The 72,089-nt window shown below is 34.8% G+C and overlaps 4 protein-coding genes across 6 annotated transcripts in view; 2 read left to right on the top strand and 2 right to left on the bottom strand.

The window, feature by feature from the left end:
* The window catches only part of LOC109112817 (sodium channel subunit beta-2-like), a 15,258-nt gene extending 13,088 nt beyond the window's left edge, over positions 1-2,170 (top strand). Inside the window, exon 6 of the mRNA XM_042770984.1 lies at positions 1,178-2,170. The gene's annotated coding sequence lies outside the window, so the exon portion shown is untranslated. The remainder of the gene's footprint in view (positions 1-1,177) is intronic.
* Positions 2,171-13,299: 11,129 nt separating this feature from the next.
* On the top strand, positions 13,300-33,856 carry LOC109112818 (sodium channel subunit beta-4-like). The gene is made up of 5 exons (XM_042770983.1): positions 13,300-13,895; positions 27,967-28,130; positions 28,249-28,468; positions 28,677-28,806; positions 29,220-33,856. Exons 1-5 carry the CDS (start codon positions 13,805-13,807, stop codon positions 29,311-29,313), a joined length of 699 nt encoding a protein of 232 aa, XP_042626917.1. The 5' UTR covers positions 13,300-13,804; the 3' UTR covers positions 29,314-33,856.
* Positions 33,857-34,638: 782 nt separating this feature from the next.
* Positions 34,639-51,511, bottom strand: LOC109113086 (transmembrane protease serine 4-like). Of its 3 annotated transcripts, none has more exons than XM_042770982.1 (13): positions 51,480-51,511; positions 42,947-43,004; positions 42,624-42,764; positions 41,377-41,529; positions 41,064-41,193; positions 40,381-40,494; positions 40,085-40,128; positions 39,537-39,702; positions 38,261-38,430; positions 37,112-37,207; positions 36,867-37,003; positions 36,630-36,779; positions 34,639-35,209 (listed from the first exon to the last, which is right to left on the bottom strand). In XM_042770982.1, the coding sequence occupies exons 3-13, from the start codon at positions 42,733-42,735 to the stop codon at positions 35,198-35,200; spliced, it is 1,284 nt and encodes a 427-aa protein (XP_042626916.1). In that variant the 5' UTR covers positions 42,736-42,764; positions 42,947-43,004; positions 51,480-51,511; the 3' UTR covers positions 34,639-35,197. The 3 variants fall into 3 exon arrangements, with proteins under 3 accessions (XP_042626916.1, XP_042626914.1, XP_042626915.1); XM_042770980.1 differs by lacking the exon at positions 51,480-51,511 and adding an exon at positions 47,969-48,350; XM_042770981.1 differs by lacking the exon at positions 51,480-51,511 and adding an exon at positions 46,246-47,932.
* Positions 51,512-67,827: 16,316 nt separating this feature from the next.
* The window catches only part of LOC109050535, a 5,175-nt gene continuing 913 nt past the window's right edge, over positions 67,828-72,089 (bottom strand). Inside the window, exons 2-7 of the mRNA XM_019068088.2 lie at positions 71,797-71,911; positions 71,468-71,643; positions 71,185-71,330; positions 70,927-71,077; positions 70,514-70,626; positions 67,828-69,742 (exon numbers count right to left, since the gene is read on the bottom strand). Coding sequence (XP_018923633.1) covers positions 68,861-69,742; positions 70,514-70,626; positions 70,927-71,077; positions 71,185-71,330; positions 71,468-71,643; positions 71,797-71,911 — 1,583 coding nt within the window. The 3' untranslated portion in view covers positions 67,828-68,860. The remainder of the gene's footprint in view (positions 69,743-70,513; positions 70,627-70,926; positions 71,078-71,184; positions 71,331-71,467; positions 71,644-71,796; positions 71,912-72,089) is intronic.

The raw sequence follows: 72,089 nt of genomic DNA, 5'->3' as shown, positions 1-72,089 counted from the left end.
AAGAGAAAGCGTCCTGGGCCTCCATAACACCTCAGCAGTGCCACAGGCTGATTGCCTCCATGCCACGCCGCATTGAAGCAGTCATTTCTGCAAAAGGATTCCCGACCAAGTATTGAGTGCATAACGCGGCTGAACATAATTATTTGAAGGTTGACTTTTTTGTATTAATAAAAACACTTTTCTTTTATTGGTCGGATGAAATATGCTAATTTTTTGAGATAGGAATTTTGGGTTTTCATGAGCTGTATGCCAAAATCATCAGTATTAAAAACAATAAAAGACCTGAAATATTTCAGTGGTGTGCAATGAATCTAAAATATATGAAAGTTAAATTTTTATCATTACATTATGGAAAATAATGAACTTTTTCACAATATGCTAATTTTTTGAGAAGGACCTTTATTAAATAGGTATGTATGTATATATATAATATATATACATACATACATATATATATATATATATATATATATATATTATATATATATATATATATATATATATAATATATATACACACACATATAAACACACATATATACACACACACACACACACACACACACACACACACACACACACACTATATTCTATTATATTATATTATATTATATTATATTATATTATATTATATATCAATATTTTTTACTATAAAATACCTTGAAATAATTTTCTGTAATAATAATAGTCACTTTGACCAAATTAAATTCAATATCCTGTAAAATTACAAATAAATAAATAAATAAATTAATTAATTAATAAGGAATGTTTTCCAATGGTCCTTCAATAAATTAACTAACTGTAAATGTATAGCAATATTTACCCATTATATTTGTCTACCAAAACTTTTAAAGTATGTAAATTTGCAGGGATTTTAAGCATTTTTAAAAGTCATTAGGCAAGTAAATCAGTGTTTGGAACCACCTCAAAAAATCAGACAAACCTAATTCACAGAAATTCATTTTCTAACCTTCTTGATTTTTTTTCCTACAACGGTTCTGGCAAATGAATGTCTTAACTAAAAAAAAATAAATAAAAAAAAATCAAATAATTACATTTACCAACTCTAATGGTATATTACCTACAAAATAACCACACAAAATATTTAATATATGTTAATATTCAATATGCTGAACATTCTCTCACATATTTTCATTGTCTTTCTTTTTACCTTTCAGAAATGTATGCCTCCTGCCTGAAGATATGTAAAACTTGTTTGACTCTTCATCCTATAACTGTCTCATTCGACATTCCTCGGTTTTCTCGTGTAGCAGTCAAACATGTCATGTTAGGAAGATCTCCATCACAGTGCCATGGTGTCCAGTTACCGGTGAGAAATCACAGAAGGTTTCAAACTGCCTCTTCAACTCAATATGAGAGGTTAAGGTTATAACAACTTCCTGCAGAACTCTTCATTTGGACCACTTTGTTTTTTTTTTTTTTTTTTTTTTTTTTTCAAGAAGTCAAGTCAAGAAATTTCTTTTTTCTTCAACTACTGCCAATGTTAGCACTAATAATATTAGCCATCCAGTATTTCTACTGAGAATTTTCTAAAGAGATTAATTTTAAATTATACTAAGTCCTCCTTATAACTGCCAAAGTGTTTTTACCCTTATGGTGTTTATACGTTTTGACAGTTTCTTGAGAAATCACTGCCCTCAACATCCTCTCAAGTGGATGTAGAAACATAATGTGTGTGTTTGTGTGTGTGCCTTCTCATTGTGCCAATTTGCTCCCATTGTGTCTAAAAGTTTATGCTGTTAGGTAAAACAGCAGAAAATTAGGCAGGACCATGACCATGAGTGTTAAAAATTTATAATTTGCTAGCTTACTGCACATAACACACGTCCGAAACATGCACAATCATTGCATGACAATTTTCTAAAGCATGATACACACAATTAGCACAAAACAAATCATCAATTTGCACAAGCATCTGGCACATTCCACAAATAGGGTATGCTTTGCTGTCCCATGACATTTTTTAAAAACTTCAGAGGCACAAATCCTGTGTTGTCTCCTGACTTATAAGATACTGTACAATGTGTATAGAAAAGAATCACCCGCCTTTAAAATAATCACATTTAGATTTTTTCCAGCTATATTTACTATAAGTGAAAGATATAACACCAACATGTCAGAAATAAAATAAATAAACAGAATCATTGATTTGGTGAAAAAAAAAAATTATTACCCTTAACAAAGAGTAGTATACTTTAAGTTTATTTTATTATAAGTAAAGTTTAAGTATATTTTTAAGTATACTTAATGTAGCAAGTATACAAATGTCAGTGTTATTGTACTATACTTGTAAGTGTACTCTTTCAATACTCCTTGGGACTAAATTGGCCCACTCTCTAGTAAATAAAAGTATACTTTTAAGTATAATTTAAGTATAACAGTAGAAGACTTTGAGTACACAACTAGTTTACCTCTATATTTGCAGTTTGTACTGCAATTATACTAAAAGTGAACTTATAGGTATACTGATAGTTTACTAATTAGATACTTAGTACACCTTGAAGTATAGTCTCAGTAAACTACTAGTTTAGTAGTTTTATACTGCATGTATACTCATAAGTTTTCTTTAAGTGAACTTTACATCATACTTTAAGTATACTACTATATCCCTATTTAGGTTTTAATTTGTATACAGTTTGTTATATGAATATCTGAACATCCAAAACATCCAAAGAAAGAACAGGGTATCTGCTTGTAAACGAAAACATTTTATTCTAGATTCATGCAGTCTTTTTTTAAACACTTTAATGTGGGCAAGTTTCATAAACAAAATAAAGAAATACAATTTTTAACAAAAAGCTGAAAAAAGACTATGAACTGGATTCAGAATGATAATCAAAACGTAGATGGAGTCGATCAACACCCCAAAGCTTGACTGTAATTATTACCGGTCGACATTTTATTCCATAACGTTGCAGTTTTGATGCCATTTCATGTCAGATGATCGTGTTAGATTACATGTGTTTGTATCTGTTGTTTCTTTTTCTTCTTCACTTGTGTTTTTTTGGAAATTCTGTACAGAAGATGTGTCCTAGGGCCCTCTACCGTATAACAATGAAAACACGGATTCTAGGAGCACACGTATAGTTAAAATATATTTCGATTTTTGTAAGTATAAGTACATAAAGCCCATTTCTGAGAAGTACATAAAAAGTAAACTAAAAGCATACTTTCCTATTTTTAGTTTAAAAGAAGTATACTAATAGCACACTTGAATTAGGGTAAGGGTACCCTCCTAAAAATGACTTGTAAACTCAGTCAGGTGTAGCTAATAACCTTCTCAATGGCATACAAACCCATTTGACTTTCAACTGTGATCAGCTGTGGTCATTTTGATAAGCTCAGCATGAAAAGAGCTTTACTGGAGGGTTTCAGTAAGTAGTGCAACTGAAGCAAATAATCAACAATGGGTGGCAAGGCACTGTCAAAAGATCTCCTGGGATAAAGTTATGGACGGGCACAAGTCAGGAGATGGATACAAAGGATTTCAAAGGCTTTATCAATGGCTAGAAGCACAGTAAAATGTGTTATTAAGAAGTGTAAGGTCTGAATCAGATCCGGAGATGTCGGCTATGCTTTCCCAGGCCAGTGAGAGGGTAGGGCTCGAGTGGAAAACTCCACCGTTTCTCGGAGTGGCTCGCGCTGGTTCTCAGTGCCCCACCCCAGTGTCCATCTTCCCAGATGTGCATGAGGAGCTCACTAGGTCATGGATGGCACCTTTTACTGCCAGAAACCGACCTACTGGTTCCTCCTCCCTCACCACCTTCGATGGGGGTGCAGCTAGGGGGTATATGGCGATCCCCCCGATGGAGCGGTTGGTAGCGATGCAGTTGTGTCCTAAGACCGCCTCCTCCTGGCGGGGAAACCTGTTGCTCCTCTCCCAGGCCTGTAGGTATTTGTCTGGCCTGACTGGCAGTGCTTATATGGCTTGTGGAGAAGCTGCCTCCGTCTTACACCCTCGTCGCCGAGGGTGGCCCCCTGCATCTGCTCCCACTTCCGCACCGCATCCACCCCCACCGGACATGGCGGTGAGTGGAAGAGCAAGAGGCCCCGGGACGGGGGACCCAGAGAGGGAGGAAACTGCTCTTTGGGGGATGATCTCCATCCCCCAGATTTTTCTTTTACAAAAATCTCGATGACAGGGCAGTTTTCTCTGTCTCTGGGTCCCAAGAGGGCACGGAGAGTCATGGATGGACCAACACAGGACCACACTCATCCTCCTCTCCCGCCAGCAGTCAGCAGCAGGCGGTTCGAGAGCGTCAACAAAGGCCCTACTCTCGCACCCTCAGCCAAACTGTAGAACCAGGTAAGCGTTGCACTGCACACTCAGACCCCTCTTCGCTCAGTTGGATTCCTGTGTTCCACCTCGCTGCCCCAGAAGCAGGCTCCTCTGGTCCTGCTTGCATGGTATCTGGGTGCCTGGCTAGCGCTACCCATCACGTCCTGCTAACTTCTGTGGACCATCAGCCTCGGCTATGCGATTCAGTTCAACCGGCATCCCCCCAAGTTCACTGGCATCCGCTTCACACCAAGGAAGTATGCGAAGGATGTTATAGAGCCGGTTCCTTCAGCCGATATGAAGACAGGGTTTTACAGCTCCTACTTAATTGTACCCAAGAAAGGTGGTGGGTTATGTCCAATCTTGGACCTGCGTGTGTTGAACCAGGACCTTCACTGGTTAACGTTCAACATGTTGATGCAGAAACACTGTTCAAAAAGAAACACAGCAGAAAAACTTTGCGTGCATCCATCTCCGAGATTGGTTTGCAGCAAATTGACCTGAAGGTCACGTACTTTCATTTGTTGATCCTTCCACGCCACAGACCATTTCTGCGATAGGGGACCTGCATGCTTTTCAGTCAATGATTCATGCCTAGAGTTTGGGCCGGCTGACTCCCAGGTAATCCTGAGGTCCCGGCCTGGCTATATGTCCAAGATTCCCACTACTTCCTTCAGGGATCAGGTGGTGAGCCTGCAAGCACTGCCCCCAGAGGAGGCAGACCCAGCCCTATGTTTGCTTTGTCCCGTCTGAGCCTTGAGATGCTATGTAGACCAGACACAAAGCTGTAGGACCTCAGACCAGCTCTTTGTCTGTTTCGGAGGCCAGCAGAAGGGGAAGGCCATCTCTAAGCAGAGGATGGCCCACTGGATTGTGGATGCCATCACCCTGGCTTTTCAGGCACAGGGTGTTCCCTGCCTGCTCAGGTTGCAAGCACACTCTACTAGAAGTGTTGCATCCTCGTGGTGCCTCGCTGACAGATATTTGTAGAGCTGCGGGGTGGGTGACCCCCAACAGGTTTGCTAGATTCCTATAGCCTTCGTGTTGAGCCAGTATCCTCCTGTATTCTCACCTCAAACGGATAGAAGCGCTGAGAGGCCCTGGTTTAGTGTCAGCTTGCTAAAACTGCTCCAGATAGTCCATACTGTAGACCCTGTCAAGCTCCTCCATCCCCTTGGCAGCCAGACGTGGCGGAACATCCGGCACCAGCCCCTCAATGAATCCATGAGAACCGGTAGAGGACTGGGTTCCATATGTAGAGACCTAAGTAGATCCCATATGTGTAAAGTCCACGGTATAGCCTTAAAGCCTGTGTTTCCCTGGCAGACTCTCTGCCATTTTCCAATAGGGTTACAATCACCTCTATTCTTCCATATGCACCTAAATGGTTGTTCATAAGTGTAAGTGCTTCTGAAACCTCTTTCGGGAAGGATGGGGCTTCCACAACATTTCTGTTCCAAGTAGAATGGGTATGTTTTCCCAGTGTTATCCAATCTCACTGAGTGGGTAGTGCTACAATAACGTTGACTGGTCTTCTTGTTATGAGCCCCTGCCTACACCAAAAAGGGGCACAGGCGGCTCGCACAGGTCACTGGAAGGGGCAGGATCCATGGCCCTTTGGTAGGGATCCTAATTCGTTGGTCACCGACGTAATGTAGAGAGTGACCCACTAAAAGGGTACGTCTCAGTTACATATGTAACCCTCATTCCCTGAAGGAGGGAACGCAGATATTAGGTCCCGCTGCCACGGCTGCTGTACCACCGCTGAGCAGCCGGGTCACCGACTCGGCGCCTCAGCGAAAACCTGGTATGCGTTGCACTGGCTGCCTTTTTATGCTCACGCTGTGATCAGCAGCAGCTGGTTGCAATCATCGCATGCCAATGTCCATTGGCTTGTTTAGTTTACACTCAAAGTAGATTGGTCTCTTGAAGCGAGATCCCAATTTGTCGGTCGCCAACATGACATCTCTGTTCCCTCCTTCAGGGAACGAGGGTTACATATGTAACCGAGCCATGCTCATGCTTTAACACTACATGCAGCACAGGCCCAAAGCCTGGAGCCACAGTGATTTTGAGCCCAGGAAGCCTCACCCTCTGCTAGGCAAAGCTGACACCCGTATTGACTTCTGTTTAGGCACATTTTGACCCGCTCAATTTCCTTGTGACTGACATAAACTGCTTCTTATTTATTTATTTATTTATTTATTTAGCTAGCTATCTAGCTATCTATCTATCATGCATAAATATATTACACTTTCACGTCATATTGTATTCCAATAAGTATTTAATGGTTCAAGTTATATTGCTGTATATATATATATATATACCATGATGGATTCTGCTGTTACATCTATAATTTTGCTCCATTTGCAGCTCATATTTATTGTAAGGGAATATATTATTCATTATTATTTTTATTATTATTATTATTGTTGTTGTTGTTAATTTTAATGTTTTATTCAGTGTTGCTTTATTGTATTACAAACCAAATTTGAGATTTACATATTAATATCTGTAATCTGTTGTTGTTAAGTATTCAGTGATAATCAATGATAATCAGTTCAGTGATAATCATGTATTCAATGACACTCAGTTACTTTGTTCACATACACATGTACATTGTGAATTATACAGTATTTTTACCACTATTTTTGCATTAAGAGTAGATATTTGCATAATGTGAGTGACATCAGAACCACATCCACAAAATGTAAAAAAAAAAAAAAAAAAAAAGTTTCCAAAAGGATATAACAAAATCATTAAGCTCATAATTTGATTCCCTGCACAGCAGTTAACATTAAGCCAGCTTGTGAAATTCAGACTGTGGCACAATGATTTTATGGCTAGTGCTTTAGTGCTTCCCATTCATAGGTTGAAACACTACTCTAAATCCCTGATTATCTTTTATTAGAATTAGACAACAATATCCTAGTTACTTGTTTAAATGTATTCATATGTAAAAATAGGCATGAATTAAATATCATTTTGAACTGTCAGAAGCCTGATATTATACTGAAGGTGAATTTTATCACTTCTATGATGTAACCATGATACCATATTTTTGATTGTACTGCCTTGATGTTTGTTGTTGTTGTTGTTGTTTTTTAATAGATCTGCCTATTCATTTCTACATCAAGATCATTTAAACAAAACATTTCTATGGGCATAATCAATAACCGCAGTCCAGAAAGTTTGGTTGGAATGGTTTGGGCATCATGCATGCCTCTGTTTTAGTGTCTCGTTGAAGGTCTGACTCTGGCCTACTTTAAATACATATGCTTGCACTCCACCATAACTATAAGCTAGACCACTGGTTGTTGTTGTTTTTAATAAAAACAAAGAAACAAGGCGTTTTGTCCCTGTCTCTTTTTAAAACTTTCACTAAAAATATTTAATTAATTGAAAGTATTGCTAAATATACAAAGAGATAGTTCCCTCAAAAAAAAAAAAAAAAAATGTATTCATTTACTCACCCTCATGGCATTTAAAACCTTTAACTTTCCTTCTTCTGTGTAAAATATTAAAATTAATATTACTCTATGAAAGTGAATACAATTTTATTTTAATATTAAAATACTATTGGAATTAGTTTAGTTTATTACAGCCAGTGAGATTGGTGTCAAAATCAGCAAATGTTAGCGCTTGGCAATGTACAGAAGATGTAAAATTGGAGCAGGTAGGCAGGGCAGGTGTTTTAAATAGGTTCTACAGAGAGAAGCTAAAAGAGGGGGTTGAGGGGGCAGCAACATCTCTGCAGTGTGATCAACACGAGCTACTGCTGGAGAAAATTGCTACACAGGCAAAAGTGAAGGTGACTCGTGCATGCAGATACAGAATTTATCAAAGTGGCAAAATCAGCCAGACCACAACAACAAGACTACTTAAAGTTCAAAATAATACAAATCATGTGGTCTGATAATCTGCAAACAGATGAGCACTTTAGTCATTCATTCAGTTAATGAGACCATTTGAGATGTGAATATCTTAATCAGTACTCATAAAAGTTATTGTATATATATATATATATATATATATATATATATATATATATATATATATATATATATATATATATATATATATATAAATATATATATATATATATATATATAGTTGTTTTTAATGCACTGCTACTACAGTGAGTCAACAAAAACCCTTCAGCTGATCAATCTTGCTTCAGTTAGATCTACACACAACTATCTATGTCTATTTTTTTAAAGTCAATTCATCCAGGAATTGCTAAGTCAAATTAATCGTAAGAAAAGTCTTACCTAGAGCATAACCTTTTTTGATTCTGATGTGCTATATTTGGAAAAGGGCAGGCATTATGTGTACAGATTTTAGTAATCTCACAATTATGTGTTTTAATTTTGTTTTTAATTTTAACATTTCTTTTTCTCATCAACTTCCTGTAGTATTTGCTGTTTCCATCAGGGTTCCGCATTCCAGCTTCCTTTTCCTTGATAACACGTCTACAGTCAACATACAAGAATATATTTAGAAGAGGATGCTTGGATGTTGATGTTTCTATTTGAGATGTTTCTATTTTTTTTCCGTCTTCACTTTTTTTCCTTCCAAGGAATTTCTAATTAATAAAGTTTCTGCCATTTTTCATAAGCAGATAGAAATGTGACTCACATAGGTCTAAAATGGTTACATTATAATATAAATTATCCTAAAACAAACAAATACATTTGTACTGAGATACAGCTGAAGGTGATGTGACAAACTTGTCTTGCAAAATATTTACAGAAGTGATTACATTGTAGATTGTGTATTATTCAGATCTCATCAAATAAGAGTTTTTAATAGCTGATTACTTAAGTCTATTTTCTGACTAAATTTTATGTTGCCTTATCAAAAATTCAGAGTTTTAACTTTTATTTAAAATACTTATATTATCAACTGACAACAGAATAATTGTTTTTTTGTTGTTGTTGTTTGTTTTGTTTTTTTTTTGTTTGTTTGTTTTTTTGCACAATTCTTAATTTTTCACATTCAGTATACAATAAATAAACAAACAAAGGCATAAAACATAGTATTTGCTTAAGTTTAAGTACTGTACACATTACAAGTGGTAACCTGCAATTGTTACTTTTTCAGTGATGTTAAATATTACTTTACCCAAAACTAAAAAAAGCATTTATTTCAGAAAAAACATTAACCAAATGCTAAAAGCATTTATTTCAGTATAGACAGTACGCAAATGGTGTTTTTTTTTAATCTTGTAAGTGTAATGAATTAAGTGTCTCTTCTCTTCAGCATTTTCTACACATAAATAATAACAATGTGCTTCATGTGGTAATGTAAATTAGCTGATTTAATGTAACATCACTGAATTAACCTGACAACCATTTAAAAGAAGAAAAACGTAAATGCAGAAAGTAATGTCAGATGTGTCAGATCAGGTACAATATGTTCCTTAAGGATAAATAATATGGTAAACTAGACTGAAATAAATTTACACAGACATTATGTAAGTGAAGTGAGTTTAAAGAGAATCAGATGCATACATTCAAATCATAGCATGATAAAATAACTGCTTTACTTACCCAGATATGAAAGAAAAGTCTTCACTCTTAAATTCAGACAAATTTTTAAAGGGCAAGCCCGTCCTGCCCACTTCTCCTCCAAACTTCTCTGCCGCTCTCAGGCCTCAGCATCAATGTTCACCGTCCATGCATCATAAAGTTGTAGAAAAAGAGGGAGGAAGAGAGAAACAGAGGTAGGGAGGGCTGCATCCTCCTGCAGACACTCTTGTAGTTGTTCCTGGGACGATAAAGGTCTGAAGAACTGCAGCATTGTACTTTAATGCAGAGTGAACGCGAGAGAGAGAGAGCGAGCGCCTGAGAGTGAAACACATAGAGCGAGATTCTAAGGTCACTGTTAAGCACTTGAAATGCAGAGACTCTCTCACTCACTACCTCTTCGGCTCACTTTCTCCCTCCTCCTGCTGTCCTCCACATCTCTTCTCCTCTTCTTCCACCCCTCCCCTCCATTCCGCTCTGCCTTTCCCTTCTGGCTAAGTTTTGCAACATCATGCTCCCCTCGCTGGCGCAGTCCAGGGGAGTCCAGCATCTACGCAATTACTGTTTGCTTTTCATTTCATGCATTCCAGTACTTGCATATGATTAGTTTGATGCATGGCGTCCCGTATGTGACTTCCAGTTGAAATCCATCCATATCAAGGTCATGTTAATGAAATATTCTTCTCTTTTCCTTTACAATTACATGGTCAGTCTCAATCCAAAGCCAGTGATTGTGTTTCTTGCTCTAAAGTGTCCCAAACTGTGTCATGTTAATGCCTCCCAACTCCATCCTCCATCTCTCTCCTCCTCTCTCTCGTTCTTACTTGTTCTATACAGTAGATTGCATTATGGGAATTGCTCTCTCTTTCTCTCTCTCTCTCTCACTCCACCCTTGCACAAGCACACACACATATGCTGTGATATGGACTCCCAAGGTCACATCATCCTGATTGTGTGTGTACAAGTGTGTGACCACAGGGGGTTGATATCAAGTGCTATCCTATAAATCACAATGGCCCACACAGGATGACATTCTGTCAGTCAGATATCTGTGTGTGTGTGTGTGTGTGTGTGTGTGTGTGTGCGTGTGTGTGTGTGGGCGTGCGTGTGTGTGTGTGCGTGCATGAGAGTGACGTGTGAGAGAGAGAGAGAGAGAGAGAGAGAGAGAGTAAATATCTCTGTTTGGATCAGATGTCTGTGAAACATCAGCCATAACCAAATAATCACAGTCATCAGAAACAAAACATATACTTACCTTTTCCAGACAATAATATACCAAATAATCAGGCATCTAACCAAAACATATACTTACCTCAGACAATCATATATAGATGGCACCAAAATCACAAACAATTAATCACCTTAAGAACATAATACACAATAACTTACAACAAAAAGTCCACAGAACACTTAAAAACAAAAAGCTGAACACAATGAGCAATGACTCTCAATAAAAAGAGCCTAAATAATACTTGCAAAGTGATCGACTAGGCTGAAGCTATCAGGCTACCACAATACCACTACCCCCCCCCACTCCCAGTTGTAAGCTTTCCCTTTTAACAGCTTGTGGCTGTCTGTCGTATCTAAAGTATGGAGTTTGAGGTATGCTTAATGAAAAATCCAGGATGCCCGTACATTTGACAATCATTTTTAAGCTAAAAAGTAAACAAGTTTGGCCAAGCTATCAACTACAATATAAGACTAGAATGAAAGTCTAGTGCTAGGTCCTTATATATTTATGGTATTGTAATTATTCTTTAATAAATACAGAAATTAAATAATATTGGAAATAACATTTTCATTTAATAACCATTACAAAAAAAATATCCACATCAATTAAAAATGCTTCATCCTAAGATCATGCTACATAATAATCAAAATCTACATAATACTTAAAAATATCTAAAGCATGTAACATATCTAAAATAAAAGGTGTGAGGTTTGAAGCTGACAAAATACAGCCAGTTATTTGTTATACAAAGTTCTAAAATAGCCCACTATGGATGAAAAGAAAAGATACAAAACTGCTAAAATAAACAATAGCTGGATGCATTACTACAGAAAATAAAATGGCATCATAAATTATGCACATAATACATTTGCTATCCTGAATGAGCTCAGCTGGGACCAGGATATAAATACATATAAAGGGACTTTTGAACACAAACAGCCAGTGTCCATTACTTAGCATTATGGAACCATCATAGTATTTTAGTGATCCAGCTTCTCTTCCCGGAACCTTAATCATTGATCCAGTCATGCATTGTAGGATGGTTTGTGGTTGGTTTTACTAAAATGGTTTGTGGTTGGTTTTACTAAAGCCTAGCAAAGTTTCAAATAGAGGAACAGACAGAGGTAGATATTAATTCATAATTATTTTTCGTATATAGCAATAAGATGAAATGCTGCTTCTCAGATGTCTTCTCAAATTTTTCTTCACGGGGAAATAAAATAAAATAAAATCTCTACAGAGTTTCAAAGGAGGTCTCAATGTCTCAAACTATACTCAGATTTGCCAAGATACCAAAGATTATCTTGGCTATGTTATCGCTGGTAATTTGCTAGCTCGTTATTATTACTTTATATTGACAATTTGAGTCTATTTTAATTTCACTGATGGAATTCTAGGAGAAATATTGGAGGCAAACACTCCTGAGAATTGTCAGAAATTAATCTCTTTATTAAAGGGACAATATTTTCCCACTGGACAACAATAATAATAACTACACTGTATTTTAGTCTTAAAATATTTACAGTGCAAAATATTTTTAAGCAGCATTTTTATCTTTCTTTCCTTTCTTTCAAAAAAATAAAATAAAATAAAAATAAATTCTAAACCTTTCTTAAATTGTAAATATCTCATAATTACAATGTCTGTCTGTGATTTAAGTCACATAATTGTTTAAAAGCACTTGTATTTTTTGTGACTTTTATTTGTTGGAAAATATGAGATCCCTGTACTTTTCCTACAATAAGAAAGACTTAAAATACAACAGGAAAATGAAAACTGAAATATATAAAATTATATATAACATAAATAAAAGGGAATTTATTACGTGGACATTTTTGTCCCCACATTTTAAATAATGTTTAATTTCTGACCTTGCTCCTGGGATGTGAAAGAGCAACCTCTGAGCAATGAAATATTTTTGTGGGGATAACTTAGAAAGAAAAAGTAGGGAGGGCAAAATACAGAAGGCAGCAGTAAATGTAAAATAATGAGAACAGAACAGACGGAACTGAAGAAATCATACAACCGATACTGAAACAGATATGGGCAGAAAGAAAGAATCCTATACTCACAAGCACAGGCTATAAACGGTCACACTGAAGGTTTTATGATCTCCACAGATGTGATTAGTCTAAAAGACAGCACCCCCCCCCCCCCCAACATACACCCATCCCCACCTCATACACTCTCCCACCCTCCCTTATTTTTCTCCGTCTTTCTCTCTCTCCCTCTCACTCATCCCGTGCCTCTGCAGTGGCTCATTCTTTCCTGCACCGGCTACAGACACACACCGCCCCCCCTCCACCCCTCCTCTGGCCACTCATCCCAGCATGCGGCACCTATTCAGGGGTAAGACCGACAGTCTCTTCCCCAGACTGAAAGTGGAGGGCTGCAGCTGCTGCTGAATGAATGCAGCGTTTTCTGCGTCTACAACCACGGTGAGTGAGAAAGAGTATCAGCGAGACACTGCCGGCAACTGAGAGCCACTGATCTGAAGATCAAGCAACGAATCAGGTGCTGCCTCCGTATTTCTTGCTCTCTAGTTCCCTCTTCCTCCCTTATCAGGACACACTGCAAAGGAGGATCAAGGACAGGGAGATACTCCGCAAGACTTCCCCAGCTGAAAGTCTTGTCTTTCTGTTTTGATTTCCTGCCGGGTCCTGTGTGGCCCCTCCCACCCAAAACGTACTGAACAGCGGAGAACTCAACCAGGGACAGACAGGCACAAGTGGGCAGACAGACTGACATGGAGTTGCAAAATAAACGATCATTTTTGCACAGGTGTGCGCGGTCTGGTGATTTAGTCCATGCCGGTCTGGTCATCACACTTCTGATTGGTGAGTCTCTTGCAATCATTCCCCTGCTATACCAACCTTGTCCCTCTCTCTAGCTGTTTACTCTTGAGCCCACCGTCCTACGCTTTCGTAGTGGGTGGCTGCAAAAATGCTGCAGTTTTTGCATGGCTTACACAAGTCGAGAGGACCAAACAAGCTGGGTTATACTTGTTGCTGTTTGTGGAGGTTGATTTATTGAAACATCTCAAGTTTCTAAGTCTCGAGAAGCTACAGACTGGGAGGATCAGGATCCTTCAGGATCCTACCTCTTGTCAAAGAGAGCTATAGAGGGTGGGGAAAAAAATCACGTAAAGTGTCAGTACCTGGTACACATCAAGAGACATTTTAAATTGGCTGATATCGATGGTGATCATTAGACACACTTGTGCAGTTTGGTCTATGTTCATGTTTAACATTTTCATCGCCAACGGATTAAGTTTATCTCATTAAGTGACTAATATTCTCTGGTGATTTGCCTTTTCTTTTCAATTGTCCTTCCAGCCTTGCATGTCCATTTTACTCTTAAAAATCGGGGTGTAACTAAATAGAGTTTGAGGGGGAACAAGTCCTCCCCCGATTTTCATATTAGCGGCCAGTTGATAAGGGTTTTTCAATGACTGATTCTTGTACTTCTTGTACATATGGTACCCCAGATCTTGAACATTTTGGTTACAGTCATGAAAAAGCCTTTACAGTATTTATCTTTTTTGCACTTACGTTTTACATCAACATCTGATGATCTCACTGTACAAGACATTCGCTTTACCTTAGCTGCAGGATGTTTGTGGGACGTGTGGCTTTCTGCTTTAGAGTGTCTTTATGATGTATTGTGCTGTGCGGGTCTTGAATCACACTGCACAACAGTATGCTGAGCTAACTGAATTTTGCCACTGAATTACATTAATTCTTATGAGCAGGTGGGCCTGATTCTTTCAAGCTAACCCCATCCCCTTTTTCCTTTACTGCTTGTGAAGATGAATTAAAGGCCATTAAACTAGGCCATTTTCACTCTCTCATTCATAGCATGAACTCAGGCAGTTAATATGCATCCTCTGCAGAGTTCCTAGTGGACTCGGGGAGGTATGATGTATTGTTATATGTTCGCGGCACATCCGTCAGGTTATGAGAAGTAAGGGGCAAACTTAGGGGCCACTTAGGGGCGAATCATCATCCTGACAAATTACAGTTTTCCTGGTGGTTTGATTACAATTTGTCCTGTCGGTGTGCCTGCAGTTGATAGAATGTGAGGTTAATTGCGATATAAACAACCCATATAGCCCATAAAATTCATATATTATCAGAGTTAATCAGATCCATGTCTGTAAGAAGAAAAAAAACACATTGTTTAAAAGCCTATAGTATTTAATACTTATGAAACCGAAGAATTGATACTTCACCAGTCCTGTGAAAAAAAGAGGATTTACATACCTGTCAAGGTGAAGCCAATCGGCTTTGACAATGATTATGCGCTGAGACTTTTTAGTGGCAGGGGAATACGCAGAGGCCTGGAAGATCTTGAAAGACAGAGAAGTGAAATGGTAAAAATGGCTCTTAAAACCGTTCTGTAAGTACAATACAGATGTCTAATAGTACTAAATCAACATTGATTGTATTAAATGTCAACACAGTTTGTCCTGTGCAATCTGTAGGTAAATAAACAAGTGGATAAGAGTAAGGCTCTATAAATAGTCCAAGAGCACACGTGTGTAATGTCATGGCATGCAGAGCGTGTAAAGAGCAGTTGTGGTATCTCCTCTACTGTCACTAGTTCCTCACACCTCAAAGTGATTAGGACAAACATGATTAGGAGCTCACGTCTGAAACCTTGAGCAGAACCTTTATCATCACTGAAAATTAGCAACATAACTAAACAGGACCCACTTGATTACATGGCCAGTATCTTACTTATAAGTAGTGGCTGTCAGTGTTGCCAGCTTCGCAACAGCTGCTAGATTTAGTGACCTTTCATACCCCTTTTAGCAACTTCTTTCAAAAGGCACACACAACAAATCTAGCAACTTTCTTTAGCTTCTTCCTTTCCCCTGTTTTGTGCATTTAATGCATGTATGAGATACAAACATGTCAGGCAATGTTGTAGTTATAAATCAGGATTTTAGCAGTGCATAAATGCAGCTTGGAAGAAACCGTCATAATGGGTTGCATTTCAGTCACTATTTCATACTCATTCCACAAAAAGAGACAGATATGTAAATGAGAACAGCTTTATTGGGAATTCGGATGTTTTAAAATACAGTATGTGAGCACAGATGTTAAGAGCTGACTCTAGGCAGAATGCAATTCTAGAATGATGACGTCATGGACATGCTAATAAGCACATGACATCATCTAGCGATATTTAGCCATTTTTCAAGGAGGCTTTAGCTGCTTTTCATTGAACATTTGTTGCAGTCAATTCTTGAACTTTTTACTTATGCCCACAGTCTGTGTGTGGACATTCTCTACACCGCTTTTTTTTTTTTTTTTTTTTTTCATAACAGCAATTTATGAATTAAAATAACCATTTTAACATTCAAAGGCTGTTTAACATTTAAAGATTTTATTTACAGATAATATAAAATAACATTGTACTTAAGAGTATACAGAAATAAAGGGGACACATTGTAATCAAAGTTTACAGAGTTTATTTGCGTGACTACAAAATAGCAGCCCTCTGACCACCAGCTGGACTGACTGGCCTTACAGAGACTTTGGTTTAATCCAACAGTAAGAGCTGCCGGCTCTGAAGTATGTTCATGATATGCTGATGTCACAGGCTGTTCTGAACCAGACATGGAGTCCTGTTACAGAGAGTAGATATAGTTAGACATCACTCTCCTCTCTCTTCCTCTCACTCAACTTCTCTTTCTTTCTCCCTCCATTCCCCATTTGTCCTGTTAAGTTGCAATATGAACCTAATACCACTGCACATTAAGGTTTGTGGTATGTATTATGGGTATTGATTCTCTATAAGGGGTGGAAGGTGAGGTATAGAAATTTCTAAATGCACTTTATTTATTTATTTATTTATTTATTTATTTATTTATTTATTTATTTATTTAAATACACTTAAGTTACATCTAACAAAACATCCACTTTTTTTGTTGTAATGCATTGCTGGGTAAAAATATCCTTTACTGATCAACCCAATATCAATTCCTAAACTACAAGGAGTTACAAACCAAGAGCTTGTGAATCAGAATCAACTCAGTTGTGACATTGTGCCAATACCCAGTCATATATGAAACCCAATAAACATTGACACATCTAAATCAAAATAAATTTTTCAACTCACAAACTATTCAAAAACAAATAAATAACTCATTTTTTGGCATCTTATGACCGATTGTAAAACATCTGAATATCTGATGTATCTCACTGTCCAAATAAATGAACAGCACACACATATAATCAATCAGTCTTTAATTGAAATGGTCACTATCAAATTTAAACAAACATTCATACATACATTTTAAATGAACTTTACAGAATCAAATTTATAATAATAATAATAATAAATGTCCCTGCACCTGTCAACATAAAAATATAATAATAATAATAATAATAATAATAATAATAATAATAATAAATGTCCCTGCACCTGTCAATATATATATATATATATATTGAATCATATATTAACACAATATATATTAACACAATCTTATAGTGTTTCTGTAGCTCAAGTGGTAGAGCATTGTGTTAACAAGTTCAAGGTTGGGGGTTTGATCCCTGGAAACACATGATAGGTAAAAATTGATAGCCTGAATGCACTGTAAGTCGCTTTGGATAAAAGTGTCTGCTAAATGCATATATATATATACAAATATATATATATATATATATATTTCAACATATAACACATTTTGACATTTTAGCATAGCTCACTACTATAACACATATAAGATCAAATGAAACTAAATCTGTTAACAACTGTTACATTATTTGCTGTCTTTCCTTGACTCTGCAGTGAGGAACTTTAACTTATAGTCAAGGGAATGGCTTGTCAGAGATAGAGATAATGAGATATGATAGCTGGCTGAAAATTGGTGGCCTGAATAAGGGAGAGAGAAAGATGTTTATGAGGGGCAGAGTGATGGGAGAAAGGGGGGTTGTTTGCTTTAATTAGTTTTGTTCTCTGGAGTGATACTCAGTGGAATTAGTGGGTGTAGATTTAAGGGGAAGATCTGATTATTATGAAACAGATCTATGACTCAATAATATCATTCTCTTTTAAACTTTTAAGTTCTAATTTAAGAATGCATAAGATTTTATTTATTTATTTATTTATTTATTTATTTATTTATTTATTTATTTATTTATTTATTTATTTATTGGCAAGTCTAAAATTTGATCAATTTATGGGCTTTTAACAAACACCTTTATTTAATTAATTAAATATTTTTAATAACAATTCATATTTTTAAATTACATATTATTACATTTAATTATCAAAATGTATAATTATACTATGCTAATATAGTCTGAAGCAGTGTTGTTTGTTATCATTATACTACTGCAGTACTTTTCTATTTTAGTTTTAGTGATTTTAGGTGTTTTTGCCATTTTAAATATAGGGTACAACAAGGCTAATATATATATATATATATATATATATATATATATATATATATATATATATATGTTGCTCCATTATTGTTCAATATATATATTTGAACAATAATGGAGCAACATATTTTGTGTGAAAATAAATCATTCAAATAAATCATTCAAGTTGTATATATATTGTATATAAATGTATGAGGTGGCAAGAGGGGCCTTTTACAAAACACACGGTGTAAAAGGCTTACAGTATACATACAAATACTTAGAGATAATTTGGTCCTGGACATTAAAATAAAATTTTTTTTTTTTTTTTTTTTTTTTTTTACATTTTCATTGACTTATGATTTATTATTTCAGAGTTTTACTCTTTGGCAAACCTGAGCGCAGTCTGAGACACTAAACTTCTAGTGTGACGTGAGTTTACTGAGGTCTCAAGAGAGCAATATGGGAAGTAGAATCTACAAGAGAATCTAGAAGATATCTAGAGTAATTTATTTAGATAAGACATCTCGTTGTTCAGTCTTTTCTTTTCTATGGGAATCTACATGACTAAAAATATAATAATAATAATAATAATAATAATAATAATAATAATAATAATAATAATAATAATAATAATAATAATAATAATAATAATAAACAAGCTGGACCAAATGTTTGCAAGTCATCCATCAAATAAATATGGAAACCACTTGACAAAGTGGCTTGTGGATATATGATCAGAAAGATGAGCTCCCCATCTCAGTGCAATGCTGCAGTCAATACATTAAAAGAGAAAAGGGCCAGTGCATTACTGTAAACCGTAGCTCCTTCCTCTTTTCCTGTAGACTGCACTCAGAGTTTCTCAGGGGGAATTAGGGCCAATGGAAAGAAATGGGGTGAATGGAGGTAAAGAGAGAAGAAAAACAGTTGGATGTTAAGTAATGTTAACATTCCATTTTGACTACTTAAACTCACCAAAATAATTCAACTAATTTAAACTTCCATTCATTTTAATATTATTTAAGTTGATATTTGATCAGCCAATCTGATTATACTTAAAAATTTTATGCTGCAACTAAACTTGTTTTTTTTTAAAATCAAAAATATATACACATATATTTATTTTATTTTAATTTAATTTATTTTATTTTAATTTAATTTAATTTAATTTAATTTTATTATATTTTATTTTATTTTAGAGTTCTGAGGTAAGGAATTGTGGGTACATAACAGTTAAAGTACAGAGGGGGCAAGGTGAAGTTTAGAGATATTCACTTAAGTATGGAAATAAAGTTTTTGGCATTATTTTTAAACAAAATCTTTCCATATGTAAGTCACAATATGGAGATGGGGGGGGCGGGTACCAATTAAACTGTTTAAAATGCATTTAAAGGATTCTATACCTCTCTATTGTGTTGTAGGTAAAAATGCAAAACAACTAAAGTCACACTAAAAGTAATTTACAACAAATATTGTTGTAAGTATAATAATGTGCCAATAAAATATTTAAAGGTGATTTAAAGCTTTTCTCTGGGATTTTCAAAGGCACATAAATATAACACCGTGGCTTGGCTTGAAATCCAATTTTAAACATATTTTACAGTACCAATTTTTATGTGCCCTTGAAGGGCACTTCGGGATGGGGACACCATTTGTAGGGACATTCCAAATGAATCCCTTCACAAAGGACCCTTCCAGAAGTCTGTTAGCAAAGGGAACATGCGATGGTCACTCCACGGAAGTGATTTCCATTTGTGATCATGTGATCTTTGGTTAGGAGATCTTGAGATGCTTTTTAAAGGTTGATTTAGACAAATTATATTTGTCTGTTTTAAAGTAATACAAAATATTTTTTGTCAGTGATAGAATGATTTAAGACTGTAGTTTAAGCAAGTTCAACCAAGTTTAGTTTAAAAAGTTGAAGAGTAAATAAGACACAGTTAGACAGTATTTAAATAAAATAATAATAAGAAGAAATAATTATTTGCAACAACTGATGGAGTGATGAATGCTGCACACACACTCAGCATTGTCAAGGTAACATTTTGTTAGTCATTCCCTTCGCCAAGGGAGTTCCAAACACTTATATAATACAGTAATGCACTACACCCTTCAAAGAAACACTTCAAGGGCTCTGCCCTTCGAAGGGAGTGGGGCATAGAGATGCTCACTTTCGTTTGGAATTAGCCCCTGGTTGCTACAGTAACACACAGCATTCTGAGATGCACACTTAGGACTGTGCATACGCACTGGCTGGTCTAACCTGAAAAATAAGCTTTTTTAAATACTACCTGAGCAAAAGAAACAACAATTATGAGACAGTTGTTGTCTGATTTCATTGGTGATTTCAAAAATGAAACTTAATTTGGTGAACAGTTTTGGAGAATTTGATGTTTCCCCATTCAGAGCAATAGGAGCTGCACATTTCAGGCATTTCAAAGATGGCTGCCGAATGAACTTACCTTAAAGTGACTTTGGCAATATGCATCAGACGTTCAGTCAGTGGTCTGTGGGTGTGACATCTGAGGCTGAGACTATGGGTGAATTCTAAATGGAAGTGAGCATCCCTTTGCCCAACTTCCTTTAAAGTGCAGAGCCCTTGGAGTGTGTTCTTTAAAGGGGGAAGGACATTATTGTCTCGGATAAGCGTTTGGAACTCCCTTGGCATAGGAAATGATTGACCAAATGTTACCTTGACAACGCTGCACATGCTTATTATTATCATTTTATTCAAATACTGTCTATTTGTGTCTTATTTACTATTAAACTTTTCAAACTAAACTTGCTTAAACTTGCTTGCAGTACCGTGTTGAATCATATTCCTATCACTGACGCAAACTATTTTGTATTACATTAAAATAAAAACAAATTTAATTAGCCTGTTCTATTTACGTTTGTATGTGCCTATCCAAATTTACTTTAAAATGCATCGCAAGATTTACTAACCGAAGATCACATGATCACAAATGGAAATCACTTTCATGAAGTGACCATTGCAACGGACTTCTGCAAGTGCCCTATAATGTCTGTTGGATACTGATTGGATGTCAGTGTTTCACCAGCTGGAAAAAAATCATTCTGAAAATGAAGTTAATGCATCACAGATCCACCCAGAGGCCAGGCTTTATGAACTCTCTCAATCTGCAATGGTTTTGATAATGCCATCGCGGCCTATATGGCATGTCACCCGCACCAAATGGTCAGAGTGAATATACAGGGTGCCTCGATTCACTCTATAAATGAAATAGGACCCCAAGGACAGCTGTGGTCAACTGCCAGCAGACAAAGGCAATAAATTTAACAACAGAGAGCTAGAGAGTGGGGGAGATGGGGTTCAGGTATTGTATTCTTAAAATGATGTTGGCTTTTAATTAAATTCCACAGTGACTGAATGAAAACATTGTAGGGATTAATAATTAAGTTGAGGGATTTATCCAAACATGATGGCAGTGAAAATGATGAAACGGAATTGAGGATATGGGAATGAAGGTTAGAGTATAATTAAAACAGCTTTTAGATTCCATGCACTAAGTCTTGTGATGGACACACACAAGTAATCCGCCGATTTAGTCATCATTTCTTTCCATGAGGTTTCTAATGTTGGTATTCCTTGTAAGTCTGCTAAATGTATAAAATTACATTTGCAGAGCAAGGAACAGCACAGTTTGGCAGACTTTCCCCTATGAGCATTCCGTCTTGTGGTGTTTAGCAAAAATAACATCTATCCTGCTTCCTCCCCATTAGGTGGGTAGAGTACTATGTGAGCTGATCCACATTGCTGAAGGTATGCTATCCACAGCAATGAGAGGTCTTGTTCATCATTTGTTCCAAGGTTTCTGTGGTTAGATTAATTACCAAAACCACTGGGCTGTTAAGTCATTAATTGTTTTCTATGGAAAGCAATAAAACGATTTGCCGGATTGCAGAGAAAAAGACATGTGCTTCTGTAATAGGTGCCAAAATAGATAGTTGCATTTTTCTCAATTTCACATTTTCTGCACTAATAAAAATTGCAGGCCTATTAATTTATGTTGTGTCAATTATGTTGGGCTAACAGTATACTAACAATGCACAAGACACTTCAGTCATTTACTGTTGTTGAAGGAATTTACAAATCCAGCCATTTTACTAGAAACCCATTCAATCTGGAATTTTGCAAGAGAGAGCGAAAGATTTCCCCACGCAGATTTTACAACATGATCAAGTACGACATGCAGATTCGCTACAGTATTGACAATAGACACTGGGATTTTTTGCCAAAATCTTGCCGAAAATGTGACTGCACCTTAAGACATGCAAACAACATGCCAACAATGTGCTAAAACATGCTAGAAACATGCTAGAAACATGTTGAAACAGTTAGGACTGTGTTAAAACATGCTAGGAACGTGTTAGCAAAAACCGTAAAACATGATATAGAATCCCAGAAACATTTGAGAAACATGCTAATAATTTGATAAAACGTTCTATAAACATGGTAGCAACAAGCGCTATAGTAGCATGATAAATCATGTTAGCAATGTCTATTATCAAATGCTAAAACATGTTATCTTAAAACATGTTGGACACATGGGTCACACTTTATTTTAAGATCCAATTCTCGCTATTAACAAACAATTAACTACAATTTTTGCCTCAGTAAACTCCTAATTTGCTGCTTATTAATATTTATAAGGTACTTGATAAGTTTAGGTATTGGATAGGATTAGGGATGTAGAAGGGTGTCTATCTGTCTAATCTTCAAACCCTAAAATAAATTAATTAATTAAAATGTAGTTAGTTAAGGGACATCAGCCGTACTTATGCTGCTTTTCATTATTATTATTATTATTATTATTATTATTATTATTATTATTATTATTATTATTATTAAAAAAATACAATAAATGCTTCTTGTCTCATTTCTCAAAATCTTCATGAAAAACTAAAATACTATTTTTGGTATGACACGTTTAAATCAGATCAGAACATAAAGTTGACCAAAGGACAGAGACCTCAAAAATTGATAGAAACATATTTTGAATTTATTTTATTATGAGAGAAAAGGAGAGGTAAGGAATTGTGGGTACATCCATCTGACAGTATCAGAGGTGTGCATGTGAAGTTTAGAGATATCACTTGTAAGTCAATGTGATTACAGTTTTTGAGGCATGGCCTTGGTGAAGCTGTTAACCTCATCAATGAATAATTGCCTTATAATGGCTGGTCTTCCATCTTCCATGAGAGAGCTATAGGGATCAATAGCCAGAAAGCAGCAGACAAGAGGCAGGCATGGCCTTGGTGAAGCTGTTATCTTCCTTGAACCCTGCTCTTAACCACCAGCTTTATCTATTGTGCTGTACAAGGCTATTTGATCATAACACACCATAACCTACTTTTTCACAATTTCTAAAAACTCCTACAAAAATAATAAAATAAAAAAAGAAATTCAGAAATATATAGAGAAAAAAAATATTGCATGTCGCACCACAGAGATGTCAAGTCAACTACATTTGAAAACTACAAAAAGTAAGAACATCACAGAATATCTTGCTGTATGACCACATGATCAGATTCACTGTGAAATTAAATACTGGATGCATTTATAAATAGTCCTTCCCACAGTGGCTCTCAGACACATGCTACAAATACCAGAGCTGAGGTCAGAAAACAACTCTGCATAAAACAACTAATCACTCCACATGTGAAATACTCTTAATGTAATGAAACAAATAATGTAACAAGTTTGTGAACTGTTATGCATCATGTTGGCACATTAGCACATACTGTAGGGTAAGATACAAATAGCCTATGGCAAGCTGAATTATTTTATTATTTTATTTTATTATTTAAATGTACTAGTATCTATTTTCATGCTAGTACTTAGTTTTTTAGACACAATAATATATAAAAAGTTAAAAACCAATTTCTAATACTAGCTATTCTTTATCTACTAAAATAAAAATATATATCCCAAACTATAGATTCTTAATAACAAAAAATAATACTTATCCCAATAAGAAAAAAGGGAGTTCCAAACACTTTAATAATTATGCTTTACTTGTTAAGAAAAAAAAAATGATCGGCTATACTTTTTTTTCGTTAGTAACCTGGGGCATAGAGGATGCTGACTTTCGTTTTGAATTAGCCCCTGGTTGCTTTTCATGACATACAGCATTCTGATATGCACACTTAGGACTATATATATATACTTATATATATAACCTATAAATCTGCTTTTTTTATATATACCTGATAAAATAGAAACAATTTTTTATTTTTTTTTTTTTGTATTTATTTATTTTTTTATTTTTAAAAATGGGGAAATAAATACATTAATGAACCATCATGAAGCTGTTGGCTGGAGATGAGACAAATGATACAAATGATAGTCAAAACAATCAAAACAAATAAAATACAAAAATTGAAAACAAATAAAATAAATTCAAATATACAGGTCCTTCTCAAAAAATTAGCATATTGTGGAGTATATGAGAGAAAAAGTTCATTATTTTCCATAATGTCATGATAAAAATCTGAACTTTCATATTTTGTGCATTCATTGCACATTCAACTGAAATATTTCAGGTCTTTTATTGTTTTTTGATACTGAGATTTTGGCATACCTCATCATGAAAATTGCCAAAATTCCTATCTCAAAATTAGCATCCATGAAAAGGTTCTCTAAACGAGCTATTAACCTAAGCATCTGACAAGAATTAACTCTAAACAAGCTGCAAATCTTCCTGAACCCTGCTCTTAAAAACTCCCAGCCTTTTCATTGTGCTCAAAACCGCAATCATGGGTAAGACTGCCGACCTTACTGCTGTCCAGAAGGCCATCATCAAACACCCTATACAAGCGAGAGGTAAGACACAAAGAAATTTCTGAACAAACAGTCCCCACACAGATTTATCAATCAAGGACCTACCTAAGCAATCAACTGACTCAGTACTAGAAAAAAAAACATCCAAACCCACACAGCACATGCGCTTTCTAACCAAAAAAAAAACAACCACACCCCTGCCTGACCTGGGCTACAGAGAAGCAGCACTGGACTGTTTTATAAAGTGGTCCAAAGTACTTTTTTCGGATGAAAGCAAATTTTTGCATGTCATTCGGAAATCAAGGTGCCAGAGTCAGGAGGAAGAACTGGGGAGAAGGAAATGCCAAAATGGCCTCTTTTTCCAGTGTCAATTTAAGAAACAGTCAAGTTTGTGAACTGGGGTGCCATGTCAGCTGGCTGGTGTAGGTCCACTGTAGGGTAAGATCAAGGGCCTAGGGTCAAGCTGCATTAGCTATTATTTTATTTTTTTATTTAAATGCACTAGTCATGCTTCCATCTGCTAGAAAAGCTTAGTGGAGATGAAGATTTTGTTTTTCATTCAACCTGACACCTGCTCACAGTGCCAAAACCACTGGTATATGGTTTACTGGACCATGGTATTACTGTGCTTTTTGGCCTTTAACTCTCTGCTCACCTGACATGTTAGAGAATCTGTTGAATATTAATGTGAAGATGAAGTTGAGAGCTGCAATGAACACTCTGGATGAGGTTAAGGCCGCTATCGAAGACTCCTGGGCCTCCATAACACCTCAGCAGTGCCACAGGCTGATTGCCTCCATGCCACGCTGCATTGAAGCAGTCATTTCTGCAAAAGGATTCCCCACCAAGTATTGAGATTAGAACTGAACATAATTATTCAGAAGGTATTGACTTTTTTTCTATTAAAAACACTTTTACTTTTATTGGTCGGATGAAATATGCTAATTTTTTGAGATAGGAATTTTGGTTTTCATGAGCTGTATGCCAATGTCATCAGTATTAAAACAATAAAAGACCTGAAATATTTCAGTTGGTGTGCATGAATCTAAATATATGAAAGTTTAATTTTTATCATTACATTATGGAAAATAATGAACTTTTTCACAATATGCTAATTTTTTGAGAAGGACCTGTATATTACACTGTGGTTGTTTGGCTGGTGTGCATGACTTAGTTTCTAGATCTATTTGTTGTTGGTTTATTTTTGTAATTTTGGTTTATGTTGTAACTGTTGTTTTATATTTGTCGAGCATCACCATTGTTGTGTTTTTTATGTCAATTATTGATGTCACATCTTTTAATGATGTATCAGCAGTTGCTTCACTATTGTGAAAGAACCATCCACAAACATCCATCAATAAAAGACACTGATCTCACAGTAAATTTCTGACTACAGTAATTTATTATAAAATAATGCTCTTTTTAATCCTGTAAATTCCTGGCAACCATATTTTACAGTTTACCATTGAAATATAATACTAGTATCTAATAAATAGTATCTATTTCATTTAGGTACTACTGTATATCTAATGAATAAGTACTAGTATGTTTTAAAAAGGTACTAATACCTAAAGAAAATACGCACTAGTAGCTAATTAATAAGTACTAGTACATAATGGAAAAGATACTACTATCTAAAAATAAGTACTAGTAGCAAGAAAATAGATACTAGTAGTTTTAAAACATTAAAAGTTAAACGGATTGCCGTAAACAGCCTCTGTTCTGTTCCTTGTGTCTGTCATAAATGCTCTCTTTTCAGTGTTTGGAGAATAGGCTGGTCACACACTCAAGTCCTGTTTTGAGAATGTTTCTGTCAGTTCTTTTGTAAAAGAAAGCTGTTGATAAAACACTGAGCAAGGCAACAAGTGCGATGTAACCAAAGACTGCCTCCTCTCGCTATCTTTATCAGTCTCCTGAGATTTAAACGCCCTTTTATAGCCATGAGTGTTTACTATAAGCAAAGGATTACAATGAACTGAATCAAAAACTGAAACAAAAGCATTAGTATTAAAACTGATGGTAAAACAAATCTAATATGTAAAAACAAACCATGAAGAAAAAAAAAAGTCTCACAAAGGCTGTATTTATTTGAACATTTGATCAATAATAAAATAGTATTATTATATATTATTACAATTTAGAAAAAAGCTATTTCTATTTTATTATATTATGAAATGTAATTAATTCCTGTCATGGCAAGGCTGAATTTTTACTCTGGTACTCAGTGCCACATGATGCTTCAGAAATCATTATAATATGATGATTTGCTGCTCAAGAAACATGTCTTATTATTATTAATATTGAAAAGGTTTTCTATACTGTATTTTTTTTTTTTTTTTGTGAAAACTGTTATTTATTTCTTTATTTGTTTCTTTATTTCTTTATTTATTGTTTGTTTGATGAATAGAAAGTACATTACACAGGATATGTGAGTATTGGTTGCTAATGTATTGTGAATACTGAGTATTTGGATATTGTACTCATTTGGCAAACTGCTTTATTATGCATAGTAGGGAAGTACACTTTTTGGATTTCGTACACACACACACACACACACACACACACACACACACACACACACACACACACACACACACACACACACACACATCTAGAGATGTACTATCAACCATATTAATGTCTCTCAATCACTGATTATTGTTCTTGTTAGGAAAAGTATTTGCTGGCTTGATGATTGGTGCTCATTTCTTCCATTTCTCTCAGGAGTGTGGTACGCTCAGGCATTGGAGGTGAATACTGGGAAGGTCCATTTCATAGAAGTGATGAATGGAAGTTCAGTACTCTTACCCTGCACTTATGCCAGCTGCATTGGCATTCAAAACCTTTACTTCAACTGGCAGTTCAAGGACAATGGGACATTGGTTAAGGTGAGAGATTTAGCTGTGTCTCAAACATACTTGTTTTCATGCAGTTCATGCAAACAAAAGGTGTGGATTAATTGTCCAAATACTCTCTGATGGCACTGTCTATGATCCTTTCCCTCAGCTCTGTGAGGCCATAATCCCAGCAGAAGGAATAGAACCCAATGTGAAAATCCATCATGAGCGGGTGGAGTTTGTTGGCTCCAGCAAACAGAGTAACATCTCCATCTTACTGCATAACGTCACCTTTGAGGACCAAGGACAGTACATCTGCTTCGCCCGCAACCCCAAGGAGAAGGACCGCAATCATAGTGCAGTTTTCACTCTTTATGTGGTGGACGAATGTGAGTCTCCATATTCCATTTTACAAAAAGGCCTCAAGTGTGCCCCCCCCCCCCCCCCCCCCCCCCCACCCACCGACCCCCCCCCCCACACCTATCAACACACCTCAGCCACCCCCCCCCGCCCCCCGCCCCTCACCCCCCCCCCCCCCCCCCATTACGTTTGGTGTTTACCCACTCAGATCTTCTCAATATGTTACTGTCTTCGCAGTGAAAGAGGTGGACAACACATTAACCATCATCATTGTGTCCGTGCTTGGAGGGGTCATAGGTCTGATCATTCTCATCATGGTGGTGAAAGCTGTAGTCCTCGCCATTCTAAACAAGGTCCAGGAGAAGAAGTAAGTTTTACCCTGGGCAAAAACTTTACAGTAATGAAACTTCCCATAGTTTTTATGGCTAGACAAAAAAACAAATGAACACATTTTAACCTGCCCTTGTTTTCTAATTGGATACTTGGTAGATATTTAGCTACTAGATACTATACTTGGTATGTTAAACACATGATATTTTGATGGATGGATGGACAAATATATGAATAGATGTCATATAGAAGACACCTTGGGATGCTCATCTTCCATTCTCTATATCCAACATAATATAAATTAAACATAAAATAAATCAATAAATCAAAACACAGTAAAGTCAAGAAGCTTACGGCTGGTTAGCTCAGCAAATCAAGTGACAAATTTGCAACCACACTCATATTTGTCATTGATCCTACAATGTTTGTCATTTTTCCTCTTTCTTATAGTAAAGAGTGCCTTGTGAGCTCTTCAGGGAATGACAATACAGAAAATGGTCTCCCGGGATCCAAAGCAGACAGCAAACCGACACCAAAAGCATGAAAAGAGCATGTGTGTGTATATATATGAGCATATGTATACAGTACATGCATAACAGAATCATTAACAGAATGAAAGAAAGTCATAATAATGGACAGTTTTATTCTCTTTATCTCATGAGAAAAAAAATGCTATGTGGAAATATATATTTTAGATTGTGCTTAATGAAAAATACAAAGTGCTGCAGGCTGGATCACACACACTGGACTGAAGCGGCATACAAATATTCAGATAGCAGATGATAGGAGATGCTTCGGTGTGCTTGCATTTTGTTCTTGTCTGTGAGACACAGCACACACACACACTGCCTTCTTCACGAACTGCCATATCCTCAACAGCACAAGACCCACATAACGAAACACATCTTCAAACTGCATTCCAAAATATCCTGAGGTGGAATCTCAGTAGCAAAACTAACTCAGAAACACCTTTCTGGGAAAATATTAAATAATTTACATATACACACCATGGGTGCCTCTTTAAATTGGAATATGTTTACCACCAATTCAAGCAGCTAACTGAGTCTGATTATTAACCACTCCCACTAATTTTACAAGGGATATTGAGGTCATAAAGAGCAGGATGCAGATGCACTTGAAGGCCAGAATCACACTTGATGCAATAGCACCTCTTGTGGCAATGCTGATAATACAACACAAACCTGCAGTACATTATGGACGACACATTTCAAGTTTGAAAATTAGGTTGTGTAGAGTATTTTTCATGCCTAAAAGCTGTCTAAAAAAAAAAAAAAATTACAAATTAAAAATTACAAAAAAATAAAAATCAGATAAGGGGTGTATATCCAGCATCCAGCCCAGCATGGTTTATTATATTTATTTACTATTCAGATATTTTTTTCTGCTTTAGATAAAACACAGGTGCCTGTAAACGCTTCAAGCTCCACAATAAATAAATACATTAAAATCCCTAGAAAATAAACACATTAAAATATAAAGACAATCCCCAGAAACCAACTCCCTGTAGAAAATGAATGATCTTTTGATGCTGCTTTCAACAAAATAACCAATAACTTTTCCTAATGCATGTGAACGATTTTATACAGTACATCTAGTGTACTATGTATCAATTTCTCCGAATTGTATTCTCCTGTCTATTCTCACATGACTGATCAATCTGTGCTCATTGTAAACAATGTTATCCTCACTAGTTCATCTTGTACGTATCCGACATACAGGCATGAAGGGCCACTGTAGTTAACTGGTAAAGCTTATCATGACATCCACACTTCACAGGACACAATACGGCCATTGTTGCTAACTGCTAATTTTGAATTTTGGCATCTGAACTAGCGAGCCAGCAACTTACAGTATGTGCCCTAAACTTCACCAATCCTCACAGATGCTATGCTAATACTTCTGTTTTCATATCATTGTAGAAATACACAAGTCTTCTGTGATAAAATATAATGAATTGTGATACCTCACATGCCTCTCAATGGCTAATTACAGTTCACATGTAACTAGCATTAGCATAAACCTCTCAAATCTTCTCATAGATGATCTTGATACGAATTCAAGAAAAATCACGAATGGCAGAAAATACCTGTGGGGTTTGTTAAATGTTCTGGAACTAGAACTATCTGGTTTAAGTATAAATGCATTGAAAAATTCATAACATGCGATGAATGTCACTTTGCGATTATGCCGCAAAAAAAATACAAATAAATTAATTAATAAAAAAAATGCAATGAAACCCTCGCTAGTCTTCCGCCATAACCCAAATATGAATGTACCAGTGGTTGTAGTTATGGCAGAGTTCAGAAGGGTCATTTCTGGGCACTTTATACATAAAGAGATACGTGACAGTGTTTTGAATGCTCATTGTATATGTAAAGAAAAGTATGAACGATGTAGAATTTATGGCAGGATATTTGAATATGTAGTTGAACAGCTGCAGTGGTGATATTAAGAATAGAGGAACAGGAATCATCTGTCTCTTTGAATGGCTAGATCTCTTATATGTGCACATATTAGCAGTCTTCCAAATCACTTGACTCTCTTTTAGAAATCAGGGGCTTTGGCAATCTCAACTGTTTGGGATGCTTTTGACAGAGCAGTGCGAAATCCTTATTATTGAAGACTTTAATTCCTTTAAACCGCGCCCATAGACGTGTGTTAAAATCAGCCGTGCTTTGGAGAAAGGGTTTGGTGCCGCTCTGTCTGTCAGATGCACTGTACAGTAATGTGGTTAGTGTTGAGTGTCCTCACTGTTTTCGAGCTGTTCACATGGCCTCTTTGATTCATTTTTGGCAGAATGTTTTAACATGTTATGCTTCTTACAGCTTGTTGCCTTTTGTCATTTGCAGCTGGTGTATTTATGATTAAACGGTCACATAAACAAGGAGATTACGTAGATCAGCAATACTGTAATAAAAAAAAGAAAGGAAAATGTAAAAAAAAAAATAATAATAATAAAATACATGACCGCCTAGGCTCTCGGGAATGACCTGTTGTATGCAAATGGGCAACTTGAACTTTTATTAGAGCTTCTTTTTTTATTTTTATTTTTTTGTTGTTGCTATGTTTAGCTGTTGTGTTAATCCAATTCCTGTTCTTCTTATTTTTTGTAACTTTTTTTTTTTTTTAATTATTAATATTTTTAATCAGATGTTTAATGATAATGAAGTAGTGTGGTGGTTCTCATCTGGTTTTGCTTTGCATTGGACATCAAGTGGCATAATAAATAAAGCTTGTCGTACAAAAGTAAACCATAATGTCTTCAAAATCAAGCATTGGAATTTCTTAAACTGGAAACTCCAAATATAGTATTTAATGTAGTTCTGTTCATGGTTTTGGAGGTCATATAACCTGTCCATGATGGAGTCTGTCTAATTTGACTTGCTTCTACCAAGTGGCAGGTAAAGATTTGCCGAAATACCAAAGAATTCTTTGCATGATTATTTGCCTATTTTGCTAGAATAATGCATTTAGCAGTATTTTTCATTCCATTTGTGCTGTAAAAACTGACCTCCAATCAATTTTTGGTTGGCAGCCAGTTGAGAACTACTGGTATAACGTGTACCTCTAGACACATAGATATCTTGGTCTGGTTGCTTATGTCTGCTGGAATGCTTGGCTCAGATCAACCAACTCTGGGCTTGTTAGTAATGTCTGGAAAGGAGAGCAGCTGCGCTGAAACAAGACTGCATAGCTGCAGTGTTGCAGTGCAAACCGCATCCTAAGAGTGCAGCACTGAGCCATGCATCTGCACACGTCAGGCTGTGTTTCTCTCTGGATCTGAAGGGTTATAGCAGGGAAACTAAACAAATAGGCCAACATACATTCAGCGTACTTCAATGCATGTCACATGTTACAGCTACTAATTTATGGTAAATATGTACAGCTGCATTTTCAGGCAGGCTGCTTGATCTTGATATAAACAAAATATGAGATATGGAATATAAAATGTCCTTTATATGCACAATTGTTCATCTTTATTTTGCAGTGGGAATTTGTTCTACTGTACTTACGTGGGCTGTCCAAAAACACCCTGCACTCTTTTAAAATGATTGTGCTATATTCATTGGAGAGTTTGTCTCACTCCAATCTGATCCCATTCAGGTAAAGATTGACCTTTTGTAAAGTAGAGTTACAAAATAATAGATATCAAAAAACTGGATTTCACTGCCTGGGTGACTCACTCTCACTGCCAAGCCAAGAGAGTGTGAAGACTGCAATGTGCTCCAACACATTCCAAGACACACTGTCTCCCTCTAGTGGATTTAAGACTTCCAACCTTTTTAAATGATCAAGATTTCCATAAGCACTGGCTATGTTTGGAAAGGCAAATTAGTATACTGCTTACTGCATACTGCGCAGTATACATTGAATACTATCTGTATTTTAAAAATAGTTTTAGATTTAATAATTGGAAATCCAGTAAAAACAGATATTAAACAGATATATATTTAATTGTGTAAAAGCTAACAGAAATAATTCTAGGAAAATAAATCAGACTGTAAATGGAAAGTTTTTGTCATTTTTATTGTTTGTAGGAGATGTTGTTTTAAATAATTGCATTTAGCTTTCATTTATTATTTTTTATTTATATTTGATTTGTTCAATTTGAGTAACTTTAGTACTTCAGCTTTAATTTAATCCAGTTAGCTGCTAAAGCAACATTATTCATTTTTACATTTTTAATAGTAATAAAACAAAATTATTGTTAATTTTTAACAATAACTACACATGCTGTATATTGAACATGTGAGCAAATGTTAAATGAAGCAGGGATTCCATACATGTTGAAAATCACATATTGCATACTGCAAAAATAATACTAGTGTTATACAAGCATGCTAATCCAAACCTAGCCATTGTATAAGGACACATGTAGAGCTTTTACGGGAGTGCACGAGTGTTCTTTGTGCACCACATAGTCTAGACAAATTTAAGATATTTTATTCCTATACGTAAACCAAGACAACAGCCTAAATATACAACTATCAAAGCTTCTTAAACACAAGCCCTGCTGTACCACCCATCAGTGCACCCAGGAGAACAGTCCTTTCATTTGAACTCCCTCTTCTGTACGTTCATAAGGGAACCAGTCAAATAATAGGCAACAAGGTCTGAATGGATAACATTTGAATACTAGTTTTGTGATTACTGGCTCTGACTGAGCACTTTAAACGCTTACAGACACACTTCATGTAGCCTACTCAGAAAAAAAAAAAGAACATGTATGTACAGCTTTTGTCTCGAAACTTCCCTTTGTACCAACATCTGGCATATTCCCTTATCATAACTATGCACCTCAGTAGATTTCTCTGGATCGTAAAGAATAAACTTAAAAAAATTATGAATATATAACTATGCGAAATAAAGGTTTGCAAAAAATATTACCAGTTGTGTTTGTTTGTTTGCCTGGTGGTGGAGTCATTGACGGAACTTGTTGTTTACCACTCTTCACTTTATTATAATGAATTTGACATGACAAACACAAATATGTACAATATTTACATTTACAAAGAAATATCCTTTACTTTCAGAAGTAGGGTGAATTCAGATAAAAATGCATGACTTTTTGGACTTTTTTCAACAAAGCCCCTAATTACATGAATTTTCCCTACGTTTAAAACCAGCATTCATAAGTTAAACAAGTTGAAAGACATTCAAAAAAAAAAAAAAATATATATAATAAATAAAAAAAAATAAAAAAATAAATGGTTGAATGACGTATGTTGCTTTTTCAGCATAAAAAATATTTCTCAACAAAAAACAACAACAACCACATTATTAATGAAACTCACTCACAAACAAATAAATAACAAACAAAAAAATATAAATAAATTACACACACACACACACGGCTGTTAAATACAGGTGTCACTCTGATTTTGAGCTCTTAATCCCAGTCTGTTTAAAAAAGATTTGGCCTCTATAACTGATGGCATAACATGTCATTCTAAATTTAATATTATGTGTATGACTTGTTAAGTGTTTTAAAGGCACCATAGTAATTAAAGTAATCCGTTTTTGCTCTTTGGAGGAGAGCAGCATGAACATACTTCTAAACATATTATTTTGTTTTCCACAAAGTAAAGAAAGTCATTCTGCTTCGGAGCAATGAGAATGAGTAAATAATGACAAAACTGTTATTTAAAGATTGCATTGCTATGTCCCAAAAAAGTAGTAGATCCACAAAAGATAGCATAGGTGTTCTCATTATATACATACATGATATATTTTAGTGTGCAAAATCTTTCTCATGGCATTTTAAGACCCTGAGTAAAACTCCCACAGCGATTTCTCCACAAATTTATGTAAATCAGTAAATCTTCAATAGGATATCTTCTTTTTGAGAACTGAAGATCTTTGTGAATCTGTGCTGAGGTTTTTTGGTTTTTCTCTCCATCCTAGACTCACTGGTACTCCTGAAGACAACAAACAACCATGAGTATTCCACTCTTCTACTTTTAATAGGTGTACACAGACACATGCTCTGACCGAAAACGCCTACTTCCATACTAAACATTACATGAAAAAAGAGCAATATGTCCGAATTCATAGAATTTGAAAAACAGTATGGAAGAGGATTTGCTATTCTTATTTTATTTATACTACGCATAGTTACAGAAGCCAGTTTCCACCACAGCATATAAAAAAAGAATAATTGTAACATTATATATATATATACAGTACAGACAAAAATATATATAAATAAATATATACATATCATCAAGCCTGCAGACAGACCAAAAGTTTGGAAACATTACTATTTTTAATGTTTTTGAAAGAAGTTTCTTCTGCTCATCAAGCCTGCATTTATTTGATCAAAAATACAGAAAAAACAGTAATATTGTGAAATATTATTACAACTTAAAATAATAGATTTCTATTTGAATATATTTAAAAAAAAAAAAATAATTATTCCCTGCGATGCAAAGCTGAATTTTCAGCATCATTACTCCATTCAGTGTCACTCATCCAGTCTATCACATGATCATTTAGAAATCATTCTAATATTCTGATTTATTATGAGTGTTGGAAACAGTTCTGCTGTCTAATATTTGATGAATAAAAGGTTAAAAAGAACTGCATTTATTCAAAATAAAAGAAAAATTCTAATAATATATATTCTAATAATATATTTTCTTTACTATCACTTTTTATCAATTTAACACATCCTTGCTGAATAAAAGTATTGATTTTATTTAAAAAAAGAAAGAAAAAAAAATACTGACCCGAAATTACTGACCAGTAGTGTATATTGTTATTACAAAATATTTATATTTTAAAAACATAGCTTCTTTTTTTATTTTCTTTTTTTTTTTTACTTTTTATTCATCAAAGTGTCCTAAAAAAGTATCACATGTTCTGAAAAAATATTAAGCAGCAGAACTGTTTCCAACTTTGATAATGAATCATCATATTAGAATGATTTCTAAAGGATCATGTGATAATGATCCTAAAAATTCAGCTTTGCATCAGAGAAATAAATGATAATTTAAAGTATAATAAATTTAAAAATAATTATTTTCAATTGTAATAATATATCACAATATTAAATTTTTTTTTCTGTATTTTTGATCAAATAAATGCAGGCTTGATGAGCAGAACTTCTTTCAAAAACATTAAAAATAGTAATGTTTCCAAACTTTTGGTCTGTACTGTAGATATATATATATATATATATATATATATATATATATATATATATATATATATATATTTTATTTATTTTTATTTTTTTACTGTCAGTTCGGAGAAAAATGTCTGAATTGCAAGAAATAAACTTAATATTGCAAACTATAAACTAGCAATTCTGAGAAAAAAAGTCACAATTGCTCATACCTGCATGACCGAATGGACCCAGTCGAGCATCTGGTCCATGTTGGTGTAAACACCAGGACTATTTTCTCTGGCACAACCTACACCCCAGCTCACAACACCCACCAACATCCAGCGGCCAGATGAATACACCAAAGGACCGCCGCTATCACCCTTATAGAGAGAAACAATACAAACGGTTATTCTAATAAATCATACTCGTTTTAACTAATGGCACACACAAAAAATCATAAGACTTACCTGGCACGCGTCCACTTTTCCTGTCAGATAACCAGCACAGATCATCCTGGGAGTGACAGAAGAGCCGTACGAACTTAAGCACTGGGCTCTGCCTATCAGAGGGATCTGAGCCTTTTGTAATTTCGGAGACAAATTCCCTGCAGGAAAACACCCAGATAATGTTAAAGTTTGAGGTATTAGAGTTGTTTGATGGATACTGAATTTGAACAATAAGGATTCTGCTAGAGAGGAAAAAAACCAGGAACCTTTTTCTGTCGTATGACCCCAGCCGCTCACAACTAAGTTGTCTCCATTTTTGAGGCCAAGATCTTGAGGTGGCAGACATACTGGCCTGCGAGACTCTGGAAAAAAAAAAAAAAAAATTACCATTTTGCATTATCAAAAATAACACAAAACATTGACCTTGAAGGATTGAAGGATTGAAGGGATGTACTGATGTTAAAATTATAGCTGACACATTTAATCTAAACTAAGTGATTATATTTGATCAATTAAAAATAAATAAGTGGATTTATCACAACATTATAATATACTGTATAAAAATTGATATCAAAGTATTATTGTTCTGAACATATTGTTCTGTTTTCTTAAGAAACTAAATGCATTTTAACATTAATACTGTGAACTCAAATTTCAGCGCAAGATATGTTTAATATTAATTATGTTGCTATTTACTATTGTAGATATTTACTTAATATGTAACTTTTTACCATACAACATACAAAAAGATGTAATTAATTAAATATATATTTTATATTACTTAACTGTTTAAATATTCAAATATTTTTTGAAATTATAATATAGTATAATTACATAATTCAATTCTATATTATGTATTAAAATATATAATTACATTAAATATAAATTATTTGGACTTCATTAGTTTAATTAGTTGTGCTTACCTTAATAATAAAATAATTCTTAATAAAAAAAAAATTTTAAAAATTTTAATAATAAAAAAAAAAAAAAACAATAATTTAGTACTTATGCTATTCATACATATAATTATATGATTAGCATAATTATAATATGAAATAATAATAATAATAATAATAATAATTATTATTGTTGTTGTTGTTATTATTGTTGTGGTTGTTGTGCTAATACTACTAAAACTAAAAGAAGAAGAAGAAGAAGAAGAAGAAGAAGAAGAAGAAGAAGAAGAAGAAGAAGAAGAAGAAGAAGAAATATAATAATAATGAAAACCTTCTCTTATGTACTGTACATGTACATGTCTTCAGCACTTCTAAAAAGACTGATAAGAATGCATTTTAAACTGAATGCTGCAGTGTCGAGTTTAAAAGAAAGTAACTCAAACTTTTGATTCTGAACATATCTACACATCTTGAATAGATTTGTGTTTCAAACAGTGAGTGTTGAGTGTGCTGATGTACCTCCCACAGTGATGGGAGACTGGAGTCGTATCATGGCAATGTCGTAGTCGTTGCGTCCTTGACTGTATTCTCTGTGAACGATGACCTTGTCCACAGAAGAAGCTCCAGCAGAGCCCAGATACGTGTTTCCAGAGACCACCTTCCATCTTATCAGAGCCTTCTTACCCTCCCTGAAGAAAAGAAGAGCAATGTGACCTTAAAAGCATTAGTCATTCAACAAACACCATGTATTAGTTATATATACAAAGTTTAAATGTATGCGTCAGGTAAGATGCGAACAATCCAGTACTGACTTCTTCTTTTTTTTGTTGAGTGAATGATGAATGACGTACAGCATACAGTTTTCAAACCGGGTGAACTTGTTAGGGCCATGAATGATTTTTAGAAATGAATGGTGTTTATGAACAAATCTTTGAAGTTTATGATAAAAACATGTTTACTTCCATGACTCATGTTTTCCAAATGTAACAGATACTCTTGACTGTTTGCAGGTTTCAAAACAGCACATCATTGGTTGTGTTAACTAACTGAATGTAGGCTATACAAATGATATAGATGTACAATGTTGATGAACCAGGTTTTAATGGAACTGCAAGGTGCTCATGAGCTACGAATGTAAATACACTGCAAAAAGTGGCAACCTGTGATTCCTAGAGCTATTTCTATCTGTTTTAACCCATATGATGTACTTTTGTGGTTAAATTAATTTATTTAGGTTGATTCAACATTATTGCCTAATACTGGCAATGTAGATGTTACTGTTTTTAGGTTACAATTGTTTCAGTGTACCAAATAAAAAATAAAAAATAAAATAAACTATAAAAATAAAGCATTTTTACATTGAGCTAATATAAACACAACACACACACACACACAAAATAAATTATATATATATATATATATATATATATATATATATATATATATATATATATATATATATATATATATATATAGTATGACTAATTTATACCTTCATTAGTTTCATTTGTTGTACTTATTACATTGTTTTTGTTGTTGTTGTTACTTAGTATATTAAGTAATATTAAATAAACCTGTTCATTTCATTATAATTAGTTAATAATAATAATAATAATAATCATACAAATTATTATTATTATTATTATTATTATTATTACTATTATTAAGGTAGTTAATGTTACAATAACAATAAATTAAATATTTTTTAAATATAAATATTTTGAATTAAATCAATGAATAGATTTGTGGACCACAGTTGGAATGAAATGTGTGGTGTGTGGTTTTACACACGCACCCGTTGAAGCAGTGGGCCGCAGTCACGACCCAGTTTGGAGACACCAGTGACCCTCCACAGGTGTGCTGGCCGACGCTCTGCAGGCTGACCTGCCACGGCCAGTTCTCAATGATAGCATCCTGTCCGCCTACAATCCGGTCCTGGTTTCTGGACAACCCACACCCTGCTACAAAATAAAAGAGCCAACAATAAATCAAACCATAAATCACTAAATGTATCTGTCATCATAAGAAAATAATATATAATACAAATGTTGTATGTTCTAACAAAATTGGATAATACAAATATATGTCATAAATATATAAATATATGTCAACCCTGACACAGTATCTCAAACCAAAACATTAAAGGAAGGGTTTAACCAAATGTGAAACTACATGTCCGCAGTTTTCTCCTTATTCTATTTCTTTAAAACATGTTAAATTGCTCAGTCCAGATGACTGACTGTGTCACTGAACACATTTGATGTTGTGCTTGTTGTAATTATCCATTTGTTTTATTATTGACTAATGCCCTAATTGGCTGTTGAATAAGGACTGCGTAGTTACCTGAGCATGTTAACGTGACGACTGCTCCCTGACTGCATAACTTACTGAGAAAGAGAGAGAAAACATAAGAGAATGTGAGAATGCTTAAAACCAAAACTAATAATGGCTAAAGCAACCCCCCAAAAATATTTGCAAACTTAATTCATAATTAATATTTGACAACCAGAAAAATGCCAAATATTTTTGTCTAATTTGTAAACAACATACTGTTTTATCATTTAAAAATGTTCTTTTTCTGAATTGTTTAGCTTTCACGGCCACTGTATGTACAAAGGTACAGTGTATAATATACTCACAGATCTGATACGGTCAGCTGGAAGGTTTGGGGTTTAGATGAGCCCACCATACAGAAAGACATCTTCAGATCAGATGGCAAAATACCCACCTGAACTGTGCTGAAAGTGGGTTTACTAAAAACAGAAAAAATGCAAGACAATGAAATTGAGATCAAATGATGAGCTGGATTCTTACATTTATTTAGCAGTCTAAAATGTTTACAGAAGTTATGAATCCAAACAGGGTTATTATACAGTAGTTAACTGAAACTGGAACCTCAAAAAAAAAGAAAAAAAAAAAGAAAATAAATTGTGAATTAAAAATAAACTTTAACAGAAATAAACTTTAACAGCTAGTTGCAAAGGCATTTCTCATTTTTATTTAGTTTAACATGACATACTAACATAAACTTAAACTGAAATAAAAAATAATAATAATAACTACATAGACAATAAAAAATAAACAAAAACATTACTAAAACATCAACTTAAATTAAAATAAAGACTACTAAAATATTGTAATTTTTTTTCCTTCTAAAAATTGATAAAACCTAAATCAAAATAACAGAAATCCAAGGCTTGTTACTCTAATTTCATTTTCTAAATCAAATAGTTTTGCAAACTTTCATTGATGTATGTCCTGTTGAAACAGGAAGTTGTTAAGTGTGCAATGATGACACTATGATTTGTGGGCCAAAACTCACTCTGAGTGACCCAGCTGTTGGCATGCAGTTTCAGCATGTTGTTGGGTGAAGCTGTCTGCACATACACTTTTCCATTTATTCTCATCAGGCCTGAATATCTGCAGCACATTACGGGTTGAGATCAGCCGTACTGTGGAGACAGAAACAAAACAAAAAAATCAGAGGGTAAGGTTGGGGGATTTGTTTTGTTTTTCCTGAAACAGGACACACAGGTTCTAGCAGTGCTGTCTGCACACATGTCTTTGAGCAGGTGTGTGTGTGTGTGTGTGTGTGTGTGTGTGTGTGTGTGTGTGTGTGTGTGTGTGTGTCTTACAGGGGAAGGTGGAGTTGGCTCCAAACTTTGTGACGCAGATTGACTCGTCCTCCGCTCCACTGCAGTCCTCCTTCCCATCACAGGCCTTTTCTAGCGGAATGAACTTCACCGACTTGGAGCAAAAATAATACTTGCTCTCGATCAACTGCTTGACTGTCATGAAGAGGAGTAACAACAGCACTTGTTACTAAATCTATCATCATTGAGGTTAAATGAATCAGTCTGTTTATGACTAAATTACTGATGAAAAATAATGAGTAGTTCAGACTTGTCAATTTGTGACTCATTGTTATTGTAAAAAGTGAATGTGTGAAAAGTTATAAACAGAAAACAGCAGGTCAAATTCCCCGACCCACGTTAAAAACAAACATTAAAGGACTCCTGCATCTCAGGTGTTCTCAGAAAAGGTTTTTTTTTTTGTTCTTTTTTTTTCTTTGCATGGTTTAAATGCTATAAATGTATGCAATGTAACACATTTTTAATTAATTAAATTAATTAAAAACATTTATTTATGAAATGCATTAATTATTTTTAATGTTATATATTTACATGTTACCTTTTTTCTAATTAATTTTGCTATTTATTACAGTTTCCATGTTTAAAATTGTATACATTTTTACAATGTATTGCAGTTTTTAGATGTTTTAAATTTCTACAAGTCATATGATGAATTCATTACCATTTTCATGCTTGGATTGTTATAAAATTATGTGATATATTACAGTTTTCACACTTTAAATAATGTAAATTTGTACAACGTATCAACTGAAATTTACATGAATATTTTAAATATTATTCATATTTTAATAATAAAAATTGGAATTTTATACATTTATACAGTACTATGCATTACAGTTTTCATGCTTTTAATTTTATAAATTTATATCGGAGCTTTGTTATGAATTGTACAATTTATTTAAAGTCTACCATTCAATTTTTATGCATGACAGTGTTTGTATTTTTGCTGCTACAAAAATTGTGCAAGTGTTTTACTGTTTAAATTGTGATAAATAGACCATTCAATGACACATAGTCTGACAACACTACATGTTTGTTCAGTTAATTTTATCAGTGAAAATATCCAATAACTTAAGTAGCCAAGACTTTAGATTGCGTTTAAACATAAACCTTCCCTTAGAAATATTCACCGGAGTGAAAGCAAGACAACTAGCCTCGGCCTCCATCATTATCATAATCATGTGCATTCAAATGAAATCCAGATGGGGTTAAAATGACCTAGAACTTACTGAAGAACGCAGCCACAGCCACAATGGCCAGTACGACCACCACTATCAGGACAGTAATGATGATCTTTTTTTTGTTTGGCCTTTTCACTTTCTGAGTCTTTGGAGGAGTCATGGGTTTTCTGTGTTTTCCGGGCTGAGGCGCTGAAGGAGAATATGAAAATGAAGTTGAAATCAATGCAATGTGGTTTATTTCTGGTAAAACACCCACTTGAATCATGCACATTACAACAGAGGGTATACTGGACTGATAAATTAGACATAAATTAGACATCTCCTGATAAAGGAGATATTAGACATTAGACCAGCTACCCCAGATACTGTACCTTGTTGTGGTGGTGGGTTTAAGGGTCTGGTGTTCTCTTCAGGAACCTGAACTTTAGTCTGAGAATGAGAATGAGGAAGAGAGAAGAGGAAAGAGAAAGTGAGAGGTTATTTTGTTATTTCTTTCATACACATATGCTTGAAGCGTGCAGTTTTCTGTATCACTTTCAATGTGTCACAAGGGATTTTTTTTTTAAGTTCTTTTCTTTTTTTTTAAGTTATTTCTTGAAATCTCACACTCTTCCTTGTAAACCATCCTACTCAGCCTAAACATGTAGGCCGCAGTTTACCTGCAGCAAGAAATAAACAGTAGCTGCATTTATTACACTTTTGAGGTTAAGCAGCAGCATGAAGATAGAATGTTTTTCACTGAAACCTGGACTTTGAAATTTCTTAAATTCATGAAAAATTTCAAATTTGTTTACTTCTAGCTGGGGATATTATGGGGATTTAATATATACTCTCGGTTAAATAATCCAATGAGCTTTCACATCTCTTTCAATTTTACACCTTTTGAACTGGGATGGTTATTTTGGTCATTACTCTTCTTTTTTTAATTTCAATTGTATCATATATATATATATATATATATATATATATATATATATACATATATATATATATATATATATACACACCACACACACACACACACAGAGAGAGAGAGAGAAAGAGAGAGAGAGAGAGACACAGAGAGTAAACTCAAAGAACAAATGAGTCACTACGGAACTTCAGCATAATAAGAAACCACGATGTAAGTATATAGATATGTATTTCAAATATTAAATTGGGTCTCATTTATCTTATTTGTGATACAATATTTGAAAATAAACCAAAAAAGCTGTCTTCTCCATAGTTTTGACAACAACAGAATTCCCTTGTTAAATTTTATCTAGAGAGAAATAATAGACAGATCTTCAAAGAGCTTTTTCAAAATGACATTTTAACAATTTTAATGTTGGAAACAATAGCAGTTTAACAGAAACTGTATGATTCAGATTATTAAAATTATCTAAAGTACAGTTTATCTTAATAGCAGCCTATAACTTATGGCACTCATGCCTTTCTAATGAGCCTCTAAACAATGTCATTGGGAGTCACAAACTGATAACCCACAGGTCAGTTTCACTCATAAGCTGTATGAACTGAGGTCAAGAATGGGGTGTGATAGGTTCTGAATTTCTGGTGCTTGTATATGTGCATGCGTTAAAGCTGTATGGCTGACTTCTTACATGATGGAAGTTGTATTGACGCAAAGCATTCATAATGCAGCATCCACATTGTTTTCAATACCGACTTAGTTTTGGGGCGTGTTCTTTTCTCTTCTTCTTAATTTAGCAACCACAATGAGATGGCACACCTTAAACATACATTTGTCTTCTAAAATCAAAAGAGATTTGATAATTGCTTTTTCCCCACAAAGCATTTTCAAACAATATACTCAGGACACTTTGTAAGGTCCGCCCAGTTGGCCCAATGACAGAATCCAATGGCACGGGTGAAGGTAAAATGTGTGTAGGTGTTTAACTTGCGCTTCTGCAAAGTTCACTAAATTTATCAGAATTTAGATTCAATTTTAGTCTAACTCCATGTTTAAGCATGGCTCCAGTTTTAAGTGATCATTAAACTTAAGCTGTATTTCCAATTATGAAATTAGTGAATTATCTTAATTTAGATATTTGATTATTCTGGACATTCCATACTTTTAATTAGGGACCAAAACTCGCCGGTTCTATATTTAGTCAGAGGATTCAGAGTGATCTAATACCTTTAAGTCGGTAGCCACATGCTCACTCCACAAAGTGTAGTTTCCTTAGTCATGCAGCTGCAACTTGCTAAGTCAGTGATAGACAGAAATCAGGAAGTCCCACATGATGTGCCACATGCTCCACTGAACAATAAAAAGTTGCAAGTTGTAAACACTGGGCCTTCAGTTTGACCTATCCTGGACGCAGATTTGCGGTAATACCAGACTCCAATTAATCTACTAGTAATAATGATTTCAGAAGATATCAGAATAAATCAAATATAACATTTTATATGTCAGGTAAAAAAAATATTCTCACAGACCCTGAGGGAGACACACCTCTGACAGCAGAACAGAATACTTCAAAGGGTTTTCAATCTTTCTCATAATATAAGTGAGTGCTGTGAAATTAAGACCATTCTTAAGATATAATAACCACAATATGTAAGTATAGTAACTTGAGTTCTTGACACCTCTAAGTCAGCTTTCAGTGAACAGGGCCGTATGGCCAGGAGAGAAGGAAGGGGCATAAAGGGATACTCACAGGCCTCCAGGTTTTCATCCAAAATATCTTAAATTGTGTTCCAAAGACAAACAAATCTTTTACGGGTTTGGAACGACATGGGGGTGAGTGATTAATGATAACATTTTCATTTTGGGGTGGAGTATCCCTTTAAGGATGGGTGGTGGGACAGTTGAGCAAATGTTTTTTTTTTTTTTTTTTTTTTTTTTAGATATTTTCTTCAGATTAGAAAGTTTATTGTTTTGTTGCATGGCATCTGTTTTGTGACAGTTGTCATTTTGGGTCTTACAACTCCACAAACATAAAAATTGGTAGTGTTCACAGTTTCCTGTGCCGTAATGCATTTATTTTAATTAATACATCTAAATCCACCCTTAATTGGTTATAGAATTATATTAACACACTTACCATCCACCATAGGTCAAATATCCCAGTCGAAGGGAGCAGTAATCATCATAAATAAACTATTTGCAATATTATCACACATTGAAATGTAATGTGATCCCTTTTTATAGTAATTTGTTGTATTAGCATAGAAAATTATCTAGTATGCATTGGTTTCTCAATATAAAATAAATAAATAAATAATAATAATAATAATAAAATACAGCATTGTAGCAGCAGAGCTCATTAACAATGTTAACTAACAACAAAGTATTTAAAATCAGACAGAACAAAAGAGAAAAGATGTATAAGCTGTAAAATAGGATCATGTCTGTTTTTGGAAGAGTGGCAGTTGACTAGAAACTTCTAAATTACAACAAACTACTGCACAAAAGCACAATGTCAGGCAAGAAAATGATGGATAGCTTAAATGCTTTGTCCTTTATCATTGTTCGCCCGATCCAGTATACCTGGATATATACTCACACTGTTTTTTACAGCTTGGTCTGGTACTATGCTTTGTGAAAGAGATCTAGTCATACACCAGCCATTATTGACTCCATGCCATTTAAAGTGTTGTTTCTCTACATTCAAGCAAAATATAATCAACTTTCAGACCCTTCGAGGAGACCAGAAGAATACTATACCTGACAGGCTCAAAGTAGATTTCTCAGGTGAAAAGTATCAAAGCCATTTCATGCCAAAGCAGATTAGTTACACATGCCAACCCAAATAGCTCCTTTCAAACTGCGGCCAAGCATTTGTTATTGACGTCTCAGTTTGTGAAGTTAAAACTTCAGGCAAACTAACCTCACATGCATCTTGATTCAGGAACCAGACCTATTCAAATGACTGAAATGCAAAGTAGGGCCTTCTGAACCAACAAGTATGTTTCACATGGAGTCACCATAAAGCACAAAAGAAATCAGCTCAGTTTACAATAGTCTATCACATCCACTAATTATGGCTATATATGGCTGTATATTCCTGTGCCACATATTCAGGATATTTTATTACTAGTTCAGAAGATGCATCCAAGCCTCCTTTACCAATGCAAAAACATCTTGAGCTGAGCTGTTTCTAAGGTTTTTTTTTTTTTTTTTTTTTTTTTCTAGCACACTATATTTTAAGTTCCAAATCTCATGGTTAACTAACTATTACTAGTGCTAGTATATTAATAGTTAGTAAGGTAGTTGTTAAATTGTTAAATCTAAATTATGGTCATGCAGAATAAGGCATTAATATGTGCTTTTTAAGTACTAATAAACAGCCAATATGCTAGTAATATCCATGCCAGTTAATAGTGCTCCTTAAAATAAAGTGTTACAAAGTTAATATCAAGTAACTTACATTTTAGAGACAAACAGTCACTTTGTCTATTGTTCATCCACCAAAAAAATAGTTGCAAACGCAGCCAAATCCGAATCCCAACACGCAGTAGCAGTGTTTTGTTCCTAAATGATTCTGTGTTTTTGAATAAATAGTGTAGGTTGAGTAAATTACAGTAACTCATTCATAGTCACCTGTTTTGCCCCTTAGTAATTATTATTATTTTTATTTTTTTTAAATGAATGGCTTAAGTGAATAATTCAATGACTCATAAGACTTTCACGTGTTTCGTTTGTTGAATGAAAAATTAAGACAATTACTTGCCACCTATTGTCCTAACAATGTAACCTGCAGAAGAGTCACCGAAAAATCCCCATCACTAACACACAGACTGGTAGTCTGAATACTACAGAGTATCCTAGAAAGTGAAAACAGTATGTGAAAAAAGTACTACATGTATGTCCAAATTCATAAAACAGCTGGCAAAAAGTTTACTACTATTTCTGGTGAGATTCTGGAGTGCACATCTGATCTTTACTATCACATAAGGCCACAGGAGATAAGTTGTGAAGCGGTGCAGCTGACAGTGTAGGTCATCACATGATAATGACAACATGACGGATGCAGCACGTCAATTCCAGTGCTGTTGTTTGACTCGCAACAATTCAGGTAACACCACTTATAACAACTGCTTTTAATAATAAATCTGCTGTCCATATGATAATAAATCTGCTGGTCAAATGAGTTTGGCATGACATAAAGGTGAGTACATGATGAAAGAATTATCAGCATTAAAGCGAATTGCTGCAAGTTCATAGCAAATGTACAATAACCGCACAATTCTCAACAGATCTATAGCATCCAAAAGTACACTTGTACAACACAGACTACACTTACCTACAACCTAGTGATCTATCTTTGTTCTGACTACATTAGTTTGCACCTATTAAAATCATTTAAGTGGTGGTAATACTCCCTTACTATAATTACTACACAGAAAAAAAACTTTCTTTGACTAGAAAAAAATCAGTTCACACTCACCCTCATGGTTTTATCACTGCTTTCGACACCGTCCTGAAATTTGCCAGTCGTACAGACCACAGCAGACTGGGCAGTAGAAACCACAGAAGCCACTTCTATGCCAGAAGAAGACACCTCTTTCTGCAATCTTCCTTTTCTTAATGCCCTATGCTTCTTTTCCTGTAACTTCTTCCTTGTCTTGTCTTTCACTTAACAATTACTGCTACCTGATCTGCCCTAATGCTGTTTCAAACTCACCACGCTGCAAGACTCTGTCTTTTGAAAAAGTTTTCCTTTTCAGCCTCTGTCTTGTGCAGATTTGTTTGGAGTTTCTCTGCCCCCGATCAAAACTCTCACCTATGTAAGAGGATACCGCCGCCCATCTCACCTAGATACATTGCTCCTCCCTGCTGCATTCACTTCCTCATTGGGACAGGGCCAAATCTTGTGTGGTTGAGCAGGATTACAAGTTAATCTGGGTTCAGGGATGCTGTGTGCAGTTTTTGAAGCAGGAAATGGCTCTCAATTTCCCAGATCTTCTTTCAAACAGTTTTTGCTGGCTATGACTAGTAGTGTAACATTGTAATTATGCTGTATTTCAACTTTTTTAATGAGGACAGCTCATAAAATTTGTTATTAATGTAGATCAGGAATCTCCCGGTTTTTCACAATGAAATAACTGAACATATCATTCATGCTGTTGTATCATTGTGACCTCTTTCTTTAAAAAGAAGAGTATTAACTTTACATTCAGAAATTATTTTTTTATTCATGTCAGTGTTATGCTTTTGAAAACACTACTTTACTTGGTCATTTATTTTGCTTCACTTCTGAAAATTCTACCTATCAGAGTAAAGTTTATGACTGTGAAATTATTTTCACATTTGATTCAATCCAATTCAGTTTGGTTTGGTTCAGTCCTGATGTGAAGAAAAACCATATATCAAAAAGTAAAGTTCATGACTGTAAAAACATATTCACATTTCTTTTGATTTAAGTTCACATTTAATTTGGATTGATTAGATTGAATTTGGTTCATTTCACTTCACTCACTTCACTACTGAAAATGCTTCCTGTCAGAGTAAAGTTTATGACTGTGAAATTATTTTCACATTTGATTCAGTCCGATTCAGTTTGGTTCAGTTCTCTTCACTTTAGTTCTGATGTGAAGAAAAAACATATTTCTAAAAGTAAAGTTCATGACTGTAAAAGCATAATCACATTTCTTTTGATTTAAGTTCAAATTTCATTTGGATTGATCAAATTTAATTTGGTTAATTTCACTTCACTCACTTCACTACTGAAAATGTTTCCTTCACTTTACAGTAAAATTTATGACTGTGAAGCCATATTCACATTTGATTTGATTAAATTAGATTTGACTCATTTTATTTCACTTTACTTCAATTTCATAAATTCAACCAGATTAATTAATTTCACTGAAAATGCTACCTGAGTAGTTAATAACTGTGAATCTAGATTCACACTTAATTCAGTTGACAAGTGTCATGTTCCCATTTGCTTTGATTTGATTCAGTTAGATTCATTCATTTCACTAATTTGATTCATATTTTCTTCACAGATGAATGATAATGCAATCCTGTTAGGTCTGGTATAAGACGCCCAAACTAGCACATTGAGGCTTATACTATTTCCTTTTAGGAGTAAAGTTACTCAACATGATTTAAGAATTTGCCTCAAATTCACATTTTACCTCATAATACCAGAAACTCGATACTAATATCATGAATTCAACTTCAGAGTCTATAAACAGAAACAATCGCTCTCCTCATTTTCTAAACTCACTGGTCAAATCAGTAAACTTTGGTATAGTTCAAAGGCAAACACACAATAAACCATTATATCATCAAGTGAACCAGATCCATAATCAGTTGACCATGGTGCTCTGTTATCACTTTTATTTCTTTCTTTAAAAAGAGAGAGGACTCTAAACCTTGAGTGAGATGTAGAGAAAAGGTTCTCTGTTAAAGTTCTCAGTGGGAGAGTGATCATGTTTCTGTTAAGGGTCAGGTCAGTGTGACCTCTCCTTGATGAGTATGACCCCATGATACTGTGTTCCTGTGGCTCAATGGTAGAGCATTGCATTAGCAGCACAAAAGGTTGAGGGTTCGATTCCCAGGGAGCACACATGGTAAAAAAAAAAATATATCCTGAATGCACTGTAAGTCGCTTTGCATAAAAGCGTCTGCCCCAGATGTAATAAATTCCAATGACAATGCCTTTGTTTAACATATACTGACTAGCCATTACAACCACAATTCCTTACCTTTAACAAAAACTTACTAACAATGACACCGTAACAAAGCAATTTGCTCAGCTACTATTGTGATGTAGAGTATAGTTACAAGCAAGATTTGCTCAAGCGTCTATTGTGTATGTAAGAGAAGAGAACACAAAAAATTCCACTTGAATTCACAAACCAATTTTAATATTGAGTAAATAAAATCAAAAATTCAAATCCAAAAAGAACACGAAAAAACAAATGAAGGACAAAAACGCCCCCTCCCCCCCCCAAAAAAAATTAAATATGAAAAATAGGAAATCTGATGCCCTACAGTAGTGCTGGTTAAAGATTAAAACAATGAGAGAATGTTGCTTAGCTGCTTAAATATGAAAAATAGGAAATCTGATGCCCTACAGTAGTGCTGGTTAAAGATTAAAACAATGAGTGAAGTAAATAAAACACTGCACTGTATATTGGATTGCAATTGGTTTTAGTATTTAGCAGATCAAGCTGATTTAGAGAAATAAATCAAATCCATAACCTGATATCTGATATACAGAATAATAATAATAATAATAATAAAGAATAATAATAATAATAATAATAATAATAATAATAATAATAATAATAATAATAAAAAAATACAAATAAAATTAATGGAATACATAAAAATATTGCAACATAAAAATAAAAAAGGGTGTTTTATAGATTGTGTTGCAAATCATTTATAGTAAAACCAGAGTATTTAGAGAAATATTACACAAACACTAGATAAGGTTATAAGGCACTTTTCTTACATTGTCAAACATTTTGGAACCAATGCTTTACACAAACACTAGATAAGGTTATAAGGCACTTTTCTTACATTGTCATGTATTAAAACTTTAAATTATTTCTTGATTGTTTTCAGCTAAATTCTATTTTTAAACTTCCTGTTATGCTAAGCGGAAAACTCTACTCACACCCTTCCTGGTACAAATACACGCACTTACTCAACAACGTCTACAGTAAATGTAAGTTAATTAACTTTAATTATTATGATGATGCTATTAATCACAGCCCACAAAACAATTACAAGTCCATTTCCCAAAAACAGCACATTTACATATTAAATGAAAATTTCTACTTCTAAAATAATAACAAACACTAAAATAACAAACAATAAAAAACATAATGAATAAAAATCATAACAAAAATAAAAAATAAAAAAAAAAATAATAATAAATACATAAATAAATAAGAACAATAAAAATAAACAACCAATAAAAAAACTAAACAAGACCTTACTGTTTTAAATCAAATTCTGATCTGTATTCCAAAAGGATCTGTGGCTCCTCATTTATAAAGCGTGCGTACGCACAAAACCGGGGCTGGAAACGTACGTACGCCAGTTCCCACGCAAAGGTTGGTGATCTATAAAAAAACAAAACTTGACGGGAGAATGTGCGCACCTTTAATGCAAACTTTGAGCGTGCGTACGCACATTCTGGAGACAAAGGGAATCTTGGCGACACCGGATGGTGAGGTCGGGAACTGAAGTTAGAATTGTAGAAAAATAAATGTGAGAAGAACGATGATAGCATGAATGACATTAATTTTCACTCCATTATCATACGTTATATCCACATATCATGAAGATTAAATCAAACAGTGTTATTTGTGCCGATTGTTTTAGCTATATACATCTAGTAAAATCCAAACGTAATGCAAAATGTATAAAAGTAAAATAAAAATAATAATCAGCGCTGCCCCTGACAGTCACATTGTCCACAAACGGGAAACACAGAAGAGGGATCATTTGGCGCGATACATGTGATAGCCCTACCAGAATGAGCATGAAATACCCCTTTAGTAGAGAACTGCAGAACACAGTGTAAAAAGGAAATATTTTCCTTAAATGTACATAGGCCTATATCATAAAATGTCAAAGTCTGCAAATACAGTCATGAAGCACAATCGCTACTCATCATCGCGTCCTAACTATTACGGTGTTCATTACAAAACCGTCAAGAAGCATGTGTTCACTATAACATTTTTCGTCTTAAATTTTCGCCCCCAAATGAATTAAGTGATTTTGTCAAGGTGTTAACGATCAGTCTATTTGCTAGAAACATATAAATTCTCCGGTGAACCCGGGTATGTAATGCTTCATGATGGCACTCCTGGAACTGTTGGAGGATTACGCTAATGGCAGAATAAGGAGAGAACGAGTTTTCAGGGACCATGATGATTTCCGTGGCCCATGATGAGGACTGGCTAATAAGCCGATTTAGATTCCCTAGAGCTGTGCTCTTGGATCTATGTGCTGAATTGGGTCAGTATTAGAGTAGGGCAACACGCCGGAACCATGCCATCCCAGTCCAAATACAAGTCCTCAACCACTCTGGGGTTCTTGGCAACCGGCTGTTTCCCAGCGGGACATTGGCAGGGACAGGGGGTAATAAATAATATAAAAAAACTATAAGTAATCCTCAAATTTGTCTCTAAGACCTTTTTGTATATGAAATAATTCTATTGGAATCTATCAATCTCACCCTATAGGATCTGGTATATCACAGCCGTCCCTGAGTGCCATAATATCTGTCGTTTTAAATGGTATACTTAATATGGGTTAGTCGATACATCAGGTTCCCCTACACTGTGCGAGAACAGGCCCGAAATTAAAACGCAATTTGCAGCAATATATGGTTTCCCAAATGTAAATTCGGCGCAATTGGGCTGCACTCAGTTTGCTATAAGGGCACCATCTGAAAATGAATTTGCTTATGTTAATAGAAGGGGGGGGGGGGGGGTAGCATGTGCATTCTATTAATGTGCAAATCATATGTGACTCCACCTGACCCTCACAAAACATTGTGGCACGCTGGCCTGGTTCAACACATGATCCTTTATCTTGACACATAGCAAGTGTAGGGAACAGACTAAATGCCGGCGCAGTAAAACGTGATGGCTGGCTTTTTGGGTGAGTTTAACAATATTAAAAAGTAGAAACCGTAACAATTGTTTTTAATATAATTATAACCTGCAGGCGACAGTGGCTACCCCCTGAGACGCTGGCTCCTCACCCCATTTTTAAACCCTGCAGAAGCGCAGAGGAACTCATTATACACGAGGTCCACCTCTCGTGCCCGCGCAGTTGTGGAGCGTGCCATCGGCATCCTGAAATGCAGATGGCTTGCTCTGGATGCCTGCGGTTGGCAGACTTTTATACCAGCCAGCAAAAGTGTTAGCAAGAACAAAAATTGTCAGGGCGGGTGGTGTTTTTGCACATATAGCACTGAGAAACGGTATTCCTCTCCCTCCTGATCTCCCTCTACCCCAGCATTACGACCCCGAGCCACAGCCCCCTGGCCGACAAGAGGGATATCAACGAGGTGCAAGAATCCGTGAGGATGTCATGCGGCGTGTTGTAAAGAAAGACAAAACTCAAGGTTCATGTTTTAACTGCATCTTTTAATGATTGTGCAATTTCTTGGCATCACTTCTCTCATCTGCCGTAGCTCATCTGCAAACCCCGTTGACAGCGTTTTATTGTCTCTCGCTGTAACCTGCAGGACCTGCGTCAGTGAGTAACCCGACCACTTTTGGACGTGGCCAGACGCAGAAGGGGCACTGCTTTGAGCCGGGGACGCTGTGCATCTGCATCTGAGAACCCCTCACCCTGAACCTCCTGTTCATTTACAGCTTCAGACTCCGGAAGGACTGGAGGACAAACAATTGGCAACATTTATCCATTTATCACCCCACACACTCAAATGTACAGCGTTAATGATTAAAAATCGGTTTAACCTTGCTCCTCTGTGGTTTCAGTCACGTCAGTGTCTCCCTCCTTTTCCGACACAATACCACACACGGTCCCTGATGACCTCCCCAATTATAGCCGCGATTTTGCTGTCCACTGATGTGAGATCAGCTGTACATGGGCCCCCACCAGTTGCAGCCACGCTTCTGGCGGTGGGAGGACAGTTTTCTCTTTTGCCTCCACCTTGAATGAATGAGAATCTTTATTTCACAGATTTTGCATACTGTAAGCACATGTTAAATAAAACTTTTTGAAAATCAATATTGCTATTTATATAGGTATATAGCCTAATAAAACACAAATGTAATATGTTGGTAAAAAAAAATGAAATGTTGTATACCTTCAGGTCGGACCATTTTTTTCTTTAATTCTGCAACTGTCCGTTCTGTCCCACTGACAACAATTGACGGCAGAAGCAATACTTTCGCCACTCGCACTGCTTCTTTTATTAGTGACCCCACTGCTGTGGCCACCAAATAACACAGTTTTCCGAGCCTCCACCTCCCCTACAAGTGTTTCAATCTCAGTATCTGAGAAATTACGTTTTTTTCCTCTTTTCTCACCTGTCGCCATTATTAAAATTAGGCTAACAGAAATGCACGTTTTTCACTTTCTTGGATTAATTAATTGGCGGGTCGCATGCCAGTTTTCCAGGTATATATGGGATTCCACTCTCATTTACATGCTGATCAGGCAATCATGAGGTGATTTGCATTGACTATTTATGGTTAAAAATGGGCGTGTACAGGGCGGGATATGAGGCTGGTTTCACGTACGCACATCTGCGGGTGATCTGTGATTTATAAAGGGAACATTGCTTACAGGTGTGCGTACGCACGGTTTTATAAATCGGAATATTTTTTGGCGTACGCCATTTTTGGCTTTTTGGCGCACGTAGGGTTGGATGGATCCTGTTTTCCACTCTTTCGTCTTCATGAGGCATGGTGTTGATGAAGACTGGCAGGGTTGGATGGATCCTGTTTTCCACTCTTTCGTCTTCATGAGGCAAACCAGTTTTAGAACAAACATACATTTCAGAATCAAGCCTCTTTATAACCAACCCTTGCCTCTGTCTCTCAACTTCATTGTCCATATATCCCTGTCATCTTTTTTTGGTTATTGTAGTGTATCTTACATTCTGTGGAATGAGAGGGGAAGTTTTTTTTTTTTTTTTTTTCTCTCTCTTTTTAACTAATATCCTGAAATCTCATATGCAGGAAAATGGGCTCAGATTACTGCATTACCGGGATATTACACAAAGTTAGTCTGGAATGAAGTATCTGTCTATATCAGTTGAATCGTTTCAGCTAAGCCAAATAAAATAGAATTTGAATCTCTACTTACATGAATAATTACAGAAGGACACATCTGAGTGTTAGAGTAAATGTTTCAATCAAAAGATAGGCACTTCATTAGTTGTCAGAAATAATCAGAATTTATTGCATTTGCATTATATTATATTATATTATATTATATTATATTATATTATATTATATTATATTATATTATATTATATTATATATTATATTATATTATATTATATTATATTATGTACAAGTTTCATGTGTATCATGATAATCCAATCTCATTATTACCACAATCTAATCTAAATTAGTTAAAAATAATTGATCAAATCATTTTATATTTCATGTCTAAATGTGTTAATTGATTTATTTATTGATTTATTTTTATTTTTTTAAGTAACTATTATCACATTAAACTTTTTTTAACTCAATTTAACTCAATTTAATTTAAATTTTTAATCTATTTTAAGTAACATTGTAAATAGGCAGGATAACAATCAGTGGGTCATTGTTATATCATATATCATATCATATCATATCATATTATATCATATCAAACTTACATTTCAGAATCAAGCCTTTTTATAACTGACCCTTATATATCCCTTTCATCTTTTTTGTTGTAGTGTATCTTACATTCTGTGGAATGAGAGAAAAGGAAGTTTTTTTATTTTATTTTTTTCATCTAATATCCTGCAATCTTATATGCAGGAAAATGGGCTCAGATTACTGCATTACCGAGATATTACACAAAGTTAGTCTGGAATCTGTCCATAGATGTGTTGAATCATTTCAGCTAAGCCAAATAAAATAGGATGTGAATCTCTTCTTACATGAATAATTACAGAAGGACACATCTGAGTGTTAGAGTAAATGTTTCAATCAAAAGATAGGCACTTCATAAGTTGTCAGAAATAATCAGATTTTATAGCATTGTATTATATTATATTATATTATATTATATTATATTATATTATATTATATTATATTATATTATATTATATTATATTATATTATATTATATTATATTATATTATATTATACACAAAGTAAAATAGGATGTGAATCTCTACTTACATAATTACAGAAGGACACATCTGAATGTTAGAGTAAATATTTCAATCAAAAGATAGGCACTTCATAAGTTGTCAGAAATAATCAGAATTTACAGCATTTGCATTATATTATATTATATTATATTATATTATATTATATTATATTATATTATACACATAGTAAAATAGGATGTGAATCTCTACTTACTATATATTATATTAATGTAAAAGTTGCATGTGTATCATGTTAATCCAGTCTCATTATTACATCAATTTAAAATAATTTTTAATACAAATTTGTTGTAAATAACTATTATCACATTAAACATTTTTTTTTTTTTAACTCAATTTAATATTTCAATTCTTAATAAATATTTAAGTAGCATTCTAAATAAGCAGGATAGCAATCAGCGGGTCATTGTTATATTATATTATATTATATTATATTATATTAAACAAAAGATTAAATCAATCAATCAATCAGCGGATCTTGTATGCCTCCTACCAAAACACAGTTTCAAAAGGCCTCATTTTAGGCAAGAACCGCAAATGTGTAATTCAAGGATATTTTAGGCCTGTATCCCTGCGAGCGGGACACTTGACAGGTTGTGGTATTTGACTTGATCTCCGTGTTCAAAACATTCTGAGGACTCTGCAGTGAGCGCTGCTTTGTCTGTCTTTCTGCTCTATTTCTGAACTCTGCAACTGCTTGTGTGCAGGGCAGCAGATCTGTTTTCACCAGTTCCACATTTTTTTGAAATAAAGAGAAACAGATGCAAAAGGGGAAATCCCCACATGGTAACTGTCATGTCTTCTTAAATGAAGAGATAATACGTTTTTATTAATCCTTCAACTCATGTTACATTTGACCTACTCATCTCTTTTATACACGTACAGTACAAACATTTACCTTACATTACTGCAAACTTATCCAAATATGAAAAGTTTTATTTTTTATTTTTATATATTTTTTTACATTTTAATTCTTCCATGAAACACAGTTTAAATAATATTATTGCTGTTTTCATATGATTACAACAAACAGACACTGGAGCTTTCAGACTTCAAAAAAGAACAAATTCATGTGGTATATTGCAAGTCCTGTGAACACATTTAAATGTTATTCCCTGATAATCTTTCACTCCAGTGAGTTGTTAAACATTGGGACCAGATCACTGAGTCAAGTTAAACTCAAGAAGTGGATCAGTCAGATTTGTGAATGAATCATTCACACTGGTTTCATGAATTGGATCAACACATTGCTACTGGATCAGAAATCACTGCCTATGAAGGAGCCACAGAGAGCTAACTTTTGCTTCAAAAAAAGCTACTTTACTGCTTCAGAATACAGTACATGGCTCATTTTTTCAGTGTCATTTAAAGCTTGAAAAAACTTATACCATTTTGAAGCAACAAGAAATTAAGCAATGATTTTTATTGATTTTCTGACAGAATTTTACTTTAAACCATAAATAATAATAATAATAATAATAATAATAATAATAATAATAATAATAATAATAATAATAATAATAATAAACTAAATAAAAAAATGCATGTATATTTCTAGAAACGGAACTTATTATATATATGTTCCAGATTTTTTAAAGACATGCTAAAGATAAATTCTCCACTATAGAAAAGCACTTGTGGTCTAATATCCACCAACCATGTTACCCACCAGCCTCCTGCATTTCATCTATTGAACAGCAGAGGGCATTACGAAACACATGCATGTTCACTTAAAACCGATCCACCCCCACAAAGTGTCCACTGTAATAAATGACAATGCAGAAACTCATTCCATCTGATTCATAAAGAGACAGGTGACATTAAACTAGATGACAAATGTAGGTGTATATAAGAAGACCGAGTGAAGACATGCTGTGGCATCCTTCACATTTACCAGAACAGAACATTTACTTCAACTGAAAGCAGTCTAACCATTTGTCCTTAAATCACCTCAGAGTCTCCAAATGAAAAAGGAAATGTAGCCTCAGTCTTAGCATGACTAAAAAAAATGTCATCATCACTAAACAAACTAGCCAATAAGCTCAAGAAGCAATCAGAACAAGCCATAATAGCCAGGTGAAAATTTGAAGCACCAATGTAAAAGGGTGGGCCTTTTACAAGATGTCAAAAAGAGAGAGAGAGAGAGAGAGAGAGAGAGAGAGAGAGATACATTTTATTACATTAATACATTTTAAATGTTTAGAGACAGTATGTTAGTTTTGTGTCAATGTATTTTGTGCATTCGTTCAACTTTTAATATTGCATAATACATGTATACAGCTAAGATAATGTGCTAGATTTTAGCAATTAGCACTTAGCATTCATAACTAGCAATAGTTGTGATTAGTACCCTGCTGAAAAAAACAGCATATGCTGGTTAGGTATGTTTTGATGCTGGGATGCTGGTTTAAGATGGTCCTTTTGCTGGTTTATGCTGTTCTTTTGCTGGTTTAAGCTGGTCCTTTTGCTGGTTTATGCTGGTCCTTTGCTGGTTTATGCTGGTCATTTTCTGGATTAAGATGGTCCTCTTGCTGGTTTATGCTGGTCTTTTGCTGGTTTATGCTGGTCCTTTGCTGGATTAAGCTGGTCCTCTTACTGGTTTATGCTGGTCATTTGCTGGATTAAGCTGGTCCTCTTGCTGGTTTATGCTGGTCCTTTGCTGGTTTATGCTGGTCTTTTGCTGGTTTATGCTGGTCCTTTGCTGGATTAAGATGGTCCTCTTACTGGTTTATGCTGGTCTTTTGCTGGTTTATGCTGGTCATTTGCTGGATTAAGCTGGTCCTTTTGCTGGTTTATGCTGGTCATTTGCTGGATTAAGCTGGTCCTCTTGTTCCATATATTCCCACATCTTGCTGGTTTATGCTGGTCTTTGCTGGTTTAAGCTGTGATGTTGCTTTGTAATGTCATGGTGTGCTGTAGTTTATACATATATTTTGAGCTGATTATGTGATGGCTTCTTCCAGATAGTTCCACATCAATGTCAATTGGAATAGCCGTGGCGTTTGGGATCTTGGGATTGTTTGTGCTTATCTGTTTGGTGCAGATCTGCATCAAGAAAATCAAATGTTGCAAGAGCAAAAGTAAGCAGCATCCTCAACAAACCGGCATTCCTCAAAGTCCTTTAACTAATATACAACAATGCAAGTAAACAGTGAGGAAATTGTTTTAATTATTTATTATTTTCTTTGACAGATCCTTCGGTGAAAGACAAAATTATAAAGTAAGAGAGTTTATTAATAATTGTTTGTTTATTTTTGTTTGTGTTTATGTGTGGAATCATTTTATGGTTGGTTTGCATTGACTTATTTCAACTGTGTGCATCTTAACAGGAAAGTTGGGATTAAGAAATCTTCACCTCCATTTTCAGTCAGCAGAATCATTGACAAGAAATAACAGCCGTCACTGCTCCTATGTCATTCTCACTGCCTATAAATAGTGTACATAAACCATGACAGAATCTAATTTAGTCCATCTTTTCATTATTTACAACACCTGTAACTGTAATTATTTCCATATTTTTATGAAATCTGTCCATTTATTTATGTTGCTTTATTTCTGTGAAAAGTGTGATTCAAGTTTCTGAGGTGAAGGTGTTAGCGATGGGGATGTTGATGATTCATATCTGGTTAAAAAATCATTTTCCCACAGCTAGGGAAAAACAGCACACTTTTATTGCTTTTTGCGATCGCTTCTCTTGTTGTTTTTCTCATTCTCTGACATTTTCTGAATTTTGTTACCGTACCAGTCTCACCACAAAAACACGGCTCAAGCCAGACTGTTTCCACATAAAAATGACGTCAAAGGTCATCGTATACACTGATGAAATATTAGTCTCTTCAGTCGCAGTAGAAAGATCACAACAGATTCATTGTGATTTAAAAGGAAGTCCTCTCGGATGATATTTTTCCTGTTAAGGTGATGAAATATGGATCTTGACTCACATATCATGTTTTCTAATTTCAAAGGAAAATATGGTCATATTTGACCATTTTTGGTCATATGTATTAGTCTAGTATATGTGTGTGCGTGTGTGTGTGTTGATCTTCAAATTGTACTGAATAGCTATTCAATTTATGAAAAAAAGAAAGAAAAAAAAAAATAAAAATTGGAACCCCAGAGAACATTTTTGTTGTGGTTGCTGTTCCTCTTTGCTCTTTGGTGATCATTGGTGTTTTTCATTTGGTTCAGTTTATGACAGTATCTCATATCAACACACTAAACCGCAAGTTTAGAAAATTCATGACGTTCAAGAACCATATGCTTTTTATTTTCAGTTGAACACAAGAGACATTTTAATTATCTTTACACTGATGTTTCCCATGCAGTGACCCTTCATGGTGAAAACACCACTATATTCACATTTACTGATAGTCTTCTATTAAATCTACGGTGGCCAATTTCCCCCTCAGAGTAAGAAAAAATAAATAAATTGCAACTTTATTTCTTGTAAATGTGGCTTTATATATCCCAATGCTAATTTATCTCACATTAAAGACTTTATGTCTCATAACTGTTAATATTTTTAATTTTATATCTCACTTTATCTTGCAGTCTTCCACAGGAATCTCACTCATATGGCTTCGAAAGGCTAATCTTATGGTGTCATATGGCACAGAGCACTACAGAATTACTGTAAAGTTAATTTATGGTGTTTTTGGTCATTTGATCATAAATAATAACTTTATTCTCTAATACAAAAAAAAAAAAAAAAAAAAAAAAAAAAAAAAAAAAAAAAAAAAACCTAGAGATTACGGTTTATATAGTTTTAAATATAGATATTTTTCTCACACAAATGCATTGATTCACCTCAGGAAGCCTTTATTAACCCCCCAGAGCTGTGTGGAGCACAATTTTTTGATGGATTTATGCACTTTATTTTGCTTCAATTTATTTTGCTTCAGCTTCAATTTATTTTGCTTCAGAGCTTTTATATATGTCTGAAAGAAGAAAGTCATATACACCCAGGATAGCTTGAGGGTGAGTAAATCATGGGGTGATTTCCATTTTTGGGTGAACTATCCCTTTAAGGGTACACTTTATTAATTGGCCTGGTTTCTGTATGTATCTTCAGTTTAAATTTGCAATCACCCCAACCAGCATCTGACATTTTTGCACCTGTGAATAATTGGGTTAAATAGATGACAGCCTGATAAAAGTTTTAGTAAATTGTGAGAATGCTATTATGATGTTTAAGCATTAGGCAATTCTACAGTTAACTTAATATGTTCAATTGGTAACAATTTACAACAAGGTTCATTAGTTAACATTAGTTAACTACTTTAGTTAACATGAACTAAGCATGAACAATACTTCTACAGCATGTATTAATATTAATGCATGTTCATTTCAACATTTACTAATGCATTACTAAATTCAAAAGTTGTGGTAGTTAAAATTAGTTAATGCACTGTGAGTTAACATGAACTAACAATGAATGACTATATTTTTATTAACTAACATTAACAAAGATGAATAAATACTTTAATAAATGTATTTTTCATTGTTTGTTCGTGTTAGTTCATATACTAATGGAACCTTATTGTAAAGTGTTACCGCTCAATTGATTCTTTGTGTGAGCAATCTGAGACCTACAGAGCTACTGAGAAACTACAACTAAATAAAACCACATTCCTCATCAGCCCTTCCTACTCACTTCCTGTCTGGTACTCAGTATGAGCCGTGCATCAGTCCTTGTGAGAACATTTTGATTTTTGAATCTTACTATATCTATCACTGTGAACTACTTTGTTGACTTGTTAAATATTGATAACTGCGATCAAAGTGTGTAGTAGGATGTTATTTACTGTATCTACATGTTAGAGTGGGACAAACCCTGAGATGATACATTCAAAATCTCTCTGTTCAGTGTTGGTCATGTGTGGCAGATACTATCTGTGAGGACAGCATAGAAGCTGGGAGACCGCAGTAATGACTAAGCTGATAGCAGATGTTCGCACTATGGGGGAGTGAGATGTCAACTTAACCCACAAAAACTCCACGATTTTCCTATTTTCTTCTAACCTGTAGGCATCGGTTCTTTAAAGGGTGACAGATAAACAAATGCAATGTCTGTGGAGTTCACTAGATGAGAAGATTAGGATTTCTGCTACTGTAGAATTTCCAGGGAATGTTTTGAGATCTAGTTCTTTTTAGATCTTTTTGAGTTCTAGTTTTTATTTTCTGTTATTCATCATTCTCCATATGGGGAGTTGGATTGACATGTCAAGCAGTAAACGTGGTAACGTGCTATACATCTAAAACTTCTTTAAATTACTTTTTTATTATTATTAATTCTTATAATTATAATTATGACTGATAGGCAGTTTTAAGCTGTGACAACAAAAGATAGAAGGCAGGAAGTGCATTCTAAAGCACTTCCTGTTTTCTATCTTTGGTATGTCTCGGTTGTTCTGTTGAACTTTTACTTAATATATTAAACTGATTAGTGCAGTAAGAATGCAACTGTGTAAAGAGCAAGTTTAAAGCCCAAATATAATTTTCCCAAATTCATTGGTTGCTATACTCAAAATACTGGAAGAAAATCAGTGCATCCTTAACTGGAATACTGTTAAACCTACCTAAAAAAACTTCCAAGGTTAATTTCATTCTTATCGTTGGACTATTGTATCTATTTGTGCTAAATGGTTATCATTTATTACAATACAAGGTTACAGTCAACAATGAACACAATAAGTCTAATGGACTGATTGTGGCAAGGCCAGGGAAATTTTTGCGAGGGCAAGTAAAAAAAAATAATAATAAAAAATAAAAAATAAAAAATAAAATGAACCACTGGTCCAACAGGGCCAGAATAAGTTTTCCCTATTATTGAGCCATGTCAATACTACCAAAATCAGTATCATAACACTTGTACACAGATCTGTAGAACAGGTTGGTTACATAATGAAATTAAATAAAAAATAATAATAATAATAACAATAAAACTACATAGTAAAGTTTGTAGGCAAACTTTAAGTTAGCTTGAAAAAGCCTAGTCAGAAAGTTTGAAGTAGTTTTAAAAGCTTAAAGTTTGAGGGTTTTCAATTTTAACTAATTTGAAGTAGTTTTAAAGTTTTGAAGGCAATACAATCTATCAGAACAATAGAGAGATAAATAGTCAGATAGATAAATAAATATATAAGAAATAGTAAACTAGCTTGTTGCTGGCATGATTAGCAAGTGACTAGTATGTCACCAAAATGATTAGCAAGTTACTAGCATGTCACTAGCTTGTTTCCAACATGATAAGCATGTCGCTAGAATGTTTCTAGCATGTTGCTACCATGATTAGCAAGTGACTAGCATGTTGTTTACATGTTTCTAGCATGTTGCTAACATGATTAGTAAGTTAATAGCATGTTGCTAGCATGATTAGCAAGTGACTTGCATGTTGTTAGCATGATTAGCAAGTAACTAGCATGCCGCTATCATGTTTCCAGCATGATTAGCAAAAGACTAGCATTTTGCTAACATGATTAGTAAGTTAGCATGTTGCTTGAATGATTAGCAAGTTACTAGCATGGCACTAGCATGTTTCTAGCCTGATTAGCAAGTTACTAGCATGTTTCTATGCTAATCCAGCTAAAACCAGTTGACTGAGTAAAAAAACAGCTAAGACCAGCATGACCTCCCTTACCAAAAAGTAGTATACTTCAAGTTTATTTTATTAAGTGTACTTAAGTATAGTTCAAGTATATTTAGACTTTTTGTAAGTATAAGTCAAGTATACTTAAATGTCATTTTAAGTATATTTCTGAGAAGTACATAAAAAGTAAACTAAAAGCATACTTTCCTATTTTTAGTTTAAAAGAAGTATACTAATAGCACACTTGAATAAACTTCTTTTTCGTAAGGGCTGCTAAAACAGTGGCCAAAACCACTTTTAAAACCAGCTTGGGAGACCAACTAATCAGCTTAGGCTTGTTTCAGCTGTATTGTCAGTAGGGAGTTTTTAAGCTTTGCTATGGGAGTAGACAGATTAAATACACCACAAGCCTTATTGTATAAAAGTTTTCACCCCCTCAGTGAAAGTCTATGGGATTTTAGCTGGTTTTGATAGTCTGGTTTAAAAAAAAAAAAAAAAAAAAACTGTAAGCAACATATAGCAACTCTAGTCAGACCAGTCTGAATGTCTTACCGGAGTTTGGTGGTTGTAGTCTAGGAGGAGATACATATACAAATTCGGTCCCAGAAGAAGAAGAAGTTTAAATCTGATTCAGTTTCTCAAGCCAACTTAATAAAAACTGTACTTGAAAAGAAAACAGGATGACTTTGAATAGCATAATTGTATAGTTGTGTTAGGATGAGCTGAGCAAGTCTTCCATCCTGGTTTGAGAGTGACTTTCTGCTTGAAGAGGAAATTATTTATTAACATGCATGTATATGAGTGTGTCACAGTTATGTTCTGTTCATGGACTTTGTTTGTTTTCATTTATCCCACGTGTTCACTTAAACTAGTTTCTACCTTCATTTGATTAGTTCATTTAGTTCACCTGTCTAGTTTATTATCTTAATTTCCCTCTGTACTTTAGTTCCTCCTTGTGCACTCTTCAGTTGTCCAGTATGAATGTTGATGTATTGATGTTGTTGTGAGTTTGTGTTGCCCTTCCTCTTGGATTACTATTAAATGTATTGTTATTGAATCTTCATCTTTGCCGTCCGCACTTTCTCCTCTGCCCAGCAACAAGCGTTACAGTGTGAAGTATATGACAATATACGTATATGAGTTAGAATGTAGGTACTGTCTGTAAGAATCAAGAATGCATGAGAATGTAAATATATGTGCATGAAAATCTGAATACCGGTATGTGTTGAAAAGTGTATATACTGTATATGTCAGCAGAAACATATGTATGTGAATGAAAAATGTATGTGTGAAAGTAGAAATATATATTAAGAATATGAAAGAAGAATGCAAGTGGGTGAAAGGGAAGAAAAATATATATCCACCTTATTCTTTAATGTGGAAGTAAGCCTATGGGCGAGACTTCCGGTTCATTAGCCGCTATAGGGAAATAGTGAGAAGAATAACAATGTGCAGTAAATGGAAAACTGTTTACACTACAAACCAATGTGTTCATAATAAGGATAATACATTAAAATAATAAAGTTGTTACGAAGAGTCAGAGACATTCGGATCCATATGCAGAACTTTATTAAGAGAATGGTCGGACAGGCAGTAATCAGGAATGGCGTCAGGTATGTCAGGGATATCCAGAATCAGTAACAGTAACAAGCAGAGGTCGGGGCAGGCAACAGAGAATCAGAGTCGGCATAAACAATCCAGGATAAGACACGGAAGGAACAAACACGGGAAAATGCTCGGAAATGCTAGACAGAACTAAGACTCCGCTAAGACTGAGAGTGTTTGTGCTGCTTATATATGTGTGTGTGTAACACCCACATGTGTGTGTGTGCAAAAACACCCACAAAAAAGACGCAGGATGGGAAAAGGAGTTTCGAAAAAGGGGGATGGAAACAAAAATGCTAGAGTCCTGAGTGGAATGCCCTCTATTGGAGTTTATGGGCACTCCAGACAAAAGTAAGTACAAGCAGTTTTCAATATCAAGCAGGAAAACAAGCTGTTTTATACAGCTAAAATAGCTGTACATGAATGAGACCCGAAGCCAGACCTATAAAAATGACAACTGTCCACGCCCACTCTTATGGGAAGAATAAGGTGGATATGAAAGTAGAATGTATGTGTGTGTATGACCATTTTGTGTGTGACATTATATATATAGTCATTCTATATATAGTGTTACCGAAAGTGTTACACAGGTAAATCTGAACTGACCTGAAAATGTTTCTTCTCATGTTTATGCATCTTATAGTAGTTAGAAAAAACCTTAATACCGTCAATTTAATTTAAACTGAATCTTTTCCAGATTTAAATAATTGTCTTTAGTACAATGACATTATTATCATCTGAAACATGTTATAAAAAAGTATAACTTCCACCAGGTATTTTAGACTTTTCCATACAAAAAGAACATATTATTTACCACCTGTTTAGTGATTTCAGTGCAGTGTAGTCTGTAGTACAGAAAGTGAACCGTTTTCGCTATGCATCAGTCTGACAGTTTCAGAAGTGAACTTGTGAGATTTAATGATAAATTGTTAGGTGGGCATAAATGACGTTGTTGTGTTCTGTATCAGTTGTGTGGTTTCTTTAAGCAATCAATTTTCTGTTGAGATGAGAAGCAATGGTACCAGCCATTCTACAAATGACTGTAAACACAAGACTTTTCGGAGAAAGCAAGTATTCAAATCAATCCTCATGCAGTATTGCAGTCCATATCAGATTGAGGTCTTTCTTTGAAATAAATAAATAAAAATAAAATACAATAAAAAAGGTCTGATAATTACTACAGTGCCAAGAATGATTTCTGAAGCAAGTATGTACACTTCTCTAGAAAAATGCATATATTTCCACAATGTGGAATCGCCATGACCTTCTGTCTCCAAATCAACGTTTCCAATTTTATTATGAATAGAGCCTTGTAAGTTTCTGTCACAGTGTGTTGAATATGATGTGGGTAGAGCACTGCTTGTTTCCCTCCCTATCTGAAGATGGAGGTCATTGATTGTGGCTGAGTTTCACTCTCTTATTTTGACTTGCTTACTCAGTCTGTGTCTGTTTCATCATATAGCACAGTGACTGTATGGAAACATTGATTGATGGGTTCGCACAAGATCTCTTGTTTCAAGATCTCTTGCATTGGAAGATGTGTTTTTACCCAGGAGTTTACAAGGGTAAATTGCTCATGGAGTCTCCAGAACTTGTTTGAATTCATAGTTAGATTTTTTTTTTTTTTCTTTTTTTTTTTACAGAAGTCATGTGGTTTGCATCAGCATGTTCTGTTAGAGGAAATCACAAGCATATCCTGACATTTTGATATGCAAACAGTCATGAGTTTTTGTGGGTTTCTTCTAGAGGAACTGTTGGTTTTTCCTGTGTCATTAGTATTTGTATATTTATTATTAAATTGGAATTTCATATGGTATATTCCTACCTCATGATTTGTGTAGGTTCTTGCTGGTGATATGCAGAATCACAGGTTTCACATTTGGGCCACATTTTTGGGCCATATCTGTATTTTTTTTTTATTTTATGTATATCTTGTTTGACCACCTGAAATGACATTAAAGTGAACAAAAAGAAAAGTACACCTATTTTTTTTTTTTGTTTGTTTGTTTTCTTAAATCCCAGGGAAAGAAACTATTTGTGTAAAATGTGTACCTTGAATGTAATCAAATTCAACTTAAACAAAAATCTAAAACACCAATAAACCATAAAAAAAAAAAAAAAAGACCAATCAATCAATTACTGGTGCTTGCTTGGGCACTTTTGACTTTAGCAAAATGCTAAAACACCAAGTAACCATAGCAACACCCTTGCAACCAGCCTAATCACCATGTTGGTGACTTCTGCATAGGAATGCACTTTTTCAAATAAAATGTCAAAATCTAGTTATTTTTATTATTTCTTTTCCCATCATTCCATCACATTCAGTACAACTCAATATTCAGCATAAAAATGTTAGTACATACATAAAATGTAAATACGTACAATGTATGTGCAAATTTTGCAAAAGTGTGTATGTACAGGTTCTTTATTGCCACTGATGGTTCTTTGAAAAACCTTTAGCATCCACAAAACCTTACCATTGCACAAAAGGTTTTTTTATAGTGAAAAAATATATATATATATATATTTAGACATTTAAAATGTTCTTCAAACTACACTCTTAAATATAAAGGTTCCAAAAGGGTGTTTTTGCAGTGATGTCATAGAAGAATCATTTTGGTTCCCCAACCAACTTTTCAGCAAACAGTTCTTACGAGAAACAACATTATACTTTATTGTTATTATTATTATTATTATTATTATTTAAAACAAATAACCTGTTTTCACTATAAAGATCCTTTTGTGCAGTGGAAAGTTTCCATAGATATTAAAGGTTTAAAGGTTCTTCTTGGAACCATCAATGCCAATAAAGACACTTTATTTTTAAGAGTGTAATAAAAAAATGGATCTTTAAAGAACTGATTACTGAAAGGTTCTTTGGGAAACTAAAAATGGTTCTTTTGTAGCATTGCTGCCAAAATTTCCCCCTTTTTTGAGTGTGTAACATAATGGCGTCACTGTCTCAATGGTGGGTGAGATTCATGAGATTAGATACTGAGAATTAGTAATGTCTCAGTCTCATTATCATCATATTCTGATAGTATCTCACTCTTGATCACTCAAGTAGAAGCTTGAATGTCTCCTCTCTGGTCAGCATATTGGCAAAATGATGACCCGATGCATGCAGGACGTCACAGAGGGACAGTCTCACGCCGGACGTCCCAGTATCAGTGACACAGCCACAGGTAGCATCTCTCTGCTGCTGCTCTAATCGAGAAATAAACGTCTGCTGGAGCAAACAGCATGAGGAGAAGCGGATACGCTTTGTTCAGTGCTTTTACCCATTCATGAAAAAGTCTCACATCTCACGTGAATGTCAGTTCTACGTCTCCTAATTTAAGAGACAAAGTGTCCAGCTGGCAAGGTTCTTGTAGAAGTAGGGGACAGGTGATAAAAAGCGACGACTCACTGCAGTTTTCATCTGACTGCGAGGACAAGTCTTCCAATCCTGATACATTCACAGACTGTAAAGGAGAATTTTTCAAATAGCTTGGTCTGTCATTGTCATTAGCAATTGTGAAAGTACAGCTGGTTTGCTCATGAGACAATGAATCACTGTCTGTTAGGAGCTTCCTGGTTTTGCACCACATGCAAGTCTCAATGTCAGAACACAAGCACGTCACATGACCAGACCGATAACCACTGCTAGGGCTGGCCATGTTAGCCTCTACGTCACATGGGATGTTGGGCTCACTTTCAGCATCAGCTGAAGGACTCTGACTACGGTATCCGTCCCCAACTATTACTATCTCAGACAGGAGGTCACCGCCTTCCTCCTTGAGATTGTCAGACACATCCTGGTTTCCCATTCCCAAGCCACTGTCCTCTTTTCTTTCATTTTCGTTGCTGCTATTTACTCCTCCGTCTAAGAAAGGGAGCTCTTCCAGGCTTCTTCTTCCACTGCTGAGACTGTCCTCTGTGTCTGTCAGACTGCCACAACCGCTGTCTTCCTGTAATATATCTCCATCTGTGCTTCGGTTCTTAACCGAATGCTGCTGGTCAGCACTCATTCCGCTGTCTGCACTCTCTCTTCTCTCTTTGTCTTTCTCCAGAAGGTCCTTGTTCTCATCAAATGCTTTACTCTTTCCCGCCTTTTTATTGCTAGTCAATAGCCATCCCTTGTCAGTGACTGTTTCCACTTGGATCAATCCTACATTCATAGGGTTCCATCCATTCACAGCAGATTTCTGATGGAAATACAAATTAAATAATAAAATTAATGAAATGTTTGGGGTCAGTAAGGTCTGTGTGTATGTAAGAAGTTATTATTATTCAGCAGGGATTCATTCATTAAAGAATCCAGAATAAAATAAAATTAAATTAAAGAATGTATCATTGTTTCCACAACATTAATAATAACTAATAATGAAATGTTTCTTGAGCATCAGATCAGAATATGAAAATTATTTCTGAAGGATCATGTGACACTGAAGACTGCAGTAATGGCTGCTCAAAATTCAGCTTTGTCATCATTGTATTTTAAAATATATTCAATAGGCTTTTTAAATTATTTAAAAATATATATATATATATTTCAGAATATTGCTGTTTCTACTGCATTTCTGATCAAATGAATGCAGCCTCGATGAGCACTTTTTTTCCAAAACATTTAAAAATCTGCATACACATACAGGTATATACATATATAATGTATTTATTTATTTGAAAACCAGAAAGTGTTAAAATAGTTTCATTCTGAATGGCATTCTGTTATCATTTAGAACCAAACATCGATGAGATGACAGATACGCAAGACATAAAAAAAAAAAAAAAAAATCCCCAGTGTTTCCTTTTTCTGCTACTGTTCCTCGAAAGGAGAACCAACACTTATGACAGACATCAGAACTGAGCTTTTCTTCTTAGACTTTATTCCTTTTTTAAGACCCCGAAACTGGCTTGCTATAACACTTTTGGTTTTGAAGAAACTGCATTAATTTTCAAACCCCAAGCTTACTTACCAGAACTGCAGGCATTTTACTAGGACGCCTCAGGAAGAAACAGACTATAAACATGAAGAAGGACATGACTCCAACTACACCAATAGTGGTTATAGAGATCAACAGGGACATATCTGACAAACAAGAGAAAGTGATTTAAATATCACATAGAAATAATTTTAGGAACATTCTTAGGCAATAATAAACCCAACAACCATGCCCTATAAACCCAAACACAAAGCTGAAGGGTCTTGAATCACCCTAAAGGGGTTTATTTTGTGCTACATGTAATGCTTATTAAATAAATCCAGATTCATTTTTAATATTGTGTTGGCATTATATAAAACAGCTTGTGATTCTTCTTCTATTTGAGAGACCTCTGTAAAATTAGATGATTATTAGTTATTTAAATGGTGTGATCTACTGTATAGTACCTGCTGATGGATATATGCATTGTGCTAATGAGGTGTTGCTCCCATCATTAGATGTCATCTCCACTTTCACATGAACACAATACTCCTGCCATAACGATAATGAAGTGAACTCCACCTCACCATCTTCATCATCATCAGGTACTGTTAAAGCCTACATAAGGGAAAACACAGGTTTTAAGATTGCAATGGCATGCAATATAATAAACAATTTCATTTAAAGATACAAAAAATGTTGGGCTGGTACACAAAAAAACCAACCTCACTCTCCCGTCCTTTTGGATACAGAATGGCAGTGTAACTTGGGCCATATTCAAAAAGATCTACGAGAAAAGGCTTTCTGTGAATTTTAACTTTCACTGTATTAGGGGATGAAGACAGGTCAAACTCTGGAGTCAACAATTTGCCTAAAACACAGAAGGAAGATCACCATTACAAATTGTGCAAATTGTAGAAAGTAAACCCTGATGTTCTTTATAAGAATGTGGTAGTTGTATTTATTTATTTTAATTTTTTTTTAAATAGTGGTCCTGCGAATACTTACTGTAAATTAAATGAATTCGTTTTACTGCTGACCAGGAAAAGTTATAATTTCCTTCAAACAGTCCGATCTTTAATTTCATTCGAGGTTTGTATATAAAGTTCCCAAGTTCACATCTAGTTTCAGTTGTCATGTTACACTGTGGCACAATGTCCCACTTAGCATCAGGACCTTTATCTCTATCAAAACAAAGACAAGTATATTAGCTTTGGAGTATTGTAAAATTTGTTCAAGCAAAAAAGGTGGGCAAAAACTAAAATAATATTTTGGCAACTGTGAATATATATTGTATTATACTGGTTGAAGGATAGTAGAACAAAATTTCTGCTTACAGTGCTGTATTTACTTGATAAAGGGCATATACGGGGGCTCCTTTAGGGGGATCCCAGAGCACAGTTACATCTCCCTCCCATATGTCTAATGTCACATTTAATTCCAGCTGCTCTCCTGTGAACAAAAGAGAAAAATTATCAGAATTATCCGCACCCTTCCCCATACTTTGAATCAATGCTCATATCTTCCCAATAGAGAAGTGGTTTATTTCCACTTATTCCAGTCAAAGCTTAAGTCTTACACTTGAGGTACTGTATGTATTCTGAACAAACCATGATCAGCTGTACTTTCC

This window comes from Cyprinus carpio, chromosome A15 (assembly GCF_018340385.1).
Source record: "Cyprinus carpio isolate SPL01 chromosome A15, ASM1834038v1, whole genome shotgun sequence".
NCBI lineage: Eukaryota > Metazoa > Chordata > Actinopteri > Cypriniformes > Cyprinidae > Cyprinus > Cyprinus carpio.
Note: the sequence above shows the minus strand (reverse complement) of the source record. Positions and strands in the feature narration are given on the sequence as shown.

Bases quoted from the DNA above. Each gene is read 5' to 3' on its own strand.
- LOC109112818 (XM_042770983.1), top strand. From the start codon at position 13,805: ATGGAGTTGCAAAATAAACGATCATTTTTGCACAGGTGTGCGCGGTCT. The intron at 28,131-28,248 runs GTGAGAGATTTA...CCTTTCCCTCAG, and splicing joins ACAATGGGACATTGGTTAAG to CTCTGTGAGGCCATAATCCC. The intron at 28,469-28,676 runs GTGAGTCTCCAT...CTGTCTTCGCAG, and splicing joins TCTTTATGTGGTGGACGAAT to TGAAAGAGGTGGACAACACA.
- LOC109113086 (XM_042770980.1), bottom strand. The intron at 40,495-41,063 runs GTGAGTTTTGGC...TTCTGTTTTTAG, and splicing joins CAACAGCTGGGTCACTCAGA to TAAACCCACTTTCAGCACAG. The intron at 37,208-38,260 runs GTACATCAGCAC...TTTTTTTTCCAG, and splicing joins GTCTCCCATCACTGTGGGAG to AGTCTCGCAGGCCAGTATGT.